General features: G+C 29.8%; 5 protein-coding genes across 9 annotated transcripts; 3 read left to right on the top strand and 2 right to left on the bottom strand.

The window, feature by feature from the left end:
- The first annotated feature begins 12410 nt into the window (after nucleotides 1-12410).
- LOC137822034 (uncharacterized) lies at nucleotides 12411-14087 on the top strand. The gene has a single exon (XM_068626919.2). It carries the CDS (start codon nucleotides 12847-12849, stop codon nucleotides 13741-13743), a length of 897 nt encoding a protein of 298 aa, XP_068483020.1. The 5' UTR covers nucleotides 12411-12846; the 3' UTR covers nucleotides 13744-14087.
- A 6248-nt stretch (nucleotides 14088-20335) lies between these two features.
- On the bottom strand, nucleotides 20336-23027 carry LOC137822033 (uncharacterized). Of its 3 annotated transcripts, none has more exons than XR_011082914.2 (6): nucleotides 22632-23027; nucleotides 22324-22453; nucleotides 21184-21271; nucleotides 20997-21058; nucleotides 20735-20789; nucleotides 20336-20542 (listed from the first exon to the last, which is right to left on the bottom strand). XR_011082914.2 is itself a non-coding variant. In XM_068626918.2 (6 exons), exons 1-6 carry the CDS (start codon nucleotides 22995-22997, stop codon nucleotides 20508-20510), a joined length of 726 nt encoding a protein of 241 aa, XP_068483019.1. In that variant the 5' UTR covers nucleotides 22998-23027; the 3' UTR covers nucleotides 20336-20507. The 3 variants fall into 3 exon arrangements, 1 of the variants encoding a protein (XP_068483019.1); XM_068626918.2 differs by having other exon boundaries at nucleotides 20997-21048; XR_016515834.1 differs by lacking the exon at nucleotides 21184-21271 and having other exon boundaries at nucleotides 20997-21048.
- Nucleotides 23028-28972: 5945 nt separating this feature from the next.
- Nucleotides 28973-32988, top strand: LOC137821639 (uncharacterized). Of its 2 annotated transcripts, XR_016515840.1 has the most exons (3): nucleotides 29001-31039; nucleotides 31332-31933; nucleotides 32316-32988. XR_016515840.1 is itself a non-coding variant. In XM_068626322.2 (2 exons), exons 1-2 carry the CDS (start codon nucleotides 29131-29133, stop codon nucleotides 32774-32776), a joined length of 3264 nt encoding a protein of 1087 aa, XP_068482423.1. In that variant the 5' UTR covers nucleotides 28973-29130; the 3' UTR covers nucleotides 32777-32988. The 2 variants fall into 2 exon arrangements, 1 of the variants encoding a protein (XP_068482423.1); XM_068626322.2 differs by having other exon boundaries at nucleotides 28973-31933.
- A 4115-nt stretch (nucleotides 32989-37103) lies between these two features.
- On the bottom strand, nucleotides 37104-40488 carry LOC137821450 (Thioredoxin superfamily protein). Of its 2 annotated transcripts, XR_011082801.2 has the most exons (11): nucleotides 40114-40433; nucleotides 39930-39995; nucleotides 39380-39460; nucleotides 39221-39274; nucleotides 39071-39139; nucleotides 38431-38493; nucleotides 38224-38306; nucleotides 38068-38133; nucleotides 37891-37973; nucleotides 37751-37799; nucleotides 37104-37291 (listed from the first exon to the last, which is right to left on the bottom strand). XR_011082801.2 is itself a non-coding variant. In XM_068626046.1 (10 exons), the coding sequence occupies exons 1-9, from the start codon at nucleotides 40342-40344 to the stop codon at nucleotides 37931-37933; spliced, it is 756 nt and encodes a 251-aa protein (XP_068482147.1). In that variant the 5' UTR covers nucleotides 40345-40488; the 3' UTR covers nucleotides 37617-37799; nucleotides 37891-37930. The 2 variants fall into 2 exon arrangements, 1 of the variants encoding a protein (XP_068482147.1); XM_068626046.1 differs by lacking the exon at nucleotides 37104-37291 and having other exon boundaries at nucleotides 37617-37799; nucleotides 40114-40488.
- Nucleotides 40489-41343: 855 nt separating this feature from the next.
- LOC137822297 (uncharacterized) lies at nucleotides 41344-44227 on the top strand. The gene is made up of 4 exons (XM_090295670.1): nucleotides 41344-41478; nucleotides 41565-42598; nucleotides 42815-43790; nucleotides 43871-44227. Exons 1-4 carry the CDS (start codon nucleotides 41344-41346, stop codon nucleotides 44225-44227), a joined length of 2502 nt encoding a protein of 833 aa, XP_090151796.1.
- The last annotated feature ends 21794 nt before the right edge of the window (nucleotides 44228-66021 follow it).

Here is a 66021-nt window from a genome sequence, read left to right as displayed (position 1 = left end):
AGTATGTCTCAGTTTAACACAATTTTTTACATTTAGTTTGGCAAACTTATGATTAGAAAGTTATGTGAGTGACAGTAGTGCTATGTATTTGGGAATAAAGAAATAAAATATATTTAATAATGGAACATGGAACAATAGAGGGTGAGAAATTTGTTGGAAGAGTACAATGGAAAGCATGAGCCTAGTTAACAAACAAAATACCAAAGACAATCTTCTCATATTTGAAGTAGTGCATGTATCCTTAGAATCTGCAAATAAAGTTCATAGAATTAATGTTTTTTTTGTCTTTGCACCACAGGTAGACTAATAGCCTATATATGCGGTAGTGAAGCTTTTAATCATTATACTACAATATAAAATAAAAACTAATTTTATAAATAAAAAATAATTAATTGTTATAGTAACTAAATTAGAGACTATTTTAGAGATTAAAAAAATTTGATTTCTAAATTAGTTTTTATTATTGTTAAATGGTTTCTGAATTGATATCTAATTAGTAACCAAATTTTTTTTACCAAATTTAGAATCTAAATAATTTGTAGATAAAACCTTGGTAGTTAATTAGATATCAATTTATAAACTATTTAACAATAATAAAAACTAATTTAAAAGAATTTTTTTTAATTTTTAAAATGGTTTCTAATTTGGTTACTATTATAACTAATTATTTTTTATTTTTAAAATTAATTTTTATTTCATAATTTTCTTGTAGTATTATATATAATTATTATATACGAAGATTGATTAATAAAATTGAAAGAGATGTTTAAGTATACACTTGGTATATTGGTTGTTGTTTTTTTTTCAAATATCTACATAATTGTTGGCCGGGAAGAAGGTCTTGTAGCTTAATTCAAAAGTTTTAATGGCATACTCTATGTTGAACACCTTCTTATGTCATACAAAGTCTTCATATGGGTTATATATCAACAATATATCAATTGTTAAGTTTGGTATCATGATTACCGCCGCAGTTCCTAATATTTTTTCTCTGAAGATTGTGTTAGTTGTCTTCATAAAGTCAAAAATTTCATTTTTGGCTGCAATTACCTACTGTTGCATATGCCAGATGAGGATATATAACATCTCTGAATTTGGAGGCCTTTTATATGGTTTATGCACTAATATAATATGTAAAACTGTTTTACCTTCACTGAAAAAATTAAGGTATCCTAGTATATGAACCAAAACTATACTATTTTCCTTGTATCTATCTCTTTAGGAATAATGACATAAAATTGAAAAAGGTTTTTTTAACACCATGAACAGATAAATACATACATAACATTACTTATAATAATATAATAATATTTTAAATTAAAAAATAAAATAAAAATAAATAAAATATTAATTTATTAGAGTGTGAAGTGTGTGTATATTTGCAGTGTTATCAGGACTCCATAAAATTAGATGGTCTTTTTTTTTTCGGCACTGTATGGACTTAAGTCATGTGCTGTTGTGCTGCTATTAGTTATTTGGGACTTCTAATATTTTGGATTATTTATATTCACTTAAGAGTGATATATAAAGTTCATTACATACATAGATTAAAAATAATTATTTTTTTATAAGGGTAGTAGTATCTTTTAAATATTTTCATTAACTGTTTTTTTATTGTCCGTAAAAGAATTTAACAATTTTTTTTACTTGAATATTCAGATTCATGAAATATATTATTTAAGTGGATCAAATTTAAGGTATAAAATAATATCATGCACTGAAAATATAAAATTTATATTTTTAAATACCGAATATAATATACTGATCTGACAACCGACTCGAACTTTTGTCAGTTTAACTGATTTAACGGAAAACTAATTTGGTAATATGTTTAAGAACTCTAAAAAATTAAAACACTTCAGAATTAGTTCAAAATTGGTAAAAACTGGATTTGGTAATGGGTCTAATAACTCTAGAAAGATTGAAACACTTAAGAAATAGTTAAAACTAGTGAAGATTTTGTAACAACAACTAGTTTTCTTTAATTATTATTTTTTAATTTAATGTAAAATACTTTTAAGTTAAATTAAAAGTATATATCTCACATCATTAGGATTTAGAGTTTAGAAATTATTTTATCAAATATCATTCATTTTCATCTTGTAAAATATACAATTCACATTTATATTAATTTATAAATTTGAATCACAATCTTTATAATTTTAGATTAATTTTACTGACAATATTATACAACGTTACAAATAATAATTTAACTACTTCCTATAACCACGATTAGATTATTAAACATTGAATCAGTGTCTTTAATTTCCAATTCCAAAATATTACATTTAGTATTTAAAAATTGGCTAGTTTGATTATACAATTGAAGAGTATAAGGAGCTCTAAATATTTATTAAAACATATAGTTTGAGGTTGAATCTGGAAATTCATCTAAATAATTGAATTTTAAAATAAATTTAAATAAGTAAATGTATAAATAATGATAATAATAATAATAATAATAATAATAATAATAATAATAATATACACTATAAAAGGGAATGTAATGCCTTGTCCCTTTTGTTTCCAAGACATCCAAATCCAATCATTTGAACAAGCAATGTGTATTTGGCAGCCCTTTAGGAACCCTTATGACTCTCAGAAAAGTCTTCTTTTGACGGCTTTTCTTCAAAGTTGAAATAGCATTCATGCTTGACTTTGCATTTATTACATATATATATATATGTATATATATATCTAACATTAATACTACTCACTACTAGTCTACACGTTTTGGCTATGACTTTATTTTAATTTCTTAAATACCTTTACCAATATCTTTAATAAACACAAAACCCTATATTAATTTCCTCGTCACAATCTTGTTATGGAGACTTTATTTTTCTTGTCTGAATTCACCAATATAGCTAAAAAAATTAACAAAATTTGTGGAAAATATATTTTCATCACTTATTTTTTTAATTGATTGTGATAACTTGGTGAAGGGGGTCTAATTAAAGTGCATGAAAGCGTTTTTATAACCATCTTTTGTTGAAAGCAACTACTCAATCAACTACGATCAAGTAATAAGGAAGATAAACTCTTATGCGTGATATGTGATGTTGAAATCGTGCTTATTTTTCATAAATGTTCAATAGGTCCTCTTGTTTAAACATGATTAGTTGTATTTTCAAAAAAAAAAATATTAGACCCTTAAACAAAACTAATATTTTTTTATTGAATAAAGAATGAATAAAAAAAATACACGTTATATTATTTTTTATCGAATGAAACAAACTAATTTAATGATGTGATCGACCCTTTTTAATTGTAAAACTGTTCAAGTGTAATTATACATAAGTTACTTGCATCAAATTTTTATAAAATAAATACTATCAAAACATATAATAAAATTATATGCCTACCAATATATAAATATAATTGATTTTTTTATTCATTGCTTCTATTTTTCATTTAAAAAATACACATTATATTAATTTTTATATAGTTTTCTGTAAAGTCTTACATAATTCAAGAGTATTATTGGACAATCCGATGAGATAGAAAGTGAGAATATATATAATCAATTAAATAAAGTTTGTTTTACAATATAAATAGTAAAAAAATTACTCTACAACTGTTTTCAAAAATAAAATAATAATTTATTTAAGTATAAATAGGTGTGAAGGTTAAATTTTTTAATAAATTTATATATTATGAAATGGACTTTAAGCCGAACTCAAGGGTTGAGGTTTGCACCCACTTGTCGAGACTAACAAATACTCGCTAGGATAGACTCGAAATGGTTCTAATACCATATTACGAAATGGACTTTAAGCCTAACTCAACTCCATAAAACCGGCTCATAGGATTGAGGTTTGCACCTACTTATATACAATGAAAGGCTCTAATGATCTCCAACATTATAAATAAATTAAAAATTAATTAAATAAGATAAAAACCAATTCAATACTTTAAATAATAATATTCTGATACGTTCAATAATGTGATATCTGAAAATGTTTGATGTTTCTATGTCCAATAATCATTTATATACATTTTCCTTTTTTAGACATTTTTAAATATAAAGACGAAACTCTAAATTTCAAAACGGATTATACACTTCAAATGCTATATCTGATACTATATTTCATAGACTTGAAATTGAAATAAATAAGTTTTGAGATACTTTTTATATTTATATAATAAGAAACTTCGGTTCAACAGTAAAAAAACAAAAATTCAATTTCCTTATTTATACTATATAGGACTTTAACGTTTATATATATAATTTCATAAGAAACTTCAGTTGAACAATAATTTTGAAGATAAAATTACTGAATCGTCTAAGAGGAATTTTGATCTACATTAGGTTAAGAACCACCTAATTAGGTAGGACTTACTGATTTAGGCTTCTAGATGATCCATTTACTTAGAAAAGGAGAGTCATTAGAAATCAGTAACTGCCCTGCATAAAAAATAGTGATAAATGTTTTTTGAAGGTCTTATACTCCTTCAGTCAAAGTAGCACCTTCCAACAAGTAGATTCTGAAGGATGATTTGTGGGGCCATATATACATAGGAACACTTTAGAAAGGACATGGTCATCTGCAATTTGCTGAAACGGTCCTATTTTCTTTCATGCGTGAAATGGAAAAACAAAAACATCCCATGTTTGGTACTTCTGTACAAATCCTACCCTATGAACATGGTAATTAAATTAAATTTAGTTGTGATATAGATATGTGTGGCATCCTAATTTCTAACCAACCTCGTATTTATATTTTACCTTATTGAAGTTTTCAATGAATAGAACTAATCAACATTTAATCACATGTGAAATGAACACAAGTACTGCTACCTTCCAAAAACTTTAATTTGACTTTAACTCTCGGTCCAAAGGATGAATGTCAATGAAATTGTTACTTAATTAAAATCATTATGAAATTGTCGCAGAGTTCAACCCTGTTTTTAATAACAAAGAAACTTCATTAGAGTACGTAAATGAATATGATGGAGCAAACAATAATCTTAATTAAATTACATATGGATGTTAACAATTGTGTTTGGGTACTTCAAAAGGCTGCGTGTGGTTACAAACACGTGGCTTTCACTGAATTCTGATCTCTTCTATAAACTTTTCCGTATATTTTAAACAAATTTTAATTGACGAGGCACACTAAAAACGTATCACTTTTTTCTTTCTCTACATTAGCGTATGTTTATTTTCATGTTTGACTAAACTACTGAAAATGAACAAAATCACAATGAGTTTTACGGGTAATTATGAAGGTATTTCTTTTTATATCTTATAAAGAAAAACCTGTCATTGCTTTTTATTTTGGAAAAAGTATTATTTCAGAATGCAAAACAATGAAACAATTTTATGAATATATAAAAATTGATCTTAATAATAATTATTATTATTAATACTTAAGAAACGTTCCTTTGTTTTATTTTATTGTAATGGCTTTTAGAAAAAAGTTGTCAAAAAAACAAAAACAGACCTTTAGAAAGAGTTTATTAAAAAAAATCTGTAATATCAAATGACAGCTTCTTCCTGCACCTCCATGGCTTCTTCCAGCACCCCATACTAAAAACATATTTACTAGTGTACCCTTATGTAAAAAAACATTAAAAAAATAAAATATAAGTTTAACAGCGCCGCACACCTCCATCCATCTTCCACCTCCTTTGACCTTTGACCTTTCTCCTTCTCTCAAATTCTCATCCTCTCAAAGTTCTCCATCTCTCAAAGGCTTCAATTCCTTCTAAAGTTCTTCTTTTTCACTGTCATCTTCATTTACAGCATTTATAGGTTAGTAATTTCATTGATTTTAATTTTGAAGTGAAATGTAGCAGAAGACATAGTGTAGTCTGATAACCATTCACACAGATAGGTACCGGATTATGTAATCCGGTGGGTTTTAAGTTAGGTTATGGATTACATAATCTGGTTGGTTTCTAGTTAGGTTTCGAATTATGTAATCCGGTGGATTTCTAGTTAGGTTTCGAATTATGGAATCTCATAAGAGTTAGGTTTTCAACCAATTTCAGATTATATAATCCGGTAAAGTTTAGTATTTAATAAGTTTTGAATTACGTAATCCGGTATTAGCAGTATTTTAGTTAGGATTTCGGATTATGTAGTCCGTAGGTTTATCCAATTAAGTTTCGCATTGTGCGATTCGAAAGTTGTATTTTTTATTTTACATCATGACGATATTTTTTACTGAGGGATAATTTTGATATTTTAAAAGTTTATGGAGGTGCCCGAAGAAATCCTAGAGGTGCAGGAAGAATCTGTCATATCAAATTTAAAGCAGTGTACGAGTTTGAGTAAAGTCAGATAGTGGCCGAATATGTACCAAGCCCGGAACTTTTCATTTGTACGGCCTGTTATGTCATAGCTATTTCTATCTGTATCTCCAATATTTACTTCTTACACCCCTTCCATTTTTAATTTCTTTTATCTAAATACCTTTGATCTCACACACCTCTCTCCCCTTCAAAATTTCAATTTTAATGCAATTCTATTACTATTATTTTCTCACAAACCCACCTAGTATGTGTAATATTAAAAATATTTTGTTCGATAATTTACTCATAATTATCATTGAAATACGTTAATATTGTATTTTATTGTAATCAAATTTAAGTGAACTTTAAATTTAATTTAATTTTATAAAAAATTGACATATATTATAATTTCTAAAATGTAAGATCTCACAAAGCCTATGACAGTAATAAGATCAATTTCTCATGAAAATGAAAATTGTGCAGCTCATTTAATTATTTGTATTTTTTTTGTCTATACACACCCCATGGTATGAATATAGTAAATTATTATAGGTGACCTTGTCTTAAAATATTTTGAAAAAAAAAATTTGTTCGATAATTTACTCATAATTATCATTGAAATACGCCAATATTGTATTTTATTGTAACCGACTTATATAACTACTTAATGATAAAAAAAAAACTTAATTACATTTTTTATGCCGCAAGTATAGCAATGATGTGATTTTAATACTCTTTAATTTTCACTTGCACAATTGTGTTAATTGATTAAGTTTTTCAAAATCAATAAACACTCATAAATATCACTCAAATAAACTTAATACTGATATATATATAATATTAATTAACCAAGCTAAAGCTTAAGCAACCTCTAACTTATATTTTCATATAATTTATTTTTATTTAACTTTTATTATAACAATGTCACATTTCAATGTTACTTGATTACCACAAATCAATATTATTTATAAGATTACGTCAAAATCATATTGTCTGGTCTTTATTTTTTCTTGTCTTCCTTTTCTTTTTCTCCGTATAGTTTTGTTGCTTCCATATAATCTCACCATTTTCTCTCAAACTTTTTTTTCCTCTTGTCTTCATTGCATCTGCATCATTAGAACGCAAATCTAGTGTACTTATTTCTCTCATCTTGATTACCTTGTGCTTAAAAGACAAAAAATCAATATCAATACCAGACTCTAACTCACTATAAAACTATCCAATTAAATTGGTAACCAAAAATACCAACGAGGCGACATATTTGCGTTAAGATAAAGAAATAATAGTTTTTAAAAATTTGTCGCTATTGCCATAGCTTCTAGTAGAACATTTTTACTTTTGGAGGTAGTCATATCAAGCCAAATCCTCCCTAACAATTTGTATTAATGAAATTTTTTATTTAAAATAAATATTAACATTTTAATTTTATTAATTTTGAAAAAATTTCTAACTTTTTGTGTGCATTTTCATTGAGAGATATTTTATTATTATTTTTTCTGTTGCAAATATTAATATTTATTATCGTTGTATTTTGGTACTGGTTGTCAAAATATCAAAACTCTTTGTATTAATTCAACGATTTTATTTGGAGATGTACATTGTGAAAAGATTGTGAAATACCTTTTTTCCTATGCCTTTTCCTCAATGAAATCGAGAGATGAAAAATAGGCGAAAAATAACATATTTATAGTGATCACTAAATTAGTTGCTATTTATAAAAAATTTAGTGAAAATTAATCATAGAATTTCAAATAACTTATTTAAAGAATGGTTCACACCTAATAAACAAGAAGCAAGTGTATTATTGAAAAAAAAAAAATCAAAGTTATGGAGTCAATACAAAATATTATCGTTCAAGATCACCACAAAAATCATTTTATGTTCTCTTTGTTTTTTCAATAAGGAGAACTCAGAATATGTAGAAGTAAAAAAAATATAGAAAATCAATGTATAAAAATCCAAAAAATGATATAATTTTTTTAAAACTTTCTCAATGAAGGTGAACTTTAGGAAAAGTAGGATTACAGGAATAAGTGTATCAAACATTAAAATTCAAAGATATTATGCAATCCTAAATTGTAATAAAATGGAAGTACCCTTTAAGTATTTTGGGGTTCTAGTGGGTGATAATCATAGAAAAAAGTTTTCTAGAATGACATGATCTTAAAAATCAAAAGTAAACTTACCACATGGAAAGGAAATCACCTATCCTTTGCAGAAATAATGAGTGGTTTTGGCTAGGAGATATCTCAAATTCTTACATTGTTCAATTTGCCTATAAATTTCTTTTTCCCTAAAATGTGTTGCAACCACTTTTTCTCAATTTTTAACTTTGCTTCTTTTCTTTTTTTGGAGTTTAAAAGCTTTCTCCTCAGCACATTTTTTTGCCTACCATGTCCTAGCTGGGAAAATTGCAACATATGACAACCTAATATATAGATGTATTCATTCTGGAATAGGGATGTGTGGGTCTGAGCTTGGGACGGTTAATCATCTTTTCTTTTCATGCAAAGTGGCATCTAAAGTGTGGTATATGTTTGATGCTTGGGATGATAGGACTTTTGTACATTGTGATAATGTTATACAACATTTTGAACAATTTGAGATTATGGACCTAAACTGCTTAGGTAATAGTATCTAGAAATGTATGTAGATAGCCATTATTTGGGGAATTTGGAATCATAGAAATAGAACAACTTTTAATAATGCAGCGGTAGACCCGATTGAAATATTTATTGTGACTCAAGTAAAGACGTGGGCATGGGTAAGTTATAAATTTCCAAAATCAAGTTTCTGTTACTCTGACCGGTGTATTAATGTATATGCATGCTTAAAATCATTACACTGATAACTTCCTTCTCTTGTTACATATATGTTCTGATTCTGTTTTGGATGAGAGGACACATTCTTAGGTATAACCAAATTCATTGTTGCTACTTGGAAGGTTGTCGTAGGCGTGGTTTTCGCAGCAAAGAAGAATCATGCTTGTTTTGAAGTTATCATGCTTTATATGATGATTATGGTTTAAACTTGTTCCCTATTTTTTGAAAGATATGTTATGTTGTATATGGGCAAAATTGTTTTTGATTGTGGATTATGTATGTCTTAATTACAAAATCTAGTTATGAGTTGACTATTGTATTTTTTAGCACCTTCATGTCTTTTAAATTGAGATTTTTTCTACATGAGTTAGAGTATCCCTAATACTCCCATTTATATTATTTTTATTGTTGATTAAAAAAAAACCTAACACGCAAAGAAAGTGTTAAAATTCAGCTGATTATCACACAAATCATAATTAATTAAATAATTGCTATTAAAATAAGAGATAAGATAATTTTAATTTTGACAATTTATTTTAATATATTTTAATTATGAAATGTTTTTTATTATAATTTTATAATAATTTATTATTTTAATTTAATTTTGATTTTAACTTGAATTACATTTTTAAATGTTATTTTTATATACTAATATATATATTTTTAAAATTTAAGTTTTAAAATTATTTTCTAAATATACTAATATATCAAATCAATCAAATCATTTACGAACTTTCCTCAACTTTCTATTAATTCATCTACTCTTTCACTATCTTTCTCTTTCTCAAAACAAATTTTTTTTTCATTTTTTTTTCCTTTTTATTTTTTCAAATCCAATTCCTAATTCAAACACATTCTTTATTATTGGATGATGATTCCGATTTTAACTTAAGTTTTATTGTTATTAAAAAAATTGTAATGTAATTATTCCACGCATCTATTTAATATTATTTTAGTGTTATCGTTTTCTTTTTATGCTTAATATTTTGCTTATTGATTAATCACCCATTTGCATAATTGTTACCTATGAATGTCATTGACTTTTTTTTTTTGCACTAAGAATTTGGAAGGAACTTCTAATAAACTCATATCGAGGATGAAATGAAGATAACCTTGTTTTTAATCTTTGTTTGATTCAAATAGTTTGATTTATCTTACTATATGATTAGGAGAGGAATAAGTAATTTAGGCTCTTCCACATTATGAATCATGAATAAGAATATTTTAGTAGACTATGATGATGTGTATTTATAGACATCAAAAACTCTTTTAGTAAAATCAAGCGTTTATTTTTTAATAACATATCATTTTTACTATCAATTGTTTCTCAAAAATTTCCTTTGAACTTTTATCTACTCTTATATTGTTTTTTATATTATAGATTTATATTTCAAAATACTTTCCTCTAAATTATCATTATCATTTCCATTTATCAATTATTAATTTTACACAAAAAGCCTAAAATAATCAAGTCCTGATGATAATGATTTTTTATTATTTATTGAAAATATTCCATATTGGCAACATTATAACACAAACTTCACGTTATTAAAATAAGAAAAGGTAGCTACTTTAGACAAGTCACGTGTTTTGAGAAGTAAATAGATAATAAAAAGGCCATTTCGTATTGGGCGATGATACGTAAATACTAGTGTTTTTACCATAATTTCATAATACACTAGTATATCATGGTATTTTTTTTATTTAAAAACATAAAATAATTTGAGATAAATTAACAATAAAAAATAAATAAAAATTATTATTTTAATAGATATTCAAATAGTATAGAAAAATTGAAAATTACACGTATAACATATTTTTTTCGTATTTTAAACAATTCCTTTTTCTCCTTTTTCTTCTGGCTCCCATGGTAACGATTGTTCATGAAATCTGCATGTTTTTTTTCATCTTTCCCCACCTTTCCCTAAACTAAGCCAACAAATTCTTCTCATTTCTTTCATCTTCTTTCTTTTTAGGATATTGACTTGGCTCATAATTTACAATTTGAATTAGTTGAGCGTTATGGATTTAAATAAGCCAATATATTAGGATTGAACCCATCGAATAATAATAATTTAAAATTATTACACTGGATTCGGTTTGTTGTTTTATCAAAATAGGCTATTCAACCACATAAACTTTAGAAAACAAGTACAATAGATTTCTAGATGAGAAAATGTTATAATTAAGATTGGTATTATATAATTATTATTTGATAAAAGGGTAATATCTTATGATTTAACAAGCAATGATTAGGACAGTGGTGGATTCATAATCATATTTTTCAAATACTAAAAGTAAGTGTCACGTTGATCGAGTTCGTGATACTCCCCATGCTATCCATTTCGGTTGCCGGTGTTCTATTCTATTCCTCGCGCCGTTGAAATGGATAAATAATTTATATTCTTTATTTCTTTATTTCATGGTCAAATTATACTTTCCTGCCATATTAATCTTGCAAATTAAAATTTACAAGCTCAATTTTAGATCTATGACAAAACTGATAGATATTTTATGTTCATTTTAAATAAAAAAAAGTAAGATAATTTTGGTTGAACATTTTAAATTTAGAGAAATCTTTTTAAAATGCATAAATTATAAACCGATGTGAAAATATATATGAAATAAATAAAAGAGTGGTTTTGGAACAGGTAGGAGCAGAAGGTGTTGAGGACTACACTATGATGGTGGCTTGATTTGTACTTGTGATTTGTGAAGTTGAATATTGAAGAAGGTGGAAGCACATGTGGTGTGTGTATAAGTAATTTTGTTGATACATGGAGGCATTGTAGGATTGGGATATTGAGTTAGAGGAAGTGGAAATTGATTTAATGAATTAATGATAGTAAAAGTTGAGCGAAAGAAAAAGAGTTAGAGACGTGGAAGGCAGTGATATCCTGGGGTATGAATACGTATGATAGCATCTTTCGTGAAAGCAACGTTAAACCCCCACGTGCCTCGAATGTTCTCTTTGGATCGAATCTCCAATCCTACGATTGCAACCTTTAGCTGCACCGTGCTCTCTTTATGTTCCTTTCATGTAACATCAATTCCTTTCCAACTTATTTCTATTTTAATTCCATATACCATCTATCAACCATCAATTATTGCAAACCTCTTCTCTCCAATTATATCTCCACTATCATCTATCTATGCATACCATACGCCTAATATCAACTATCAAATTCAATGTAGTCAAGGCTATAAGGGTCAAATAAACAAAACAACAATGCAAACCAAAGGATGCAAATGCTGCCACGTATCCCCGTTAACCACGTGCTGCTGCTTTCCATACCCTTCCTTATGTCAATATATATACATATAAACCTTAATTGATAGTTCTAAGCTTGGGTTTGAATGAAGAAAAGGTAAGAAGGTGTGTGTATGTATATATGATGTGATGAAGATGGAGATGCATGATGGATGATGGATGATTTGGGCACGCGGCTAGTTAAAGAATGAGTGGGGAAGCAAGTGTTTGACTTATCAACCTCAATCACTCTCAGAAAGTAACCCGAATGAAGAAAAATCCAATGTCGAAGGAGACACGCCCCATCCGCCTATGAAACAGCACAGCATAACATGAAAATTAACATCAACATCACAGACTTACACACACACAGGCACACAAACACATGCACACCCTTCCTTAATTTTAACGATTCCCCAACCGCCCACGTTCCTCCCAACGCTTCCCTCACACATATATCATTCACACACCAACAAATCCCTCTCCAATCTCACTCTCACCCACCCACCCTTATATCACACCTCTCCCAAATAAATGTTCCCGCATACCCTTATTAGTGCTTCTGCCCTTCAACAAATGTTGCATCATCATCACTTTCCAACCCCAATGGAACAACGTTCGAGGTGGAAACCCAACATTGAGGTGGCGCCCAATTGCCCTCGTTGCGCTTCCACCAACACCAAATTCTGTTACTACAACAACTACAGCTTGTCGCAGCCCCGCTATTTCTGCAAAGCCTGCAGACGCTACTGGACCAAAGGAGGCTCTCTCCGCAACGTCCCCGTTGGCGGCGGCTGTCGCAAGAACCGCCGCGGAAAGTCCTCCTCGCGCCTCCACCAAACCCAACGCTCTTTCACCTCCGCTTCCGATGACACCGACTCTTCACTTGACGATGCCCATCCAAACAACAACGCCTCTCGTGAAATAGACATGGCCCTTGTGTTCGCCAAATTCTTGAACCCAAAACAAAACGTTGGTGAGGATAACAGCGGCTCCTCTTCTTCCAACAATTACTTAACACCGAGCGCTCAAACCGAGAGTGATACTGCAGTTGCTCACTCGCCGAACAAGGGTTTGCCGGATCCTGTCATTGTAGATTCTGACTCCGATGCAGTGGTGGCAATTGAGAATTTTGGAAGGGAGGAATTGAGTTTGGGTGAGATTGATGATTTGGAGAGGCTTCTGGGTGTGTGTGGGGATGAAGATGGTCTTTGGTGTGATGCTACCCTGTCCTCTTCCGTTTCTTGGGAACCACCCGTGAAGGAAATGCAGTTGCAGGAATTGGAATACTCGATGCCGTTGAATGAAAGCGAGGAGCAATTATTGCCCATCACTTATGCATCTACCGTGAATTCAATGAGTGACACCTGCTGGAGCACTTGGGGTTCCTTTGATCTTTCAACCATGGAAGTGTTCTCATCAAGTCCTTGATGAATCCGAGATCTGATTTTACATAAACTTTTTATTCATAATTAAGATCTGGTCCTCTTCTTATTATTTGAAAAGAAGAGAAAAAACAGAGAGAGTTAATTAATTACGATACGTACCTTAATTACATGTGTTCCTATTAATGAAGGTAATTATAAAAAGGTAGAATGTTATAGAAATTGTTTGTGTTTAGTGGATGTAGAATAAAGCTGTATTCGGATGCGTGGAAATGCAGTTCAGATAGCTATACCCTTTGGATCTGGAATTGAGTTCACACAGCCAATCTGAACCTTTTGGAATACGAATGAATGATATATAGATACTATAGAGTTGAATTTTATATACAATCTTAAGTCTTCGTATCGTACGTTTTGTATACTTCTAGCCGTTGATTTCAGTCAAAATTTTAGTAACAGCTCAATCCTATGAAAAATGTGGATAAAATTTTACTACTTTGGTCTCCAAAGCTATTATGTACAGATACGAAATGAGTATCAAATCTAAAAGTATTCAACACGACAATATATTAATTCTTAAAAATATAAAGTATGTTTAGAATACTTATACTTAAGAATTGTAAATTATCGTTGAAGTTAATGAGTAACGCGTAACAACTGTTTCAATGGTTTTTTAGACGAACAACAACAATTTTAGTCGTTTCTTTTAGACAACAAATGTGAATGCATGTTTTGGGATTCAAAGTGATGGATTTTGTTTTTGGCAGAGCCATGTACATAACCAGAATAAGAGTAATGCTTAGAGAGCCATGTACATAACCATAACCAGAACTAGAATAAGAGTAATGCTTAGAGGTAGTTATTTTGACTTACAATGGAGGAAAACCACTACCTCCCAAGAACATAGTTATTTTTTAACTGTATAAAGAAGGTCCACAACCCAAATAAATTAACTACACAAATATATTTTCTTTTAAACTATCACTACAAGAAAATCATCAAATAAAAACTAATTTTTAGAGACTAAAATAATTAATTACAATAATAACTAAATTAGAGACTATTTTAGAAACTAAAAAAAAATGTTTTTAAATTAGTTTCTATTATTGTTGAATAATTTTTAAATTGGTATCTAATTAGTTACCAATGTTTTAACTACCAATTATTTAAATTCTAAATTTGGTAGCAAAAACATTGGTTGCTAATTAGATACCAATTTAAAAACCATTTAACAATAATAGAAACTAATTTATAAACAAAAAATTTATTTAATTTCTAAAATGGTCTCTAATTTAGTCACCCTAACAACTAATTATTTTTTGTAACTAAAATTGGTTTCTATTTCATGATTTTTTTTGTAGTATATAGATCATTTAGCTAGTTAGAAAAGATGTTTGTTAATAATGCAAGATATAATACATGACTAGGGAGGCGTGATTTTATGGTTCAGACTAAAGTACAAGACAACATGGATTAATACAAGTAGTAAAAAAAATATCTATAAGTGGATGATGATACTTTTGTGGAGTTTTCTGCTGCAAATTTTGGTGTTGTAGATCTCTATGCAGAATTGTTCATTTTAATTTAGTGCACAAAATTACACTTGAACATTCTTATTATGGATGGGCTAAGTGGAAGTAGTATTTCACGATGAAGTTTTTTTTAAGGTTTTAAATAAATTAGTGGACTTAATATGATTGAATATTGATATATATCTTTTGTAACATGTGATTTTTATACTCTAAAATACATATACGTTATATAATGTTGTGGGGTTGCTAAGCATGAATGAGATAATACTTCTTAGTAGCTAGTTTTTTTAGTAGTTAATTAGCTGAGCAAGGTTTTGAAGGAACAGTTTCAAGAGATGTTGATTTTCACTACAAGAAAATCATCAAATAGAAACCAATTTTTAGAGACCAAAATAATTAGTTGCAATAGTAACTAAATTAGAGACCATTTTAGAAACTAAACAAAAATTGATTTCTAAATTAGTTTCTATTATTGTTAAATAGTTTCTAAATTGGTATCTAATTAGCTACCAAGTTTTAACTACCAATTATTTAATTTCTAAATTTGGTAGCAAAAACCTTAGTTGCTAATTAGATACCAATTTAGTACCATTTAACAATAATAAACACTAATTTAGAAACCAAAAATTTATTTAGTCTCTAAAATGGTTTCTAATTTAGTCACTATAGTAACTAATTATTTTTTGTCTCTAAAATTGATTTTTATTTCATGATTTTCTTGCGGTGTTTGTTACGGGACACAAAATTATGTAGTTTATCTTTGATATTGTAAGTTGAGTTAGAGATCTTATTTGATAGACAATTTTTTTTAACAGTGTTAGAACACCCCTAACATCCCTCAAATGTTATTATTTATTTATTATCAATAAAAAAAATAACTTTATATCATCTCAAATGATTGTTTTTATATTCTTCGTCTCCCTTTAAAAGTCAGATTTTTGTAACTATCTCCTCTTTCATCCACCAACAAATATAGATATGGAGATGGGGTTCATTAATTTCACACTTTTTCTTCAATGTAATTGTTGGTTCTCAATAATATGTCTCGAGTTAATATGAAGTTGCTTATTTCTACAACTTTGCATACCTTATGCTAAGTTTTCATAATACAATATTTAACTTAATAAAAAAATATAATAAGTGTGGCTTCCGATACATGATATATAATATAGGGAGAAAGAGGGGAGGGTGAAGTGCTCTTGTTCCACTCTACGTTTTGAGTTTATTTGATATATTTTAAAGTGATTATTTTTTATTGTGGAACGTAGAAATCAATTGTATGAAATTATTTTAACTTAATTTGTAATCCCAATATACATATAATACTTAGAAAGGTCTATCTGAAAAAGTCTAAGATAGTGGATTTTTTATCTTGTTAGTCCCACTACCTGCATTCACATCTAAAAGAACTTGTTGAAATTAAGCATCCTTAGAGAAATCGATCATGTCTTAGATTTTGATTTGAGCCTGACATGAACATTTCATTATTACGATAATCTAGGTGTGGTACACTAGTAGCATCTAGCTACCATTAGGTATAATTGGATGGTAATGATGGGAAAATGTTGTGCTGGGTTAGAATTTATAATGAATTAATTATGGTACATTTGCATTTAATAAAGTAAAAGATAATAGGAAACTTACTTTGCTTGCTTCTATCCTTTTCTATCCTATATAGCCAAATTTACTATGGAATCACCTTATTCTTTACTATCAATTATGTGTTCGTTTTATTTGTAGTTTTTTTGCAGTTACAATACACCTACTATTGTTATTTTAATCTGATGTAAACAAAAATCTGTATATTTGTTATTTAAAATTTAAATATATATATTTTTTTTTTGAAGGCTGGACTTAATAAAAAATTATTATATTAAAGGGGACAGTAATGTAGGTGTGATAAACTAGTATCAAGATTAAAAAGTAAATTATATAAATAGATAATGCGAACTCACATCAGAGTTTTTATTGTATTAAGATTTGAGATAAAGGATCCTCTTGCACAATTTTGTTTTTTATTCTGGCTGAAGGCTTAATGGAACTAGCTACCTAGACTTAATTCTTTGTTTGGATGAAATCATGATAGAGTAAAAAAAAAAAAAAAAAAATGTGAGAAAATAAGATGATTTGGATTAAAAAAAGAGAATAGAAAATGAAAGAAATTTATTAATGATTTATAGAAATAATAAATTTAAAATGATTATAAATAATTTAATATAAAAAAATTAGAAATATAAATTAGAATTAAAATAAATTGAAAATCAATAAATAATAATAAAAAAATATATTAACAATTAGAATTTAAATTATTATTTTATTTATTATTTTAATTATTCATTTTATTATAATATAAAAATATATATTAAGCATTATACATATACTTATTTTAAAACATAATTTGTATATATAATCGGTATATATAGTTAATTTTTATAAGAAAACATTTTCTTCATAAATTTCTTTAAAACAGAAAAGAATGGGAGGATAGGTGGGTGGGAGAATCATCACTAATGTATGCAGAAACAGAACAAAAGAATCTAAAGATAGAAGAATAAAGATAGAAGAATTTGGGAGGTGAGAAGAAAATGGATGGGAGTAATGTCTAGAGTGGAGGAGTGAGTGATTTGAGAGTCGCTCCCCATACTTGTAGGCGTTTGAGCTTCTGTTCGAATGCTTGCCAGGAAAACAAATCGAGTGGAGAATTCTTACAACATATAACTAGAATCACAGGACATTAGAAAGAATGGAAATAGAATGACAGTGAGACAAAAGCATAATCTGTAAAGTCTGCGTAAAAGAAATTGGAAATTTGTTTTTGGATGTTTACTATTCACACGGATGGATTTGGAACAATCATTCTTGTTTGGATCATTAATTTGTGATGAAAAAGTACGAGAAGAGGAAAAAATCTAAAAAAAACTTTTTTCACTCCTTTGACATGAATCGCAGAAAAATGAAGTAACACCAAATTTTATATAACTAAATGACGTAATTATCCTATAAAAAATTATAAAATAATTAATTATATTATAAAATATAAATATTAAGTATTTATAATAAAAATAAATGTTATATATATTTATAAAATTTTAAAATTAATAATATTATTATTAATTAAAATAATGATAATAAATATAAATTAAAAAATATATAAAAATAATTTTATTTGAATCAAATATTTAAAAATATAATTAATAATAATAAAAATAAATATAATTATTTACATAAAAATTAAATTATATAATAGTAATAATAATATTATTATTATAAAAAATATATAAATAAATTAATTTTGTTTTATTATTATTATTATTCAAATATTTTTTAAAATAAGGATAAATTTGTAAATTTATATTTTATACCTCTTAAAAAATTAAAAAAAAAATCACAACTATCACATCATTCAAAAATTTCAATAAACTTTTTTCATAAATTCATTTTAAAATACACAAATCTAAACAACCTTATTTTTCTCACAAATCACTTCAAATTCACTTTCTCAAACTCTCTCATTAATCCAAAGATACTCGAAGAGAAATTTCAGAGTTGTATGAGATGTATTGAAAGGTGAAAGCCTTAGCCTTACCCTCTGCACAAGCCTTTGCATAAGGGTGCTCTTAAATAGAGTGGCAACAAAAAGATAATTTTAGGAGTGTGGGAATAAGGTTAGCAAAATCATGTATGTGTTTTATGTGGTCTGTGAGAGGAAACAACTAGTCACATCTTTTTCTCCTGTGTTGTAGTTGGGAAAGTCTAGAATATGTGTAGTAGGTGGCTAGGGGAAACTACTGCTCATCATAACCAAGCTATAATCATATCCAACAGTTCTGCACCTTGGAATTAAATGGGAAAGGTGATAGGATTTGGAAGATTATATGGATAGGCATGGCTTGGAGTATTTGGAAGCGAAGAATAGAATCATCTTTAGAAATGTAGTGGCAGAGGAGGAGGTATTCACTATGGAAGCAAGCAGTATATTTGTGTAAAAGTTTGTGCAGAAAATTGCTATAGGAGGTACATAAGATTGGTATGAAGAAGACCCTCAGGGTGGAAATGAAACCTGTATCTGCAGTAAATTTTAGTGCAGAATCACAAAAGGCAATGGTGACAATATGAAGGAATCATACAGGTACTGTAGTTTAGGAAAGAAAAGCAACAAATGGTCTGGGAAATAACTGCCAGATATACTGAATACCAAGTTGCGAATGAAGGGTCTTAATGGATATCAAAGAAATATAAAATGTAATCAAAACAAATGAGGTTTATGTTGTGTATAAACTCTTGAGACATCTAAAAATGCACAAACTCAAACCTATAAAGTCAATGAAATTAAGAGCATGGAAGATGAAATTGATGTTTTAGCCTGGGAGACTTTGCACACTAAAAGTTGTTTTAATATTTCTAAAGTTTGTGCATCTATCATTCTTCAGAATTTCTAAAATGGTTGATAGAAAATCGATTTAACTGCAGAGTACTTTTCCATGGTGTGGAGGACAAGAAAGTAGAAAGATTGAGTTAGAGAAGTAAAAAATGATTTGTAAATCGAAATAGTTGGAGACTATAGATAAAAGACATACGCTATTTTAACTAGATAACTACTAAAAAAATATCTTTAAAGATTGATGGAAGTATATATATAAAGGATCTTGTTGCTATCAAGTGAGGTCCACTGCAATATAGTTTTTGAACAATTTGGTTTAGGTTTTGATAAGGAGTTTCACTCTATTTAATGATGGTCCAAATATTAATGTTATATTTTGGTTTTGGATGACACTTGAGGATGTATATAAGTTTGGAATCCTCATACGCATTATTTCTTTGCTTATAAAAACCATACAATATTTTAAGTAAAAATGGAATTTAACATATAAAAGGTTTATGACATTAATTTATAAATTTATATGAAACTCTTTTCATTTATTAAGTTTTTAAATACCGTAAAGTTACAAGGTCGGGTGAATGTTAAAATATTCATGCTTGAACAAATTTCTATAATTTTTTTTAGTTGTAGTCTCAAATCTTTGAATTTTTTTATCTGAAGTGAGAGATGCTTCTTAAGAGTAAAGATGAATAATTATAGGTGTTATTAGAAAATCAACAGAGATATTGATAAAAACACAGATATAATAAATTATAAATTTCTTAAAATTTAACATTATGTAGGACTATAATTGCACTTTATCCATTAAAAATACATATTATTCATGTATAAATAGAAGCACATTTTAATTGTTAAAAAACATGTGATGGACTTCCCCGATCCCTCATGCTTGTGCCATCAATCATCTTGAAAAGCAGGATAGTTAAGTAAGACTGCAAAACACCAAATTGAAATTGAATTTTGTTAGAATTATATCATACCATACCAACTTATATAAATATTTATTGCAAATATAAATTAAAAATAAAGCGATAAATTGTTTTTGTTAAATTGGATATTATAATGTTAAATAGTGGATAAATAAAACAGAAGAAATAATTAAGAAAGGGATGGGATATATGTACCTGCAGCCATGGGTGGATAGCTGTCCAAAAACGTACTAATTGCTTTTAGGGCATTCTGCAGAGATTAATCGTTATTTTTATTTAACCTTATTTATCATTAAAATTAAATTGGGAATTCATTTATCAGTCTATTACATTATGTTAAAACATTATGACCAAAAAAATTAAAATAAGGTGAATTTAAATTTATAAATATAATAGAAAACCAGTAATTGTGTTGAAAAAGTAAATAAAAGGACAGAATACTGAATGAGGAAGATACCAGAGCTAGTTCACCCGGTTTTATTGGAAGTTCCTCCAAGCCTGTTATCTTGCTGCAAATAGCTACATACAATTATATCTGACTTTAATAAAAAAAAGTTAAAACTGCTTTAAAATGTTTAGGAATTGTGATTTTAATGATGAAGCATGGTTTCAATAAGAACAGAGAACAAATATCATGGATTTACCTAATAACCAATTTTCCGTCAACTTCTTTAAACCAAAAGAATCTGCATCCTTTTGAGAAGGGTAGTTTCTTTTTGTCGTTTCCCCACTCTACAAAGAATATTTATCAAGAAGTGTTCCCTTTTATTATAAAAAGTTAATATGAAAGTTTTAAAATGTAGATTACCACTCTACAGAAGAAATAAAGTTGGTAAAATTGTGTGTTTATTTAGCCCACCGGTGTTCATGATGAGCCCAATTTCCAATAGGAAGTGGGCTGCTTCTTCCTGCACCTCCATACCTTCTTGTGCCACCCCCATAAACTTTTCTTATTCCAAAAATACCCTTTTCAATATTCCGGATTACATAATCCAGAAGTCTTTTTCTAGATTCAGAATTAGCTTCCGGATTATGTAATCCAGAAGTCTTTTGTGATTAGCTTCTGGATTACATAATCCGAAAGTCTTTTCTATACATAAGCTTCCAGATTATGTAATCCGGAAGCCTTTTTTTCAGATGTGTTATTAGCTTCTGGATTACATAATCCGGAAGTCTTTTCTAAATATGAAATTAACTTCCGGATTATGTAATCTAGAATTTATCCTGATTACATAATCCATAGGCTTATTATTTCAAATCCAAGAGGGTGAAAAAAAAGGATAAAATGGTATTTTTATATTTAGTATGGGGTGACACAAGAAGGTATGGAAGTGTAGGAAGAAAGAGTCTAGGAAGTGATAAGATAGTGTTGGCCACACAAACCCAAAGTAGACAACTCTTCTTCACCTCCATAGTTTCTTCCTGGACCTCCATAATTTTTTCAACTCCAAAATTACCCTTAACTAAAAGTCTAGGATTTATTTTCTTGAAAATTCATAATATATTTTGAATTCTAAAAATTGGAAAATACATTACGAACTCTAGAATTCATAATACAATTTTGTATTTTAAATTTTAAAATTCAAAATATATAAATCTAAATAAATAATGTTAATAAAAAGGAAACAAAATAATCATTTCACATATTCTATGAAAATGTTCAATAATAAAAGATGGAGGTAGAGGAAGAAATTGCCCCCAAAAGTATTGGGATATTGTTAGAGATGTTGATTGAAAGTTGACCTAAAAGGAGAAAAATAATAGAGGGAAGTGAAGTGAGGTACCCAAGTGCCAAAATACAGTAGCCATAAGTTTGGCCTCTTTCACATCTTCCACGTTGATCTCTCCCACAGCAATTTTTATATTTGGACCCATCGCTTCCATCACGTTCTGCAAGAACTTTATCACATTCCCCTAAATCAAAAGAAATGGAGAGAGTAATTAACCAAATATATTGACACCATCGAACTTTTAAGCATTTTATATGCTTCAATATACTCATACTTATGCTTTAATCCACTCAGAAGTTATAATCCATTTTTGTTCCAATTTCAAATTGAGAATGAAAAGAAGAGAAAATGTTGAAACTAACCTGGCCTTTGTAAGGACTGTAGAAGAGGTAGTCCTGGTACTCACAATCATCCCAAATTAACTGCTTCAATTGTTCAATGTTTTTACCATTGAAGGCACGGTGGAAATCTTTCACAACGTTCTCTACATCTGATCGTGGCACCAACTCAGAACTTTCCCCAGCCCACACTTTCCATTTTTCACTTTGCTGTTTCCATGACTCTATTTTGGGCCTCTTTTCTCTCACTAATGTTAATGGAAACAACGCACCAGCACTCTTCTTGTTGCTGCTGCTTAATTGGGCACTGCATGGTAGTGCGTCAATGCTTTTAATTTTTGAGCTTATGCAAGCTCCTAATGTGGCAGACAATTGGGGCAGTGATGCCATGGCCTAGCAAAACCAATTTGGAAAAATTGAAACAAGTTTGCGGTTATTTTATTATTCTAGTTACTTGCCAATTGGTCTTTGCATCTAACTAGTGTCCATAGTTTCCCATTTAAGAAAGGAATCGATGCTATTCCAAGGCATGCTTTTTTGTTTTTTTTCAATTAATTAGTTCTAAATCTTAAGAACTCAATCCTACAAAACTGAATCACAAAAGTTACACTTATATTATAGAAGAAGGTGTGATATGAGTGGATTGGGATGATTAACCTAGTGATTTTGAAAAGTTGAGAGGCACAGTAAATGTATTGTGATACATGGACATAAGCGAATAAATGATTAGATGTATGGTAACATTTGTGATTGGAAGATATACATGTGAAAGAAGTTGGTAGGGCAAAATGAAAGGGCACATAAATTATTGATGTGGCATATAATGCAACGACAAGCAAGGGTCCCTCAATCATAAATAATAATCTCACATCACAAGAATGTTTGGTTTCTTATTTTTCATCCTTGATTTAATGAAGGTTTGCTTCTTCTCTACCTTCATTTCTGAGAAAGAAAAACCTACACTCAGTTAATTAGTTAAATGCTACAGAACAAAGGTTTCTGTATGCATGGCCCATCAGCAATGCATTGCGGGATATGTTACTATTCTATTATTCGTTTCTTGCTCATACGCACACTCATTGCTTGTTACCTGCACGCTTTCTACATCTATATAATTCAAAATAGAATCAAATTAAGCTTTAACTTGTTTTTTTTTTCCAAAGATAATATCTTCCTTAAACTTGTGGTATAATATTAATATAATATATTTTTTATTGAAATTGACACATGATATTTTGTGTTATATATATTAAATTAAATTTTAACTGCTTTTTATTTAACTTTTCCATGTTTTTCTTAATATTTCATGTCACTTTGAAAATTGCCAATCTTTCTTCACTTATTTTTTTTTAAATGACTAACAATTAAACTACATAATTATTAAAGTTAAACCTACATATTTAGTTTAATATATTAATTGAAATTAAATAAAATTATTAAATTACGATTTTATTTTTTTATAATTCATGCTGTTGTACTTTTATTTCATTGAAATTTTATTTAAATGATATGTAAGAGACTCAAATGAATTCTTACAATAAATATTAATTATTCTTTTTCTATTCATTAATCTTTGAAGAAAAATAACTCTCTCTCCCCCCTCTCTCTCTTTCTATATATATATATATATATATATATATATAATGTCGAATTAATTAAGAAAACGTTTAAGTTTATTTAAAAAAAGGTAATTTCAAACTTGATTTGATTGAAGGATGTGATATATATATATATATATATATATATATATATATATATATCATGAGCACATGTTAATTGTTGTTAAAGAAAACTTTATTGAATAATTGATTTGGATAAAAGTATAAAAAAATATTTTAATTAATATAAAATTCTAACTCGATTTAAATTTGCTTATCACAATCAATAATCAATTAGGTGCAGAACAACTAACAGATTGTAAACATTAATTTTACTGGATAATAGATCGTTTCAGCAAATAATTAATTATCCCAAACTGATTCCCGAAAACACTTGTTTTTGAAAATTTTAACATTTCTTATAATTAATTCATCACTATTAAATTTATTTTCTATAAGCAAGTGATCCAAGTAACAGAGGCAATTCCTTAAAAGTATCTTAATAATAATGTTATGTAAAACTTAGTCACTAATCTCTAGTTGTTGTGGTTAGGGAATCATGTGTCCCCACCTTTCAAATCCTAGCTTAACTTAACCCTATGCCCCCACATGATCCCTAAACAGATACCAACTTGTTTTCATCCTCAAATCACTCCACATCTCCTGTTAATCAAATATCATTTTCTGTCCCTCAATTTTTTCTCTCTTTGCTTTCTTCACATTCAAGTTCTCTTTGCTGTTTCTCAACAATTATTTCCCAACATAACACACGCAGTTAAGACAAGGTCACCTATAATAATTTACTATATTCATACTCATTATCTCAACTCAACCCTTCTCTTAGACCAGTCAAAATCCCTCTAGCTACACCCCACCATGGGGTGTGTACAGACCAAGAAAATACAAATAATTAAAGGAGCTGCACAATTTTCATTTTCATGAAAAATTGATAGTTAAATTAGATTTTATAAGGAGTTACATCCTTTTAGTTGGATTTGGAAGAATGTTTGTGTTAGGAAAAAAGCATTCATACAATGCATCTATATCTTCCTTTGGGAAAGTCGTGTGCTGACTTTGATGATAAGGAACAACTTTATGAAATAGAAGATGATTTTGAGATCTCTCCATGCAGGTATAACAGAAAAGGTTGTAGTTATGTGGCTTCTGTAGTTACTTCTGTGTTCCTCATTTTTTAATTAGGTGCAGCTACTTGGATTCTTATGTCAAATTAGATGAACCATCACTGTGGTAATTCACAGCAACTCTTGTCACTTCCACCTAAAAGAAAAGGAAGAATCTAAAATAGAACTTCTGTTACCTCATTCAAATATGTATATAGCCACTTTCTGATCACTGTCTGCTACTACCTTTACATATGTATATTAACAAATATTTGATCTTATAGATGATATCTAATTATAACAGAAACTGTAATTACTTTTTTATTTTTTAATAAAATACCATTCACATTTTCTTTCATTTTTAAACATACATGCTTAACTTTTTCTTATATTCTTAATAAAATCCCACTCGCTTATTTTATTTTATTTTCAAAATATAATATTGACTAAAAATTTAAACTAATAAGAATAAAAAATCAATATTTTTTTTATAAACACAAAATAAGAATTTATTTTTTATAAATACAATACTAAAAATATAAGTGAGGTGGATGTCATTTATTAAAAAAAAACATGAAGAGTGTGTCATTTAATATAATTTTAGAGGAGGTAAGTGAAATTTTTCTTTAACAACATTTTAAAAAATATATAATACATAAAAATGAAGTTAATTAACTAGATACCAAATGACTCTGAAATTATATGAAAAGTTACAATTTGAATAAAAATTCTTAACTCAGCAGTTGGATAAATGAAATATAGTTTCTATAGAAAATTGTGTAACTAGAAATTGTGTAATGGCGAGTTGATAAAAATGTAAGACAACCAGAATAAAGAATAATATTCCTTATAGTTCCATTCAAATTTGATATACAAGTTTATGGTTTTCCTTTTCTTTTGTGCATGTTGACTACATACAGGGAAAATAGATAAGATTTCGGACCCCCACCTTGCAGGATTGCTAGTTACATTTAGGTTTCAAAGTTTAGCCACCTAAGAATGTTCTGTCAAATTATAGTAATATTTGCCTTTTTCTATAATTCTATTGTCCAAATTTGAATCTCACTACGAAGTAGCATATGCACAGGACCAGTAGACACTGAAAAAGACAATCAAGATATTCTATTGCATAGAGCTTATATATTCTTCCATTAGATCTACTTATTTCTAATTCATCTGTCATCTCCTACATACTTCCTTAGGTTAAATTTAAAAGAATTTTTTTAAATGATATTCATACTATATTAAAAAATGAATTTTAAATCTAATTTAACTAATAAATTTATAAAATGAAATTTATATTTTATTATATACCGTGAAATATCATTGTTACATAGAAGAGAAATGTTTAGATTTCATAAAATTCATACTTCTTAGGTACGCTTGAATAGTTTATTTTTAGATAAGTAGGTGTGTACTTCCTAAAAGCTCTCTAAAACAATAGTAAAAAAAACCATAATTGTTTAACCCCTCTCATGATTGCACAATCATGATAGAGTTGCTTAAAACTCTTCACACGTCCAATAATGTCACAAAAAATTTAAATGTTCGAAGAAGTTTTCTTTGGAATAGTGGAATCTTTAAGAACTATAGATCTAATAATTATCGCACAACTCAAAATAACTGATTTTTAAATTTATGAAAAATCACTACAGATGCTATCAGTAAATATGTAGTGATAAGGATTATGGCAAGGGAGGTTAAATAATGCACAACTAAGTGTGTTATGTTTTTTATCGGTAATAATAAATAAATAAATTTGGATTATTTTAGGGGTGAACCAATTCTTATACAACTCATCAAATACAATCCGTCAACATAATACTAACTAAACTACTCTAACACCAATCAAATTACTCTAAAGTAATAATCTCTAAAACCAAAAAACCAACAAGCTTGAACCAAATTTAAATCGAATTTGGACAAACCAAAACTTCAAGACACCAATTTGAATAAGAAAAACATGCAGATGGAATTTTAAGGAAATTTAAGATCAAACCTTCAATTGAGTAAGGGAGAAAGTTTCTAAATGATCCACCACTCCATCTTTAAAGATGACCTTGTTCCTAACACATAAAATCTCACTAACCACCGCAATCCAAACATTCCCCAAGACCAAATTAACATAATTATGTGCATTACACATGTTAAACTACAAGAAATGGGAATGAGGGTTAAGAGGATCAATCGATTTTAACCTTAACCACACATAACAGAGACTCCACACAATCCAAGCGAATCGACAACCAAAAAACAAACGAGAAGAAGTCTTCTCTTTTTCCCCGCACAAGCTACACATAATAATTTTAACCACAATCTCACGTCTGACCAAATTAACTTTGGTTGCGATATTGTTTTCCAATACCTTCCAAGCAACAAAATGGGCCGAAGGTAGAACTTTAATCCTCCAAAGAGCCTTAAATAATTGCAGATGTTTCCCTTCAGATACTCCTCCTTCTAAAACAACATAGACAGACATAACCGAAAACTCTAAACTTCTGACATCTTTCCAAGTCCACTTAAAAACTTTTTCCAAATCAAGCACAAAAGCTTGCACCACTTCCAAGAACTGATTGACTTGATTCTTCTCCCAGACAAAAAGACTCATTCTCCAAACCAAATCCCACTTCCACCCATTGTTAACTCAAGTTCCGCAACAATCCAACGAAGCTTCTTTAGAAACACAAAGAGAGAAAAAACCTTGGGAATTTACTCTTTAGGTCTTCATTACCCACCCATCTGTCCTCCCAAAACTTAATAGACTTTCCATTACCAACTTCCCAAACAAAGCAGTCTTCGAAACTCCTACCCCAGTCCTCCAACTTCCATATCGCCTTCAAAACTCTCCACCAAAGGAATCTTTGTTGTTTAACCCAACCTTTTTTCAAGCTTCTCCATCCTCTGTATATAGTCTCTAAGGCCTCCTTTCACAAACCACCCTTATTAAAACCCAACCGCCAAACTCATTTACTTAATAAGGCCAAATTAAAAAGCTTGATGTTAATAATACCAAGCCCACCAGCTCCCTGACACACACCTTATCCCAAGAGGCCCACACGATTTTCCTCCCTTCCGAACCCCAACTCCATAAGAAATTCCTCATAATATTCACAATCTTTTTCAACACTACTGAAGGTACCTTAAACATGAACAGATAAAACAACGGGACAGGCGAGAGAACATACTTTATCAAGTAGATTCTTCCTGCCAAAGAAATGAAACGACCTTTCCATTTTCCGAGTCTAGATTTAATTCTTTCAACCACGCCATCCGAAACAACTTTCCTCTTATGACGCCCCCCTACTGACATACCCAGATATTTGAAAGGTGTTTTCATCACTTCACAAAAGTATAACTACAAAACCCCCCAAATCTCAAACAAATCAACCCTTACTCCTCCAATACTACTTTTCAAGAAATTCACCTTTAAACCAGATGTCAACTCAAAACATCTTAAAATAACATTAATGATTAACACACTTTTAATATTTGCTTGAGAGAAAAACAGTGTATCATTACCATATTGAAGCATATTAACCTTGATTTGCTTGTACTACGTCGTCTTCTGTCTATGATGCTTCTAATTTGTCTGTTTCTTTTTTCGGCCTTCGCTGTAAATTCACCTCAAATATAAAAGTAAAACAGTGTTTAAAGATTAAGAACGGCCTACATCTTCATCAGTAACTTAAATGGAGATAAGAGACTTTGAATATCCAACCATGGTGCTAAAGAGGGCATAGTAACTTGGAGACTAGTGCTGCTATGTTTGGATGAGATACAACAGTAGCAGAACACCACCTCATCATGTCAAGCAATGCATTAACTCTTTTTATCTTGTTTCTTAATATCTCCTTGTGTCCATCCATCTCTGCTCTGAACCAGGAAGGCCACTCTCTCCTGTCATGGCTTTCAACCTTCAACTCCTCCAACTCTATCGCTGCCTTCTCTTCATGGGATCCGACCAACAAAGATCCTTGTACATGGGATTACATAACATGTTCCAAAGAAGGGTTTGTGTCAGAGATCATAATAACATCCATAGATATGCGTAGCAGCTTCCCCACGCAACTCCTTTCTTTTGGTCACCTCACCACTCTTGTCATCTCAAATGGAAATCTCACTGGTGAGATTCCAGGTTCAGTGGGAAACTTGTCCTCCTTGGTAACTTTGGACCTTAGCTTCAATGCTTTGTCAGGAAGCATTCCAGAAGAAATAGGAATGCTATCTAAGCTGCAGTTGTTATTGTTGAATTCCAATTCCTTGAAGGGTGGAATTCCAACTACAATTGGAAACTGTTCAAAGCTTCAGCATCTGGCACTTTATGACAACCAGCTCTCTGGAATGATACCTGGAGAAATAGGCCTGTTGAGGACTCTTGAAACTCTCAGAGCAGGAGGAAATCCAGGTATTCATGGAGAAATTCCAATGCAGATATCAGACTGTAAGGCCCTTGTTTTTCTGGGACTTGCAGTTACTGGGGTTTCTGGGGAGATTCCACCAAGTATAGGGGAGCTTCAAAATCTCAAGACACTTTCAGTCTACACGGCACATCTCACAGGTCGTATCCCAGCAGAGATTCAGAACTGCTCAGCCTTGGAGGATTTGTTTCTGTATGAAAACCAGCTTTTTGGAAACATTCCTTATGAAATGGGCTCCATGCAAAGCCTCAGGAGGGTGTTGCTTTGGCAGAACAATTTAACTGGCTCCATTCCAGAAAGTCTTGGGAACTGTACAAATCTCAAGGTTATAGATTTCTCTTTGAATTCTCTGGGGGGTCAGATACCTGTGACTCTCAGTAATCTACTCTTACTGGAGGAGTTTCTTTTGTCTGATAATAGTATTTATGGAGAAATACCTTCCTATGTTGGCAACTTTTCCAGGCTAAAGCAACTTGAATTGGATAACAACAAATTCTCCGGGAAGATTCCACCTGTTATGGGGCAACTGAAGGAACTGACCCTCTTTTATGCCTGGCAGAATCAACTGGATGGAAATATACCAACAGAGCTATCCAACTGTGATAAACTTGAAGCACTTGATCTTTCACACAATTTCCTCACTGGCTCCATTCCAAATGCACTCTTTCATCTGGGGAATTTGACTCAGTTGTTGCTAATATCAAACAGACTTTCAGGTCAAATTCCAGTTGATATTGGCAGCTGCACCAGTTTGATTAGGTTACGGCTGGGATCAAACAACTTTACTGGTCAAATTCCACCAGAAATAGGTCATTTAAGAAGTTTGAGCTTTCTTGAGTTGTCAAATAATCTACTCAGTGGAGATATTCCCTCTGAGATAGGTAACTGTGCTCATCTAGAATTGCTTGACTTGCACAGCAATGTGCTGGAAGGAACCATTCCTTCCTCATTGAAATTCCTAGTTGGTCTTAATGTGTTAGAACTTTCAGCAAATAGAATAACTGGAAGTGTTCCTGAGAATTTGGGCAAGCTTAAATCTCTAAATAAGTTTATTTTAAGTGGAAACCTTATCTCTGGTGTGATCCCAGGGACACTGGGGCTGTGTAAGGATTTGCAGTTGCTGGATATAAGTAACAATAGGATCACTGGGTCTATTCCAGATGAGATTGGTCATTTGCAAGGATTAGATATCCTCTTGAATTTGAGTTGGAATTCTCTTAGTGGCCCCATTCCAGAGACCTTGTCAAATCTCTCAAAACTATCCATCTTGGACCTCTCTCACAACAAGCTCACAGGTACACTCACTGTACTGGTTAGTCTTGACAATCTTGTGTCTCTAAATGTCTCCTATAATAGCTTTTCTGGTTCTCTTCCTGATACAAAGTTCTTCCGAGATCTACCCTTCTTTGCATTTGCTGGTAACCCTGACCTTTGCATTAGTAAGTGCCATACAAGTGAAAATGGCCAAGGCTTCAAGTCAATGAGAAATGTTATTGTCTACACTTTCCTTGGGGTTGTTTTAATTTCTATTTTTGTTACTTGTGGAGTAATTTTAGCTCTCCGTATTCATGGGGGAAACTTTGGCAGGAATTTTGATAGTGATGAAATGGAATGGGCTTTCACTCCATTCCAGAAAGTAAACTTCTCCATCGATGACATTTTAACAAAGTTGTCTGAATCAAACATTGTCGGAAAGGGTTGCTCAGGAATTGTTTATCGCGTAGAGATTCCAACCAAACATATTATTGCAGTGAAGAAGTTATGGCCAATAAAGAAGGAAGAGCCACCAGAGAGAGATCTGTTTACTGCAGAAGTTCAGACCCTTGGATCAATAAGACACAAGAATATAGTGAGACTTTTAGGATGCTTTGACAATGGAAGAACTAGATTGCTCTTGTTTGATTACATATGCAATGGAAGTTTGTTTGGACTGCTTCATGAAAAGAGATTGTTCTTGGATTGGGATGCCAGGTATAAGATTATACTGGGAGCAGCTCATGGTTTAGAATATCTTCATCATGATTGTATCCCTCCAATTGTCCACAGAGACATTAAGGCTAACAACATCTTGGTAGGTCCACAATTTGAAGCTTTTCTTGCAGATTTTGGTCTTGCAAAACTAGTGAGTTCCTCAGAGTGTTCAGGGGCCTCTCATACAGTTGCAGGTTCTTATGGATACATTGCTCCTGGTGAGTATAAAAGCTTTTGTCATTCTAAAACAGCAGTTCAAGTTTGACAATGCCCGTTTAAGAAAACTTTCAGTCTTACATCATTCTTTTGTTAAAAAGTCATTAAAAAACAATTGCCTTTATACTTTAAGACATTCCTTTACTCTCTCTTTTGGTACTTAATCTGCTTGTGCACACTTTGAGACACTTGTTTTTTATTCTTAAATTAGGTTGTTCTTTTTCTATAGTAGTGTCCTGAGACGTATTAGAATTTCGAGCAATATTCTACTTTAATCTTTTCTTATTCTTGTTCGTATCTTATGTTCATTTTGGATCATTATCCCTATTGCATTGTGACTACTGATGATGACTAATCACCACAGCATTATCTATCAAACTGCAGAATATGGATACAGTTTAAGGATCACAGAAAAGAGTGATGTGTACAGTTTCGGTGTTGTACTTCTTGAGGTTTTAACGGGGATGGAACCTACTGATAACAGGATTCCAGAGAGTGCTCACATTGTCACATGGGTTAGCAACGAAATCCGAGAGAAAATAAGGGAATTTACATCTATCCTTGATCAGCAACTAGTATTGCAGAGTGGAACAAAAACCTCTGAGATGCTTCAAGTTCTAGGAGTGGCTCTCCTCTGTGTGAATCCATCACCAGAAGAAAGGCCTACTATGAAAGACGTAGCAGCAATGCTCAAGGAGATTAGACATGAAAATGATGATTTCGAAAAACCAAATTTTCTCCATAAAGGCATGGTTGCGAATCCAAAAGCAGCAGTTCACTGTTCAAGTTTCTCCAGATCATGTGAACCTTTAATTATAGAATCAACATCTTCTTCTTCTTCTTAGCCACCAATTTGATTACTAGATTTGTTAATTTCTTTTTTTTTCTTCAAGTCACAAATTATTTGTATAGATTAGTATTAATTATACGGATTTGGATCCTTATCTTTGGGAGATATGATCTTGTTAGAAAGAGAAAGGCACAAACATAATTGGTGGATTCTACAACCACGGTGGCTTTTGTTTAATAAAAATTATGTCTTTCTCTATTCAACGAAGACCACATGTCCATATCCTTTTACTCAAGAACAATATGTTATATCTTAAGGCAATTCCACACTACACAATTATGTTCTTTCTGTAGATAAAGTCGAGTTAAAACAAGGCAGATAATTCCAGAAACTTGCATTTCAACGAGAATAGAACAGCGTTTTTGCAATGTAGTTTCAAATTGTTACTTGTATTGCACTAAAATCCATGAAGAAAATGCTTTAGGACTAGTCCCACTCACACAATCTAAGAACCTGCTTTTGCCGACAACAGTGGCAGAAGTAAACAAATTAATAGTGGTACCGTGCCTTAGAGCTTTGGTTCAATTAACCTGGGCAATAATGACTTCTTAGAGAAGGAAGGAGGCTTAGCATAAGAACAAAGCTTTCAAGGGACTGGAGAGATGGGCCATTGAAAAGCAAGAGTTGACAGTGCCTTCTTTCCTGGCATAAACCTCTAAAGCGCAAAATTATAGAGAGAAGAGAAGCACCTGGACCACAACCCTTCATAAATGTTCCCACCAATTATTTGTGTAGAGATAGAGATAGCTCGTGCCCATGTCAGTGAAAAGAAGTCCTTGCTTTTATTCATGTGATACCAGACCATCCTTGGCCCACAGATAGTTTCATACATCTTATCTCCCTTGTTACAAACCAAGCAACCATCAACACTAAACTCTATATCAGAAACTTAATATATCTAGTTCTTTTTCCCAATAACAAAATACTTTTCATAGTTCATTCAGTTTATGTCATTTCATTTTGTTACCTTATATAGTTCTCTTTGGATGAACCTCCCCATGACAAGAAAATGAATCAAAGATAAGTTAAATGTATTTTAGATTTAGAGAAGTTAAGTAACAGATATTCAAACACGAGAAAAATTTGATTTATTTTGATTTCTTATTTTTTTCTGTTCTCTAACTGCACAATTTTGAAGGCTTCCTTTTGTTTGATCACAAATCCACGGTCAACCATTGGAAACAAACAAACTATAGCTATATATAGCAACATAGAAACATAAGCATCCAAGAATTTTTTCACTGATGGATATTGTAATGACAGTAAGATAATATGAAAATGATAAATGAGGAAATATAGAACTGAGTACATGAGCAACAAAGAGAACAAATGGAGAACAATAAACCATGATTGGAGGAAACAGCAACTGGAGACAGTGAGAGGTAGACACAATGAATCTAGTCAGGAGGACAGAACGGAGTAACTACTAGTGTGTTTGTTTCTTACAAACACACATAAATTAACCCTACGTTCATTACATGTCAGGATATATAAGAGCTGAAGAACTAGAAAACAGTCAAATGGTGAAACCATATGGTTGAAATACAAGAAACTTTCAGAAGTCAAGGTGTGAATGCTTCTAAACAAAAGTTCTGATTTTATTCAAGTGCCTAATGGTGCAGCCAATAATGTTTCTTTCATCTTTGCTTGTAGTTCTTTATACTCTTAGAGGATGGTCTGGTTTTTTGAAAAGCCTGAACCAAATTATTGATGTTGTGTTTGGATTGAGATTATGATTTGTTGGAGAGGAGAGGGAGTAGATTAGAGAAGATTAGAGAGGATGTGTGAGGTTTTTTTGACTGAGAGATAATAAAGTAAATTTCTAAGGATGATTTATTGAGATTTGTAAGTGATATGATAGTTATGAGAGAATTTAGAATTTATTTTAAAGGTATAAAATGTAAGTTTACAAATTTGTCCTTGTTATTAAAAAATATTTTAATAATGAGTTATGGTATATTGTTTTTTAAGTTTGAGTTAATTATTTTTTGTCTAATATATAATAATCATAATTACTCTTATTTTGTAATAAAAAATAATTTTGTGTTAAATTTAAATAAATTTATTAAATATATTAAAATTTATGAAAGTAAAAATATTTATTATTATATACATTTTGTTATTTTGTTGATATTATAATTATATTTTATTATTTTTATTTATAATTATATTTTATTATTTGTATTTATAATTATATTTTATTATTTATAATTATAATTATATTTTATTATTTTTATTTATAATTATATTTTATTATTTTATTTATAATTATAATTATATTTTATTATTAATATTATAATTATAATTATATTTTATTATTAATATTAATATTATAATTATATTTTATTATTAATATTATAATTAAATATTTTGAAAATTATTAAATAAATTTATCTAATATTTCATTTTGTATATTGTATATATATAATTATATTAATAATTATAATAATAATAAAATAATTAATATTATTAATATTTTAAGGATATTAAGGATATTAATGTAAAATATTCATACCCTACGTGGACATCAATGGACATCTTTCCTGATATGTGAGAGGACAAAAAAATTCGTGTAATTCTCTTTCCAATATGCACTCGCACCTTCAAACATGTTGATCTAAACAAGAAATCCTCCCACTCCATCCGCGATCCAAACACAACATAAAATTTGTTTGAATTTTTATAAAAATATACTTTTCTCATAAAACAGACTTGGATTTTATTGAAGTGGTTTGAAAATGTTTTGAACCATAAATCAATTTGAAAAATCAGTTTTAAAAGTTATTTTATGTGAGCTTAGTTTTTTTGAAATAAAAAAAAGAGAGTGTAATTTAATTTTAAGAAATATAATTTATACCCTAATTCATATAATATAACAACATTTTTATGCCTATGTCTCGTTCCTCAATTTATTACATATTTAATGATAGAGAATCTGCATGCATTACTCTTTATTATAATTTTTAAAAAAATTATTACATCAAGATTGTCTAAGTATAATTTCGTGACCTTAAAAAAAGCTATTCAGTCACAGTTGAAAATAATACATTTTCTCCGAACTGAATTATCATTCCCATTCCTAAAAGATATAAGTATTATTTTATTGGTTTTTGAAATCTTTTAGTGATATTTATTTTTCTAAAGTTTTCTTTTGATAGTAATTTACTTCCGTTAATACTTCTATTAAATTATGTCTATCTCTCCCTTTAAGTCTCTATTTGACTCTTTTTTTTCAGTTTAACAAGCATTATCATTTAAATTAAAAATGTAAGAAGATAAAATTACGGAAGTAAGGATTTTCGTCGTTAAAAAATACAAACACTAGCACTTCCTTAAAATAAGTAAGTTCCTGTAGTAATTGATAATGTTAAATGTAATCTATTGTAAACATCATAACCAAGATAAAGTACATTTGTCTTACTCTACATATGTAATCTTAAAAGAACACATTTAGAAAAATAAGCATCATCGATAACTACTAAATCTAATTTTGAAGAAGAAAAAGAAAGTTGCAGAACAATTGTTTAAACTTTTTTTTTAAGCTATTACAAATGTGCATTAACCACTTAACTCAAATCATGAGTAACAATGATGGAGTTTTACATAAGAGATGGGATATAAATAGTTAGAATAAAAGAGTCTCATTGGAATAATGAACTCTAATAATCTCTCTTAAGCCTTTATAGTTCAAATGATGATTTTTAGTCATCCATTTTGAAGAAGTTGATTTCTCAAGCACCTAAAGTGTGATCTTTAATTATCAATTTTGAAAAAAGATCGTATCTAGGAGATCGACAAGTCCCTTAAATACATTTTAAAAATCGTTGTTCAATATCCCGTATATTGCGAAAATTCTTCTCTTATAAAAAAATCAGAACTTAATAAGAAAAAAAAGATTTTTTTTACTGATTCAAGGAGAAAGAGATAAAAAGCTTCATTCAATAAAAAGTTACCAACAAATAATAACAAAAAAATATTGTACCAACAACAATAAGCCACAAGAACAAACCTACCTATAGAAATTTGTTTTGAATACTAAGTGTTGGTGCCTATATTTTCAAAAACAAAAATAATAACTTCGCTGATTTTATTTTATTACGGTTTTAATTAAAATGATAAAGCGGGAAAAAAATATCAACATACCAACTAACTGAAAAAATAGACATAGTTGAACGGAATTTCTAACTTTATTTAAAAAAACTTGGAAAAGTTAAATATCTCTATAATTCTTTTAATAATCAATCATATTGTTTTCGTGAATTATAATTCACTCATTTTCATCATAAATTTTTTGTTGTGCTAAACTAATAACAGCAGAGATATAAATTGTAAGTAAAGTTTTTGAGGTAAAGGAGACAAATAGACAAGGGTTGTTGAATAAAAAGGTGGAAGCAAGGTTAGTGGAGGATGATAATACAAGTAAATAATTGTAGAAAAAAACAGAAGGAGCAGAATATCTTGGTACTTTTTTGGGGTCCATGACTTGGTACTTTAAAGTTACTTCGTTTCCCTGTTTCATCACGTGAAAATGGTTAGGCAATTTACATGTTATGATGATCTTCAGCAACTGAGGAACTTGGAAACTGGAAAGTATCAATTATGAGACAAATCACACGGACACCCCATCATCATTTCTCAATTATGCATCCAAAAAAGATGAGAAAATTAATGATTTTATTTTATATGTATACTTTTAGAGTTTTATTTTCATATATTATTACTGTCAAAATTTGTATAAAGCCAATTGATTAAAAATGACTCAACTTTTAAAATTCATATTTTATCTTACAAATTATATCAACAGTGATATATAATGGATAGATAGTACATGGGCATTTACTCTTACAAAATATCATAAATAACTTATAACAAAAGAAAATATGATAGTATTTCCAGGAGGATTGCAAAACAAAGTTCATGACATTATTACAATTACAACCTAAGATACAAAGAACAATGACACCCGAACCTCGTTTGACCGAATGGTGTTTCATTGAAATTCTAGGTGAAGAGGAACACTGAGAAAATAATAAGCAGGTGTAAGATTGTAATATGGTTAGTGACATTACATAAAACATAGCAAAGCCTGAAAAAGAAACTTTAACTCACCGAACAGTATGTTTTGAACAAGATAATTACAGTTTATTGATCAAAATTTCTTCCCTGGGTGCCACTTTATGCTGCATCCAACACTTCATACAAGTAGAAAAACGACATAAATGTAGCATAGTCATAAGCTTGAAAGACCCTCAAACAATTTAAAGGACAAGAATATGTAGAAAGTACCTCGGTTTTTGCACTGATGGTAGCGGTTGGCCACTAAGAACACGATCTATTGCCAAGCTCAAGTCTCTTTATATAGAAATTTAAATGGTTACTACTGCCAAGAAATAAAAAAATGTTGAATGATTGTCAAATGCTAATTCAATATAAGAAACCAACCTTCCAGTGACTGGTATATTATTACTTGGCCGTGAATCATCAAATTGGCCATGATAAACCAGCTCAAATGGCCTTCGACCAGCCTGTTATTAATTAATAGAAATATGATATATACAATGACACTTGAGGGTTTAATTTAACCCCTAATCAAAATCATGCTGATCAATGTACAGTACAATGAATAATGATGGTTGTAATTGTAATTACCTTTTTGAAAAGGAAAAATTCTGGAGTACAAACAGCTCCAAAATCCTGCGCAACATCCTGCGACTGCATAAAAAAATCTATCAAATATCAGTGTTTAACCAAATTACAGACAAAGCTTCCATTCAATTTGAGTCATTGCTATCACAAAAGAACTTCCAGTTTTAGTATAAAAATGTTATAGTGATCTGGAAAATGCATAACTTCTAAAACATTCTGAATTGAACATATGGGTAATAATAATAATAATAATAATAATAACAATAAAGTATTGTCATTCAATATCTGGTTCTGGTATTCACATTGTGAATTAAAATATTCAATGAAAACAAAAACTTGGCCGCCACCTAAGGAGTCAATAGTATAACCCCCTCCCTCAAGGTTGTTTATAACACTTCTATATGAACATATGTTCTAATAAGGATAAACAATCAGATTGACCTCCTTGTTTTTTCAGATGGTCTTATGGTTTTAGGTTTTAATGGCAGAGTTTGGATAACATTTATTTTAAGCAGTAGGTTATTTAGGTTCATCATCCCAGTATCAACATGATATTCACCCCTAAGGAAAAAGATTATGTCATTAACCGTTGGTTAAAAGGAGTCCAACTCAGATAATGTTACTAAAGGATATAAGAAAATACCTCATCATATAGGTATGGGAAAGGATATTTAAAGAGTTTAGCATCTTCTGCCATGAATTCTGGACCATCCTGTGAGGCACAATTCTAAGTTGCACAAATCATTCAATACTTTCAATGTAGCTTTATTCCAGGATATGAAGGTACTAGAACCTGGGGGTGTGTGGCTACGGAATTCGAAGATATAGCAATAACAGCAAGTCCTTTCTGTACAATGAGGAAAGAATATTCTTATAACATATTTTACTTGGGCAAGTCCAACCTGCCACTGAACAAAGTAATATGTTTCTTCCCGGTAATTGATTTGACTACCTCCATAAAGAATCTTGTAAGCTTTACAATGTCTTTTTTCAGGTGCTTAACGAATGGACAGTGGTTGCATAGAAACATAACCTGCATGACCACAAAAAATAGGAAGGTGAGCAGGGTCTTACTTTGCCCATTGCCACTAAATTAGAACTAGAGATTATCGAAATGTCACCAAATTAGCAACTACAGAAAGGTCTTACTTTAAGCATTGTAATTTATAAGGAAGAACAACAGAAAGTTCATAAAACTTTAGCCACAAAAATGTTTTCCCTCAATTTTTGGTGGCTTGTACGAACGAAGACATAACCATCCCATAAGCAAAAGGGAAATTACTCACTTGCTGGTATTATTCTGCAATATCTACTTTAATGAATTACTACATTAATATAAAACTTGCATGAAAATGCTAACACTTGGAGAGTTAAATAAACTCTTCTCAGTTACATATTAAAAACTCCAAACATAACATAAGAAAAATGAACAATCAGTGAAGTGAGCAAATCAAACAAAGCTGACAAAAGGCAGAAAGAATGAAGAGTAAGTGGCATCCTACCAGTAGAGCTGGATATACTTCAAAATCTTCTAATGTCCAAACCTTCCCAGTAAGGGGCTCCGGAAGCTAATACATTTTCAATCCATCAAAAAAAAAATTAAAAGTAAAGCATGTAATAATTACTCCATTCCATGTTTCAAAGAACAGAAAAAACAAAAGAAGGTGGAGTGGGGAAGGTTAAAACCTCGAATTGCGGGGCCCTGAAGCCCAAGGTAACACCTTTGGAGTCGGTTCTAGAAGCCCGAACAAAGAATGTTGTTGGGGATGGATTTCTTTCGCGTTGAAAGCGAAGGTGATGAAAACCCAGTTTTGGAACAGAGCATGCTTGTGAGAATGAGCAGGCAGTTGCAGAAGAACCTAACTGCGGAAAAGGTGACCCAATAGAAGACACTTTCGGCCTTAGTCTCAATGCCATTGCTGTTATACTCTTGCTCCAACATTCACCTCAACCTCAATTCTCCATCATCATCGATGTCATCCTCTTCTTCGTCATCCTTTCATTGTTTTCTGGTCTTCGTTTTTTCACACTCATAATGGGCCTATACTGTAATGGATCATCACTAAAACCCAATTACTATGGCCTTTATATAAAATAAATATATGACTGGGCTAAAATATTTGGCTTTATGGCTTGGATTCGAGTGCTTCTTCCTGCACCTCCATCCCTTCTTCAGCCACCCCCATATACTTTTAAAATTCCAAATTTGCCCTTCAGTAAAAAAAGATAAAAATAGAAAATTTGTTTTACTTTCTACTCATAGTGAAAATGAAGAACGAAGGTGTTTGGTCTTGGTGTTTGGTGCTTGTTGCTTGCCGGTGGTGATAGTGGTGCTTGTGGTGGTAACCGTGGAGGTGGTGTTGTTGCTGTGGTGGGTGGTCTTCGCGCTCGTCCGTTCGTAGGTAAGTCTTCGTGCTTTAAACACATTTCTCCGGATTGGGTTAATCCGCTAGATCACCGGATTGTATAATCCATGCAATGAATCCACCCCTATAATCCGGAATGTTTTCACAATCCGTAAGACAACATTAAAGTGTTCCGGATTAGTTAAAGCTGGGGTAAACCGGATCCGAAACAAAGATATTCACTTTTCCAGATTGTGTAATCTGGTACATTAAAATGAACTATGGATTACGTAATCCGGAAGTCATTTTAGAACTTTAAATATGACTTACGGATTATGTAATCCGAAATGCAATTTGCTGTTTTAATTTGACTTATGGATTAAACAATCCGGAAGTCACTTTGAAGTTGTGAAATGCATTACGGATTATCTAATCTGGAAGGTACTATTTTACTAATGGATTACACTATCCGGAAGGGTAATTGAATGTTGTTTTTATTTTGCATACTTGTTTGAATTTATGAAAATTAGAATAAAATAGAAATTTATGTTTTATGAATGAAGGTGTAAGTATGGACATGGAGGTTGGATTGATTACAAAAAGATCGGATGAAGTAGAAATGATATATATGGAAGAATTAATGAATTTTGTGCATCAACATGAATTAGTTGAAGAGGATTATGGTACTCATTTTACAACAGATGAGGTGAATAAAATTTCATTCTATTTATGTTTATTGCTTTATAATTTGAAGAAGTGTTTTTGTAATATTGTTGGAATAACTTTGTGTAGGTTTTTCCTTCGCGAGAAGACTTACTTGAATGGGTCCGTAGGGTTGCTTATAGACTTGGTTTTGTTATTGTCATTATTAGGTCTGACATAGCAAATGGGAAGCAAGGGAGAAAAACATATGTCTTGTTAGGTTGTGAAAGGGGGGGTAGTTACAGAAAGTATAAGGATGGTTTGGAGGTTACTGTAACTGGTACTCGAAAATGTCAATGTCCCTTTAAATTGCGAGGTAAACCTATTGGAAAGGGTCAAGGTTGGGTACTTAAGGTAATATGTGGTACTCATAATCATGATTTGTATGATACATTAGTTGGTCATCCATATGCGGGCAGATTAAAAGCGAATGAACATTCCATGCTTGTTGATATGACTAAAAGCATGGTTAAACCGAGTAGCATACTACGTACTTTGAAGGAGAATAATGAGGATAATATGACAACAATAAAGCAAGTATACAATGCAAGATACTCATACAAGAGATCAGTTAGAGGACCACGAACTGAATTACAACAATTAATGATGTTGTTAGACCGTGACAACTATCTTCACTGGAGTACGTGTCATGAGTCTTCCAATATTGTTAGTGATATTTTTTGGACTCATCCTGATGCTGTGAAACTTTTGAATGCATTTAACATTGTATTCTTGATGGATACGACTTACAAAACAAACAAGTATCGACTGTCTTTGCTTGAGATTGTTGGTGTGACTTGTACAGGTTTGTCCTTTTCTGCTGGTTTTGCATTCTTATCTAGCGAGAAGGAAAAGAACTTCATATGGGCACTACAAAAATTTAGATGGTCACTTTTGACATCGCATGTGGGGCCTGAAGTCATTGTTTGTGATAGAGATCTTGCTTTGATGAATGCCATCAATATTGTGTTTCCTAAAGCAAGAAACCTTCTTTGTCGGTTTCATATCAATAAGAATGTTAAAGCAAAGTGTAAAATGTTGGTTGGTTCTGTCGAGGCTTGGGAAGTTGTGATGGATTCATGGAGGACTATCATTGATTGTACAGATATTGCTCAATTTGATGAGTTTGTTAAAAGTTTTGAAACTATTTGTTCATCGTGACCATTACTTGTTGAATATGTGAAGAACACATGGATTATTCCGCACAAAAAAAAATTGTAAAGTGTTGGACAGATTCATTAATGCATTTGGGAAATACAACATCAAACAGGTATATCAATGCCTTTACTTTGTTTAATTCATTATAACGTCTAATTGTTTTATGTTTTATACTTATACAGGGTTGAATCAGCTCATTGGTCTTTGAAACGAATATTACAAAATTGCATGGGAGACTTGTGCTCATGTTGGGATGTTATCAAGCATGTTATTATACTTCAACATAATGAAATCAAGGCATCCTTTGAAATGAGTCTACATGTGATAGGACACACATTCAATGTGCAGTTGTACAAGATGTTGGTTGGCTTTGTATCTAAACATGCTTTGATTCTCATTGCTGAAGAGTTTGATCGGGTCAATGATGTGGGGTTTGATAGTGAATGTTGTGGATGTGTACTTAGACGGACTCACGGATTACCATGTGCTTGTCAATTAGCCAGATATGCTATGGGTGTCATTCCTCTTAGTGAAGTTCATGTTATGTGGACGAGACTAAGCTTTTCAGATTTATCTGAATGTGATTCATCATCTGAGTTGTCAATTCAACAAGAATGGGATGTCATTCTATCCCGGTTCAAACAGGTTGACATGTGTGGCAAAGTGACAATTAAAAACAAGTTGCGTGAAATTGCCTACCCAGACATGACAACATTATGTGCACCACTTAATGTAGTCAAGACAAAAGGATCCCAAAAGAGTCAAACAAACAAATTTCAGAGGTCTACAAAACGCATCCCTTCATATTTTGAGCATGTAGATCGCATCCATATTGTAAATGATAGCTCATCATCTTTGAAGACTCCTAAGGGAAAGGTTAAGGTGACGGCCAACACCAATGCAATTCCCATGCTTAATCAATTTCATCCGAAATGTCACCCTTATATTTTGGATGTAATAGATGTTAAAGCAGATGAACATTGTGGGTTTCGTGCTATTGCCTCCTTGTTGGGGATGGGTGAAGAGTCATGGCCACTTATCAGAATGGATTTATTCAAAGAAATATCTCAGTGGCGTGAAGAATATGCAACATTATTAGGTGGTCATCAACGGGTAGAACATATCAAGAGATCCCTACTAGTGGATGAGTTGTCAGTGGTAAGTGTATATTCATAAGAGTCATGTGCATTGATTAATTGAACTTGTATGCTATCTAATTTCATTATTGTATTTTGCAGGCTAGTGTTGACAAATGGATGACAATACCGGATATGGGATACTTAATAGCAAGCAGATACAATATTATCTTAGTTTGTTTGTCTTTGAAACAAAATATTACTATTTTCCCATTACGTACTGCACCCCCTACCGATGTTGGTCTACACCGATTACTATGTATTGGTCATGTATATGATTCACACTTTGTGCAGGTAAAAATGGTTGATGATTGTCCCATACCTACCGCTGACATTTTATGGTGTACACATTGTTACCCAGAGGCAAGGTTATGGTCATCATATTACGTTGGTAGGATGCAATCTTTTACCCAATTAATTAGTATTAATCCGACATATGTGAACCTTGGAGACGATTGATGTAGACATAATTTATAATGTGGGGTTCTTATTCATAATTTATTACTTAACTTTTGATTCATAATTTATTACTTCATTTCCGATTCATAATGAATTCGTGTTTATGTCAGATAAAAATAAAATAGCAAACACTACAACATAAAGTTATTATTATTACAACATAGCAAACACTACAACCATATTGTACACATACAAAGTTATTATTATTACAATCATGTAATAAAACAAAATATCAACGACGTCCACAAACATTACGTGATCGTCTAGTGTACACCGCCCCGTCATTTGTCACGCTTCGGGCTAAATGCAGTGCTGCCTCTGTACTCTCATATGCGTCAGTGCCTTCAGTGACCTGACGACAATCTATCATGCGTTGGAGAATACTAACAATGCGCCTAAATATACCCTGCACCAACTTCAAAATAAATTAAACTTCTCAAATATATTGTTTAATCACATAACAATAAAAAAAAACTTATCGAATGTGCACGCTCATCTTGAGACGAGAGACCTGCCTGCTCAGCATTTGGACTACGAAGGCGACGATGCGGTACAACAATGGGTCGATCTCCAAGCTCACCTCTGCGAATGTATGGGTATGACACCGTCCTGAACTAAGACATGTACTCAGGAACACATGCAGATGGACTAGAAGCAGCTGTCAAACCTGTCACCAAGTAGTGATCAAATTGCAACCACCTTTGATCAATGACATGTGCATCAGGACTCTCAGTCGACATCGGTGATGGTGGAATGCTCTGCTCGTAGCCAAATTGGCGCAACACACGCTCGGGCATATGTCTCTGTAATAAGTTGCCCAATCGTAGGTGACCCGAGAATAAATAAATGGTCTCAAATGACCTGCTCAATCTGTGGTCCTCATATGGAGTCCAGATGACGTCATCGTGTGTGAGCCCATCCAACTGCACCCGCACATCACCAACCGCACAAATCTGATGGGCAACAATGTATCGTGCTGCCCGCGGATGTGCCTCGTCATATGAGGGATTAATATCCCTTCTTCCCATGCCCGAGAAGTGCTCATAAATCCATGCCTGCGTAATTCCATTATATTAATTATAAAATATTTAATACAAAAAATTATGGAATGTAACATGTGATTGCTAATTATTTGTATGGTTTCATACCTGAACAAGTGTCACATAACTGCCTAACTGCTTTGTGTTAAAGTAGGAGGCATCCTTCAACTGCTCATATACATGTGTAAGTGCTGCTGCTCCCCATGCGTATCCACCGCACATACGAAGATTGTTGAATAACAACAAGTACGAAACAGATACAGATGTGGCACTTTTATCTGCAAAAATAATGCATCCAACCACATGCAACAAGTAAGCTCTAGCAGCACACTCCCAAGCCTCTTGAGCGCAACATTCCGCATATATATCTCGAAGCCAACTCAATCGTACGTGGACGCCTCGACACTGCCTCATCTCAGCCTTCCCACGAGCCTCCTCCACCCCTAATAACTCAGTTAAAATAGTTGCAACTCCGTTGTACTCTAAGGGCACATACGTAGGGAATTGACCCAAAATGGGGAGGTGTAAAAGAGATGACACATCATCAAGTGTGATGGTCATCTCACCTATGGGAAGGTGGAAGGAATTTGTCTCAGCATGCCACCTTTCAACAAAGGCTTAAATCAACCCTCTGTCCCCCACCTCATAGCTTATATTGCACAGACTAAATAATCCAGAATTTTGTACAAGAACTTTAATCTCAGCATGAGGCATCCCAAATTTACGGAATTTCCTACCGTGGGATACCAATTTAAGTTCTCCCCGATCCTAATACAAAATTTGTATATATTTAATATAATTAAATCAATTTAAACAATAATTAACAAAAACAATTTAATTGAAGGTTTTTTTGTTCTTACCTCACCATCCCAAAGCTTAACAGCAACATGGTCAGCAAAATTTACCAGCAAAGACATATCAGAAGGTCCTCCAGGAAACCCTTCTCCCTGGTCCATTTGCCTATCATCATGTAATTCTGGTTGATTGTCATTATCAATATTAACATCTCCAATTCTTTCCTCCACAACACCTCGATCTCTTCTACGGACGGATGCCGTTGGTCTTGTTCGATCATGACCTTGAGATCCACCACCTCTTGTTTTAGCCATATCTGTCATAGGTGAATCATGGCACATAATCTAAAAAAAAAAAATTTCAACTGGAAACAAAATAAACTAAACAAGATTGCATAAGTGAAACTCCAAAAAAAGTCATTACCGGATTAGCCTAAAATTAATACTACCGGATTATCTAATCCGAAACCAACAATTAAAAAACACATACCGGATTATCTAATCCGGAACCAACAATTAAAAAATACATACCGGATTATATAACTAATTAATCACTACCGGATTATTTAATCCGAAAACCTATGCAATCCAGAACTATTCAAAAAAACTACCGGATTATTTAATCTGAAACCTATGTAATCCATAACTATTCAAAAAAGACTACCGGATTTGGGACTATTGAAAAACACTACCGGATTATTGAATACGGAACCTAACTACACACTACCGGATTTTAGAGATCTCTGTGATGCGGAACAAAACAGTGCATGCTTTAAAACAATTCCTTTAAAAAAAATCCAGAACTAACCTTGGATGAAGAGGCTCAATGCTTGGAGTTACAATGGAAGTCAATGGTGACGAGGATGGAGCTGCTGGGCGAGAATGGAGGCGAGAATGGCTGCTGGAAGAAAAAGAAGGTGAATGGGAGGGGTGGGTGTCGCCGCACCCTTCTGCTGCTGTGAAAGGAAGCAAAGAGATAGTAAAGTGGGTGGGTAAAATTAGGTTTAGTTTTACATTTTTAATATTATTTTACTGAGGGGCATAATAGTAAAATCATGTTTACTATGGGGTGGCTGAAGAAGGGATGGAGGTGCAGGAAGAAGCACTCCTTGGATTCCTGCTGCTGCTTGGTCTCTTTTTTTCCTGGATCTAAAAATTGACTTAGATTTAAATCTTGGCTGATTCTGCCTGCACCATATAATTTGCACCCAACATATTCACATGAAATGTCCATTTTGTCTTTAATAATTTTAAATTTTTGCCCTTTAAATATTCATATTTGTAAGTCAAATTACAAAGTTTCGGATATACAATTCCAGAACTAATATGTCACTTCCGAATTTCACCATCTGAAAGCTTATTTGGACAGCATAAATAACCTTCTGGATGTCAAGATCCGTAAGCAAACATAAATGAGTTCTGGATCTCAATCTTCAACACCATTTACAGCACACCATTTCGAATATGAAAATCTGGAAGTCATAACTCACGTATGGATATGACCATCCGGAAACTTAAATGAAATATGAAAATGATCTTCCAGATTTCGAAATCCAAAATGTATAAAAATGACTTTCGGATATTGAAGTCTGTAAGCAAATGTGTAAAAAGTGGCAGAATGGGATTTTAAAATTTTCGTTGGGGTGCGAGTCAAAATTGATTGGGTGTAGGAAGCAATTCCCTTAAATCTTTGTTTAAAAAATTTTCTTCATAAACAAAAAAATTAAATAAGGTTTTACATAAAATAAATTAAAATATACATAAATTAAAAAAAAATTATAAAATAACGTTTACAAGTATAATATTATTTTGTTTTATTATTATAAAAAATTATCTTATAGATAAGTTTATTTTCATTTTCATTTTTATTTTATTATTATATATGTATACTGTAATTATAATATGACAATCGTTAATTGATATTATATTTTTATTCGAATAATTAATGCATACACGTATTTATGGTTTGAAATTTTCTTCAACAGAATTACCAGTAAATATATTAACATAAACTATGAATGTAGTGAGTTTGGATTTCATGGTCTTAATGAACAAGTTGTATTAATATGAGCTTGATGACAATCATAAGAAAGCAATAGAGTAAACAACTTCAGACCATATAGTGATGTATAGTGCTTGCGACATATAAAACGTTTGGAATTAATGATATTAATAGGAATAGTGATAGACATGTCTTTTGAAAGAGTTCCATGTAAAAACGTGTTGCTCACGTTAAGTTGGTGAATGTACAATGGTTGGTGGAAGTGAAGGCAAGCATAATAAAAATTAAGATCAGGAGAAAATATCTCAAAATAACTAATTTATTATATTTGAGCAAACCTGTTTAATACTTAAGCAAAATAATAAGTGAGCCTCAATACTCTCATAAGATAACTTTTTAAACTCTTTACAATCAAAGGGATGAGTGTTGGGAGGAATATCCACAGTGTCTCAAATTCCATTACAGTGTATCTAAATAATTTTTCATGACATCATGCCAACATTTATATCAAGTACCTTCCTAGTATATGGATAGTTCAATTTCAGAAGACAGAAAAAGATTGTACTGACGATAAATAGGAGAAAGTTGAGAATATATTTGAAAGGATACAAACACCTTAACAAGGGTTAGGAAGCTACAATGATAATCAACAAGGTTGACAAAAGGCTTGGAAATACATGTAGATTGATGTACATGAGAAGGCAAAGGTAGAGTTCGAGTTATGTGAAAAAAAAATGGTGAAAGCAAGAGAATGAACATTGTTTGAATGATGTAAACATCGAACAATGTTTGCTGCACTTGAATCCCATAGGCATAAAAAAAATAGTTGTATGATGCATGTTTCCCGAACATTGTTCAAATTGGGGTGGCAAATGGAAAGTGGAATTTGAAAAGTATCGAAAAAATTAATTGAATTTTGACTGCATTTATAACATTATTTATGCTTTATGAGAGCAATGCACATTGATCATTGTTTGCACAACTATATAATGCTACCTGATGTGTTGCATGAAGTGAACCAATTGCCAAAGCTACCAATCCTATGAAGTTCTGGGTGGTAGAGCAAAAGGCCTGCCTTGGCCTTTCACAAATGTTGTTCAAATTGGGTTGCCAAATAGAAAGTGGATTCTGGAAAGTATCATAAAAACTACACTAATTTTGACTGGATTTATAAAATTATTTGAATGAGATTTGTATTATATGGTTTAGGATTGATGAGAGCAGCGCACATTGATCAATGTTTTCTGCAATAGTGTATAAAGTTGAAGTCATCCCAAAACTGTAAAAAGTATGTGCAAAATTACTTTTCTATATAGCAGAGTTGTTGTAGGCAACATGATGTAGCTATCAATTGAGGGGAGGGGAGAAATCTGACAATACAATTAATTTATGTGTGCTATAAAAAAAGTCGTGCCTTGGGTTACCTTAACGGTGTTAAAATTTGGCTGACACATGCAAAGTTTTCAATCTGGAAAGCATCAGAAGAAGTACATTCTGAAGATCTACTATACAACTAGGTAATGCATACACTATTTAAATGAACTTCAACATTGTGAATACATTGGTCTTGAAATTTTATTTTGTCATTGTGTTCTCTCATTAAAACTGTTTTCTCTATTTCGTGGAATACACTATGTCTATATTGAAATTAGATCAAACAATCAATTTCTTAAATGACGTGAATTCAACAAAGGAGACATAGAATGTGGTTGTTAGAGTTTTATGGCTATGGTGCTCAAGATTTCATGAAACAAAAATTTTGTTTTCATTGGAGATGGTGCTACAGGATGAACAAGTAAATTTTTCATAAAACTTTGAGTTCTTACATACATATATTTTATGTGTTGCTTTTGAACATGATTTGGTTATGGATTTTTTTTAGGGAGTACAAATTCATGCATCCGTGAGGAGGACTCTTATATATAAATTCTAGACTTAGATATCTAAAGGTCGTGTGTATTTCATACAATCGTTTACTGTTGCATCCAATTTAGGATCTTACATAACAACCAAACATCCTTATAAGATGAAGTTTCAATATGGAGCAAAGGTATCTTTAATGGCTAATGAAGTGGTACCACAAACTAAACCACATTACACACCTCTTTCACTATTTTTCTCTCTTGACTTTGACACCAACTATTTAGTGGGTTAGTTAAATTATATACTACTTTTTGGTGCCTTTTCAATACAATTTTACTATTCTTAACTTCAATAGTGTTTTACGTAGATATAATTGGAATTTTGACTAGAGTTGGAACATAATCGTGAGTTGACAAAGGAAGGAAAAATTACCAAAATGAATGTCATCTCCATAAATTGTGATGGGTAATGTTCTAACTTCAATCCACCATTGTTTATTATTTTTTAAACTGACGGTGTAACCGAGTTGTTTTGTGAGAGTAATTTTAGGATTCAATGCACCCTTTTTGGGAATTATGTAGATAAGTTAAATTCATTCCTCTCAGCCAGGAAAGTACAGAATGTAGTCATATCTATACAATTTTCCAAAGTCAAGTTGTTCATAGGTATCCTTTTGAATGAATCAAAGTATCTTATTTCTATTATCTATTATTAGTCTAGATTTAAAAAAATTCTTACATCTATTTTCAAAACTGTATTGATTACATAAGAGTGGAATATAAATGTATTGACTAAAGAAGACTTACTGTTGAAAAATAAGTACTTTAGAAATAACAATGATTTGATATTTCTAAAAAGACGTTTTGAATGGATTCTAATTTTGTTTTAATGGTAAAGGATGTTAGAAACAATGGACTCTCCATCTCAGAGGCTTGGCCAATTGTCTGAATCTTCAAAGCAAACTCCTGAAGATGAGTTCTTTCAGACCACCGCCAGGAACACCATAGCAGGGTTGAAGGATTGCAGATAAGTAAACGTCATTATATATTTTAAATTCTTGATTTGTCTTTTTTTTTCATTGATTTTTACATTTTATTGAAACAAGTCAACACATTCATAGTTCTTGCAGTTATAAAACATGTTGTGGACGATGATGATTAGTGGTATATTGTTTGCATTTGTAATAAGGCAGTTTACCCCAACTCCAAAATGTTTTTCTGTGAAAAATGAAACAAACACGTAATGAAGGTCACCCTTAGATACACACTTTGAAATATGTGTTATTGATTTATTCTCCAGTATTGATTGCAATACAATACTGATGTACTTTGAACATATTGTATTTGTATGACAGGTATAAAGTGAAACTTCGTGTGATCGATGACACTGATTCTACAACTTTCATGCATTTTGGCTGAGAAGCAAGCTCAATACTGAGTAAATCATGTGCTAAAATTTTTGAAAGCCATGATAATATTATCGTTGTACACCTTTAGATGTGAATTCTATATATAACTTGTGCATTGGTTAATTTGAATTTCATTTTTATTTTAGAACGAAAATCTACCAAAAGAGTTAGCAAAAATATTGGAGAAAAAGGTTTTGTTCAGGGTTGATTCAAAAACGGATAAAGGCTTCAAGTTTGAGCAAACCTTTAGAGCTAAAAAAAATGTGTGGATAAAGACATCATTCAACGTTTCATCAGTGAAAAAAACATGTCATTAGTAAGTTATGTTTTCTTGTACTATGTCTGTAATATAAAATATTTGTTTTGTACTGAATTTGTTTAAATCCTCATTTGTTTGATAAGGAAATATATGGTCAAGATGGAAAAAATGGAAAAGGAAAGTTGGCATTGACTAATGCTTCCTGTGAGAACATCACAAAGGAATAAATAAATTCTTATAGACAATAGCATTAGTTGAAAACATTTGTTTTGAACGTGTGTGTATTGAAAAAAGATTTGTTCACAAAGTTTGGGAGTAAATGCAATGAGTCTCAATCTCAAACTGTGGATTTGAGCAATGGCAATGTTACAGTGACTCCACTTAAGAGAGAATCTCCACCATTAGTGGAAGTAGCAGAGGACAATTTGTCACTAAAGACATTCAAAAGAACTGTTAAAATTGAGAAGTGAAATGTTATTTAAAGTTTATGTGTGACATTTGATGTTTTGAGGATATGAGAGTAATTTTTTTACTTATGTAATATTGTAGTAGATTTGAACTATTATGCAAAACAATGTTTGAACTATTTGATGTTTTAAGGATATGATGATTACTCTTATGTATGACATGTTATGTATTGCATTGTATAGTTTGTATTCTTATTTTGTAGGTTTGTATCTTTTGATCCTCAATGGCTAAAGATTGTGAATGTTGAAAGTTCTGTCATAGCAAAGTTGTAGAGGTGAACCAGAATGTTCCAAGACATTGTTATAAGATTGAAGACTGTTCATATTTATTAATTTGGCAAAGTGCCTCATCGATTGAGTTAGTTGACTCAAGTTGTATTTATACAGTTTTTTTTAATGATTTGAATATTACTTAGGGTACGTATAATGTGAATGGATTAGATATACAATATTTTAAACATGTATAATTCATTCGACATTTCATTATTAATGTGAATAACTCAATGCAATGCCTAACAACAGTCTACATTCTCGTACTGTTCTTTGTATCTGTCAAATGTGTTATGCAGTTCATGACTTTAACCAATGTATTTTAGTTGAAAGATTTATTAATAGGTTATAAAATAAAATTTCAAGCAAAGCATTGGATTTGAGCTCAAACATCCTTCGTTTTGTGATAGTATGATGAATACATTGTCCAACTACCACAAAACTTTATTGATCTTTTAAACAAGTTTAATCCATTAAATATGTCATCAACCATGTACCTCAAATACAATTACACAAAGAAATTTGCATTAAGCCTTACGATTTTTGTGAATGATAGTTATCATACTATATAAGAATTTTAAATAAATGCACCAGATCATGTCACAAAAATAATATGCCAAAAAATTTCATGATTAAAAAAACAACTCTTATACAAAAGGGATTCAAATTTTTTGGTCTACCCTAACACAAATTAATAGCAAAAACATTTGAAGGAAACACAAACATAAGATTTTAACATAAAAGCCAAAATTTTTACACTATAAGACAATTCATTCATATTTAGTGGAAAAAAAAATTCCAAATTATACCAATATAAATTACAATTATTTATTTATTTATTAATATATTAATAATATTTTATAAATAATTATATGTTGTATTTCTTTTCCGTTGCACGGATTAAAAACCTAGTTTAAGACATAGATGTCCAAAAATTGAAATTATGAAAATCTAGTATTCCTTTATGCAAATGTTCATAAAGTGTTTTTTTTTATGTAGTGAAGACTTTTGATGGATTTTAACTCTTAAAAATTATGCAATTGTGTTACATTTTAATAAAAAGATACTTTATTTTTCATATTAGTATATATTATTACAACACAACCACATAGTAAGTTTTTCAGGATAAAAAGAAATATTATAACACAAACAAAATATAATAATGAATAAACAATAAATAATACTTTAACACAGAACAAACATTTTAGAGAATTCTAAAAGCAATAAAGATAGTAGGGAAAAAATACAATGAGAAATGATATTGAAGGTTAATGTTACACCATAAATTTTAAAGTTGACCAATTTTGAATCATGTCAATGATGAATTTTTATTGTTATGCATACTAAATAGTTTTTGGTTTAAGGTGTGTACCGTTGAAGAAGAATGAAGACAGAAGAGCGTAATTAGAGTGAGGAAAGAGGGGTGATTAGAGAAATCACATAAAATTTAATGATTTGTCCTTGTATTTAGAGGAAAGAAAGGCAAAACGTCACCAAAGAAAAAAAATTGACATTTAAGTTTATATATGCAAACTCACATACAACAATAAAGCTCCATTACTTTTCCTTTCTCCTTTTATGTCTTTTTTAACAAAAAATAATTTATTTTGAAATATAACAATCCATAAATTTAAATTTAATCTGCTCATTTTAATATAAAAAATATTTAAGAGCTTTTTGTTTTGAAGTGAGAAAACAAAAAAAAATACTCTGTTAATATAAAATTAGAAAATAAAGTATTATAATTTCAAAATAAAAACCCATTTCGAAAATAAGTTTTTTAATTTAATCGATCATATTTTAATATAATACAATATAGTATATTATATTTTAATATAATATAATTATATTTATAATTTTATTATAATAAAATAAACAATTAAATAATAAATTAATTAAGTTTTATTAATTTAAGTTTTTGGTATTTTATAATTTATTTATTTTGAAAAAATTTATTTATTAAGTTTTATAATAACATATTTAATTTTTTAAATATTTTTAAAGATAAGTGTAAATTTATAATCTTACACTTTTAACATTGAAAAAAATAAAAATTTAATTACATTTATCGCATCCCAAACTTTAATAAAAAAAATTCTGCTTCAAATTAACTAAAATCTATAAAAAAAAATAACTCATATTTCATTATTTAAATATGTTGTAAAGATAATAGTGAATTGTAAACTTACCTTCTACACCTTTTAAAATTGACTATTAACTCTAAATATAGAGTCGAAAAAACTAATTATACCAAAAACTAAAAAGTCTCTCAAAATTATCACATCATTTACAAATTTTAATAAATTTTTCTTTTTAAATCCAATCTAACATATATAAATTCAAAAATCTCACTTTATTCACATTTTCTCTCTTAAAAAAAAACTCAAAATTCACTCTCTCAATTTTTTATATATTTCTTTCCCAATTCAAACTCAAACCTGTCCCAGGTAAGCCTCTTTCCATTTGGTCATGATTGCTCAATAATTGAATTAGATATCACTAGTCAAGGTGAAACAATTTTATACCAATTAATTAATTCACATCGTCCGTATTATTAATTGATTTTACTTAAAATGTTTGGTTCTGAAAATAAGCAGGCATTAAACAAAAGTAGAAAGATTAAATTGCATGAATAAAATTTAAAATGAATTCAATATAGAAGATTCATGGCTCATGTGCCAACAACCACATATGTTGGGGGGAAAGAACATATAATTAGGTACGAGGTTTTTTTTTCAGTTTAGTTTGGACTTTGGAATCTTACTCAAAATGCTAATAAACTTATAAACATAATTGGGTTTACAATTTCTGCCGACAACAATAAATTATCATTTGTTTTTGGCAGAAAAAAGGTTATTTTGTTGCTTTTAAACATACAATTTGGATAAACTTTCATTATTTAGGACTCAACTCATTTTAGTAAGTACTATGGCGGAACACAAATGTTGTTTCAATACATCAAACATCATTTTGACAATGATTAGCAGCATCACAATGCCAACTGTTCTCTAACAAGAAATGTTGGCACATAAATTTAAAAAGAATATTCATTAATTATTGGATAAATTTGAATTTTTCCATGGCTTCAGAAATTTTGATGCATTAATAATTGGATGGAATCTCAACTAATTAATTCCAAATTAGTTTAAACCATAGTAAAGCATTCTCAAATAGTTATATAAGGTCAATTTTTAAATTTAATTCAATACATTCTCGGATAAAGAGGCATGAATATTTTGTGTATAAATTGAATATTTGTGAGTTATAAGAGCAGTTCAATAATAGATTACATAATAGCTCTAATAAACCTCATTAAAATAAACTTCAATATTTATAAAATAATTTTAAGTTTAACTTATCATTACTAAATTAAATTTATTTAAACTTATTATATATTATAAATTGAATTTATTTTTATGTATATTAATTTGTGAGATTTCTAAAGTTACGATGATTAATTATTAATTGATATTACTGTTATTTTTAATTTAAAAATTAGACAGAGAGTAGTGACATTTTCGAATGAATAGTGTTGAGTGTTAAAGAAATGAGGAAAATATAATTAAGAAGGTTCGAAAAGAATCTGGCAGGTTCACACTTATGCATAATAAACATATAAAAAGTGTATTTTGTATTGTAGAAGAGTGGCCCATACATACGTAAATTGTTAATATCAAAAGTTGAGAAAGTTATGCTCTATCCAACGTTTTACGTCATTGCTGACGGAGGCGACAGCGTATTTACATTTCATAGGTACTTAATTCCATTTATAGAGTACAGACTATTATAATATTATTTAATTATCACAGTTTAATTTATTTTTTAAATAAAAAATTATTATTTATGTAATGTTAACAATTCGAATAACAATAATTATTTATCAATTTATTAATTACATGAAAAGAATATTAGTAAATATATATATAAATATAAAAAAATAGACCAAAAATATTATATTTATTTATAAAGAATTTTAAAAATTGACTAAATAGTATATTATACTAATAAAAATTTCTGTATGAATAAATTATAATTAATTTTTTTTAACTGATATAATATTCACTTAAGAAAAGAATATCTAAATATCTTATAGTTGATTTAGGCACTAAATAAAATTTCGTATTGAATATAGGTCAGTTATACAAATTGAATGTTTTAAAACTATTTGATATTTAATTAAATAAATTCAAATTAACATAATATATATATATATATATATATATATAAAATTTAATTATCTAAACATGATCTCTGAAATAATGTCAAAACATTTTCTTAATATCCAACAATAAAAATATTTGAATATTGAAATTACTACATGCATATGCAAATAGTTATTAAATAAAGAAAACTTGATTCGTAAATGTATCGAATGAGTTTTTTTTTTTACTTTAAGAAATTATAATATATATATATATATAACTATAAATTATCAGATAATATTTATTGAAAGAAAAAAATGCACATAACATTTTAAAATAAATAATTATTACAAAGTGAACTTTAAGTCTAACTCAACCCCATAAAATCGGCTCATAGGATTGAGGTTTGCACCCACTTATATACTATGAAAGGCTCTCATCTCCAGGTGGAATCTCCAACAATAATAATGTAACTTGACCCAAATCTAGTTTTAGATAATAAAAAAATTATATATATATATATATTAAGAATTCAAATATGAGAAGAAAGTGTCGTATTAAGAAAATAATATAAAGTTTAATAATATATGGAGAAAAATATCATAAACATACTTTTTTTTTTTTTTTGTTAAAAATGGTATCATAATTTTTTATTAGTTAACTTTTATATATATATATATATATATATATATATTATCAAATTTCCTCACTACATTTTCTTATAAAATACCTATATATATAATTGTCATTCACTAATAGCACTTTTGTCGGTGTAACATTTTTCTAACTAAAATAAACTATTAAAATAGATATTATGAGTTTATATTTTAATATAATACCAAAAACGATATACTAATATCACTGTATATTTTATTTTATTTTATGTTATTTTATTTTATTGAAATAAAATTTAATTTGATTAAAAACAATATTTTACATATTAATATGTATATTGATTTCAATTTTATTATTATTTTTACTACATTTATTTATTTTTATGTTATTTTTAAAATTTTAATATATTATTAAAGATATTTAAATTTAAGATTAAAAAATATAAGTAAATAATTAATGAGAAAACAAATGAGATGAAATGTAGATAGAAGACTTAAAAATTGTTCAAAAGAGTTGGAATTTGAATCACTACAGAAATTTTAAGGATTTAAAAGGAGATATATTTCAAAATAAAAATGTGTAAAAAAAAATCGTTTATGTGTTATTAATTATAATTAAATGACATATTATACTAATAATTTGAAAACTTCTCTTCAGAATCCGTCCATGCTTCGATTTGTATTATTATTTAAGATAAAAACAATATATTCCAGTGATGGATGGAGATAAATCACTAACCAACAACTAGTCCAACCAGTTGATTTCAATTTTAATTTGAAACCCATCTTGTATTAAGATTTTATGCATTCTAACAAAACTCATTCTAAAGACAAAATAACCTATAATTTAAGGTTTGTCCTGTGCTTGCTGGAACACTCACAAATCAGAATAACTTCAATAAAAAAGACAATATTCATCTCATGATTTTTATTTTTGAAAATCATGATTTTTAATAATAATTAAAAGTTATCAAGTTCATAGTAAATATTTATATTTCTTTAAAATAAAATAAATTTATCATTTTTATCAAAAACTTTAATTATTTATCACATTCAATATAACAAATATAATATTTTATTACAGTAAAAAAAATACTGAAAATTATATTCTTATCTTTTTATGAGAATAGTTTGAGGAAAAGCATGAAAAAAATATTACCATAAGTAATATTTTTGAGATAATATTATATTTTTAAGAATAAACTAAACTTTGCATCCACGTGGATCTCCAACAAACATTTTTAAAGACTAAAAATTAATTTTGTATCAAACACATTTTAATCTAACAGAAATTTTATAGATATTTTTTGAAACATTCTTCTAACTATATTTTCATTTACTAAAATTTATTAAAATTATAATTTTCGATTAACTTCAAGTAAAAGTAAAGTGTGCTGTTAGTTCCCCTCATAAAATATGGTTGCACACCAAACAGTTTCAGAGGTGCTAATACCTAATAATGCAAAAGCAATAGTACGAATGAGATGTTATCATGACCATGATTGGTTAAACAGAACAACGCTTTTCAGTAAAACTCGTTTGGCACCAAACAGTGTTTCTGAAACATTTTATATTCCAGGTAGAAGAGATTCGGGATAAACCGAAGAGAAGGACAATCATCAATTACGTAAATAGTTCAGGTTATTTTAGTACCAATATGATGTAAGGACAAGGACTAATATAATATTAGATTTATTAAAGTAGTCACTAAAAATATAACATCTTTACCTATATATAAAAGTATTTCTTTTTAACTGCTCTAGAATTTTTTTCTATTTTATCCTTAGATTAATATTTAGTTTTATTTCATTATTTTGGGTATTGCGTCATTTTCTTTTTTTTAAAAATATTTGAAATAAATGGAGTAACGATTTTGAATTAAAAGAGATGATTTATTTTTGAAAATGAATTGCTAAAAAATAGTGAGTGTTTGTTAAAATTATGAGAGAAAAATAAATTTAAAAAATATTTGAAATAAATCGAGCAACTGTTTTGAATTAAAAGAGATAATTTATTTTGAAAATTAACTACATAATGAGAGTAGTGCCTGTTTGATGAGAGAGAAATAAATATTAGGAAACGTGAGTAGTGAGTAGTGGTAGAACATGAGCAATTTTGAAAATTCATGAGTATATTGTCATTTTACATAGGAGTAGTGGGTTTCAGGAGTAGTTGAAAAGGACCAGTTACATCCACTTCGGAAGGAGTAGTTTTCACTAGTTATATCCACTTCATTTTTTCTTTTATATTTCGACTCCAAAGAAAAAATGCTCATAAATTTTGACACATCTTGAACCCTCTTCCTTCACGCTCCGTGTTCTTCTCCTACTCTAACCCATCTCATGTCCACTACATCCATTCCGCCTTTTCATCGGCCTCCACTCTTTCTCAATGCTCTCTCGCGGGAGTATAAAAGAAGCACAAAAGAAGTCTATATAATTTTGATTATTTAATTGTTGAAAGAGCAAGTGGAGGCGAAAGAAGTAGAAAATGGAGAAGCTGATCTAGGTGAGGTGATCTAGGTGAGGTGAAGGAGAATCAACTGTTCTTCCCAATCTTTGCGACCCCTTTCACTAATCTCAACCAGGTTGATTCTGATCTCGCTTGCTTGAACCCTCCAATAGTAGGTTTCACTTTTATTCTTCCTTTTCTCATTCTACTATATTCATTCATCTTCACTCCCTTTAATTGGGGAAAAATGATTATTAACGTAACACTGATTTGTTTGTTTGCTTATTCATGTGTTTTGTTTGAATTTTGGTAGAAATTTTTTTTCCAGTGTATGCAAGTAAAAATTATTTCGATATTTAGCAGTTTTTTTGGATTAGTTTAAAGAGAATGTATCCATTAGAACTTGTTGTCATATTAAATCATTATTATTATCTTATTTTATATTTAGTATTAGATCAATAATGGGGTTTCACTTATTAATATAGTTTTTTTCAATAATGTTTGCATAAGTATTTTTTCTTTTATAGTAATGTAATTGTATATCTGGAAAATTATGTTTGATTGTAATTCACCATTAATTAGTATCTTTTGTCTTCCAGGTGTTAGGGCACGATGGTTGATATTTCTATATATTCGATGTACAATTTGGAAACAAAGCCTCACAAGGAAACTTCCTGCTTCTAAAACACTGGCTACTAATGATGAAGCATCTGAAGAACCGATGATTGACCATTCTAAAAATGTTGAGAAAAAAAAATTCTAACAATGTTGAGACCCTCACAAAGTAGTGTTAACAATTAGGCACCACCAACCACTCTTGATTAATGTATTTTCATATTCGTGGAATGTTTGAAAATAAAAGTATTACACAATAATAGTATTCATTTCTTTTAATTCTCATGATTTTGAATCTCATACTTTTTTTGTTAATATTGAAGAAAAGTTGAATTTCCATGTTATTCTAAAGTGTGCAAAAAATATTGTTGGCTAACTCTGTCTCATCGAATTTTATATTTTATTTTATTTTATTCTCAACTACAATTTTCAGTTTTTGTTTTTATTAATTTTATAACAATAAAATATAAAGAAATTATATCCCTTTAGTTATGCAAAGACTAATATTTATTTAATTATTAAAAAGTGTATTTATGATAGCAAAATGTGAAAAAAATTGAATGATAACAATTGTACATATATAATAATTTAAAGAAATATTATATAACTAATCCTAATTAATTAATCAACCAGTAAGTAATCCTAATTAATTTATTTTACATTAAATTATTTTTAATTTTTAAAATATTAATGTGGTATAAACATGGAAGATGAAAAATATATAAGAAAAGAAAAAAAAAATCCTAAAATTAGTTAATAGTTTTACAATTTTAATATATTTTTTAAAGAATTATTATAAAATTAAGTACTTTTAATTTATAACAATTTATTATTTAATTTTATTATATTTTAATTTTAGTGTTATTTATATTTTAATAATTATGTTGCCACTTGAAATTAATATAGAAATATCGTTTATCTTATTATTAACTAACTTAGTTATTTTTTTACTGTAATTTTATTAAAAAATAATATTAAAATATTATATAACCTTATTCATAAAATAAATTATTTATTTATTTTAAAATAATGAAAAATTATTTGATTTTTTATTTTAAATTAAATAAATAAATTATATTTTATTTACATAAAGATTTTTTTACAAATATGATACTATTTAAATAAAATTTTGTTTTTTTTTAAATAAAATTTTGTTTTTTTTAAACAAATAATTGTAAATATATTTTTTTTATTAAATTTCAAGTAAATCCAATATGCTTAAAGGAATCTTTCGCATATCTTTTCATATCTTTATTATATTAAAAAATATATAACTTTAATATGTTATTTTTAAAATTTAATTGTTTTATGTTTTCATATTTTTATTATATTAAAGTACATATAACTTGAATATGTTATTTTTATAATTTAATTGTTTTATGTCTTCACATTTTTATTATATTAAAGTATATGTAACTTTAATATATGCTATTTATACTTCTATACCTATATATAAGGGATTCTCCACTTGACATTTTATTTTATTTCAATTTTATTTTTATATTTTATTTTATAAATATATGATCGAAGATATTTTTGTGAGTAGTTTTAATTTTATATCTTAAAGTGAGACTAACAGACTAGATAAAACTATTTTTAAATTCAAAATTAAACATGGCAAAATTAAACATTGCAAAGTGAGACTTGTTTAGGAACATTGCACAATTGCATATTTTTGCGTTCATCTTCATTTTTATTCCATCAAACGTCTTTTTCGTTTTCAGAAGTTATATTATCATTCCAAAACCACGAAATCAACCAGTAAGTATTGTTTTTCGATTATAAAATAGAATATGGATATGCAATGTGTGAATTTACTTTTTTTTAAAAAAATTATTTATGCATGTGGGTGCACTGTCCATTCTTTAATTTTCCAAAGATTGAAAATACAAAGAGAGGATATGAGGAGAATACAGGCGGCGTTGCAGTTGAATGGATATATCAACCCAAAGCATTTACACATTTATCTACACAAACAGGTATTTTGCAATTTATTCATAATTGACATTCTTTAGGAGAAATAAAATTTGTAAAACAATGGAATACTTAGAAGGATGATCGAACACTCGCATTGATTAAGCCAATTGACACCAAGGTATAATGATTTTACATAATGATGATGATAATGATATTTTTTTATTCATAATATACTATAAATTTATATTGTTAATATAAGTGTTCAAATAATAACATTATTTATTTGAATTTTTAATATTAAACATATATATATATATATAAATGCGGAGAGCGCAGGTGTGCCCGCTAGTCTATATCTTCTATGTTCTCACTACTTAACTGACAGGAAAGTGGAGAGATTTGTACGTTAATTTATTTTTGTTCTCACTTAACTCGCATGAGAGTGGAGAAATGGGTTACTTTTCTGTTTTAAATTAATATTCTTCTTTATTAAATAAGCGTTTTTTAATTTTAAAATTTTATTTTATTTGTTCTCATGGGCAGGTGAGTGGAGAAATTAGTTACTTTTCTGTTTTAAAACTAATATTCTTCTTTATTAAATAAGCGCTTTTTTAATTTTAAAATTTTATTTTATTTGTTCTCACTAATGGGCAGTGGAGAGATTGATACGTTTTATTAGAGAAGAGTGGAGAGAGGGAGAGGGAGAGGGGTGAAATGTGGAGATTGATACATACTACTCTTTTGACATATACTCTTAACTTATCATTTTAATGTTATTAAGAGAAATTGTTTTTGAAAAAAAATAAAAATACTAAAGAAACAAATAAAAAATGCGGATACAGATGCACGTCAGTGCCTGTGTTCCCGCTAGTATATTAATGTATGTGACATTCTTAGAAAATAAAATTTGTAAAGAATAAAACACTTAGAATGATGATCAATTACTCGCATTGGTTAAGCTAATTCACACAAAGTATAATAACTTTACATAATAATGATAATGTCATTTTTTATTTATAATATACTATAAATTTAGATTGTTAAGATAAATGTGCAAATAATAATACTATTTATTCAAATTTTAATATTAAACATAAATATATATAAATGAAAAAAATAAGAAATGCGACAAGCGTGTAAGGACCGAGAAAAATAGTCTTAGAGTAGAAATGGTACAATTAAAATGACACCTGAATATTTTATTATTAAAGTGAAAAAGCTATATAAATAGAAAATTAGTTATTCAGGTTTCATTTTAAAAGAATCACCATCTCTCTAGAAGTTTCCTTTTCCTTTTCTCTCCCTTCTCTCTAAGATTCTGACCTCCTCGTTCATCTGTTTGACTATCGGAGTCCACCATTAGACTCCTGGCAGCGAGATCTACAAGACTGCCCGATCAAAATCTTTCATAAAGTAAGTTCATTTTTGTTCTCCTTTTTCTTTCCTCTCCCTTCCCTCTAAGATTCTGATCTCCTCGCTCATCAGTTTGACGATCGAAGTCTGCCATTGGAATCCTGACAGTGAACTCTTCGAGATTGCCCGATCAGAATCTTAGATAGAGTAAGTTCTTTTTTTGGCTCATTTTCTGAGTTAGTTTTGATATGGTTAGGGTGCCTTTTAGTTTAAGTTTGCATGTGAGGTTTGTATCTTCAGAATTAGTCTCTGTTAGATCAGGGTCATAGTGATATAGTTAGATTTGTGATCAGAACTTTGTGGTGCAGGTTAGATTATCCTTAAGATTAAGATTTTGGTGGTTGGAGCTCTTAGTGAGCATCTGCTCAAGTCCAGGTAAGGGAAGCCAGTCTTATTAGGTTAGAAGATTCTGGATGTGGGGGTGACGTGGTCACCAATTCCAATTGTTTTTGCTTGCAGGATTGTCTCTTTTGAAGAGTAAAGTAATATATTGACTAAAATAGTTGACTTTGAATATTTTATATTGATTTTAAGGTGAATAAGTTGTTGAAGGTGTTTGTGATTGAGAATTGAGAGTGTTTGAATAATAATATAAATGAGTTGAACTTGTTTTAGAATATTTTGTTGAATTACTTAATGAGATGTTTGATGAGAAGTGGTTGTTTGATTTTAAATGATGATTGATTTAAAGAGCATATATTTGGAATTAATTATGTATTGGATTGTTTAGAAAGTTTAAATATGATGTGATTGAGTGGTGCATTGATATGTTAAATGATGTATGTAATGAGGTTAAAGTGTGATCCAGACATAGTATTTTCAGGAAAGGAAATAACGTGTTGAGATTGTTATTAGGGTGTATTGATTTGTGAGTGTCCTGTGAATGAGAAGATCCTGACTCTACTGATATAGTGGAATCAGATAGATGAAGTCTTCCGGAAGTAGAGTCAAGTGTCTGAGTATGTGAGTCAGTAGAAATCTGATAGGAGTAATGTGGATGATGAACGTGATAGACACTTGATGGTTATGTGAAATGTTTGAGAAATTGTATGAGAATTTATGAATTTTGTGTATCAATTTGAAATTTAAATTATATAGAAAATTTTGTTATAGCTAGCTTACCCTGTTATTCGTTTTGTGTTGGTTTATTTATCTGTGATGATCGTGTGGTACACGGAAGCAGACGAGATTGCAGGTAATAGAGCTCCTAAGTGAGCAACTGGAGGATGTGAAAATTTTAATTTGAATGCTCTATTTGTTTTTAAAACTTTTGATGTATATATTAAAATCCCTATGAAGAGGGATATTGTTTTTAGATACAATTATGAGATAGTTATATATATTCATATGTTAAGTAGATAGTGTTTATTTTACTTTTATTTTATTATATATGGGTAAAAAAAAATTAGGGATGTTACAAAGCGCCTGTGTTCCCGCTTATTCTATACCTATATATAAAAGGATTCTCTTAACTGCTCTTAATTTTTTTCCTATTTTATCCTTATATTAATATTTAATTTTATTATTGTATTATGGTCATTGTGTCATTTCTTATTCTTCTCTTAATTGCTCTTAATTTTTTTTTTCATTTTATCTTTACGTAATAATTTATTGTATTAATTTATTTTGGTTATTTGGACATTTTATAATTTCAAAAATTAATAAAATAATTTTTTTAATTTTAAAATTTATTTTATTTGTTATTATTTAATGGAGAGTGGAGAGAGTGAATATTTAGTACGTTACTTTTCTGATTTAAACTGATATTCTTTTTTATTAAAATTGTAGAATTTTAAAATTGATTTAAGAAACATATTGACAATTGTTTCCTGCACCCAATCAATTTTGACTGGCACCCGACAAAAATTTTAAAATCCCATTTTGCCCTTGTCTTCTTTATTAAGAAAAATGGTGAAAACTGGATATTGGCCTCCAGATGCACAAGTATGAAAAGGATTGTTGTTCATTCCAGATATAGAAATTTGTGTAAAAAATTAAGATTTTCAATTTAATATTTCGAACATATATATCCGTAAGACAAAGATGAATTCCAAACGTAAATGATCGTAAGTGGAAAATGGATTCTGGATAAATTTATCCAAATATAAGCAGTGCAGTGCAAACAAGCTTACTTCCGAACATAGGCATCCACAGTAAAAAAAAATCACACTTCCGGATACCACAAATATGGAACCAACAAAATGATGTCCGGATAACCATATTCGTAGGTCATAAAGCAATTCCGACTAAAAATATCTGGAACGCCTAGGTAAAGAGAAAACTAATCATAATGTGTGTCGTCTTCTCCGGTGACTTTGTTTTTCCGGTGGCTTCGTTGTTTGTCGCCGTCTAACTCCCTCACAGATGATGCCGCTTCAATCACCACAACAGTAGACGTCGCTCCTCAGTGAAGGTGAAGCGTCACTGCCTCAGTGAACGGAGAATGCTGCCACAGGGAGAACACGCACAGAGAAGAATGAAAACGACGGTGGGTGGTTGTTGTGTATGTGTTGGGTGCCTGGATTGGGTGTCTGGATTG

This window comes from Phaseolus vulgaris, chromosome 9, assembly GCF_051622355.1.
Source record: "Phaseolus vulgaris cultivar YP4 chromosome 9, ASM5162235v1, whole genome shotgun sequence".
Lineage (NCBI taxonomy): Eukaryota > Viridiplantae > Streptophyta > Magnoliopsida > Fabales > Fabaceae > Phaseolus > Phaseolus vulgaris.
The sequence above is the reverse complement of the archived record's forward strand: the minus strand, read 5'-3'. Positions and strand labels throughout refer to the sequence as shown.

Excerpts from the sequence above, each read along its gene's own strand:
- LOC137822034 (XM_068626919.2), top strand. The coding sequence starts at position 12,847 with ATGTTCCCGCATACCCTTATTAGTGCTTCTGCCCTTCAACAAATGTTG.
- LOC137822033 (XM_068626918.2), bottom strand. The coding sequence starts at position 22,997 with ATGGCATCACTGCCCCAATTGTCTGCCACATTAGGAGCTTGCATAAGC. Across the intron at positions 22,454-22,631 it reads ACAGTCCTTACAAAGGCCAG|GGGAATGTGATAAAGTTCTT; the intron begins GTTAGTTTCAAC and ends CTTTTGATTTAG. Across the intron at positions 21,049-21,183 it reads GACGGAAAATTGGTTATTAG|CAAGATAACAGGCTTGGAGG; the intron begins GTAAATCCATGA and ends AGCTATTTGCAG.
- LOC137821639 (XM_068626322.2), top strand. The coding sequence starts at position 29,131 with ATGTCAAGCAATGCATTAACTCTTTTTATCTTGTTTCTTAATATCTCC. Across the intron at positions 31,934-32,315 it reads TTATGGATACATTGCTCCTG|AATATGGATACAGTTTAAGG; the intron begins GTGAGTATAAAA and ends ATCAAACTGCAG.
- LOC137821450 (XM_068626046.1), bottom strand. The coding sequence starts at position 40,344 with ATGGCATTGAGACTAAGGCCGAAAGTGTCTTCTATTGGGTCACCTTTT. Across the intron at positions 39,461-39,929 it reads AAGTATATCCAGCTCTACTG|GTTATGTTTCTATGCAACCA; the intron begins GTAGGATGCCAC and ends GTGGTCATGCAG. Across the intron at positions 37,974-38,067 it reads CCATCAGTGCAAAAACCGAG|TGTTGGATGCAGCATAAAGT; the intron begins GTACTTTCTACA and ends ACTTGTATGAAG.
- LOC137822297 (XM_090295670.1), top strand. The coding sequence starts at position 41,344 with ATGGACATGGAGGTTGGATTGATTACAAAAAGATCGGATGAAGTAGAA. Across the intron at positions 41,479-41,564 it reads CTCATTTTACAACAGATGAG|GTTTTTCCTTCGCGAGAAGA; the intron begins GTGAATAAAATT and ends AACTTTGTGTAG. Across the intron at positions 43,791-43,870 it reads TAGTGGATGAGTTGTCAGTG|GCTAGTGTTGACAAATGGAT; the intron begins GTAAGTGTATAT and ends TGTATTTTGCAG.